The sequence below is a fragment of the Ovis canadensis genome, chromosome 9 (genome assembly GCF_042477335.2).
Source record: "Ovis canadensis isolate MfBH-ARS-UI-01 breed Bighorn chromosome 9, ARS-UI_OviCan_v2, whole genome shotgun sequence".
Taxonomy (NCBI): Eukaryota; Metazoa; Chordata; class Mammalia; order Artiodactyla; family Bovidae; genus Ovis; species Ovis canadensis.
In genome coordinates, this window is record NC_091253.1 from 13,003,192 (window position 1) to 13,075,280 (window position 72,089).

General features: G+C 41.6%; 1 long non-coding RNA gene across 1 annotated transcript; it reads right to left on the bottom strand.

Moving 5' to 3' along the window:
- Window positions 1-5,877: 5,877 nt before the first annotated feature.
- Window positions 5,878-54,925, bottom strand: LOC138931591 (uncharacterized). The gene is made up of 2 exons (XR_011446632.1): window positions 54,705-54,925; window positions 5,878-6,520 (listed from the first exon to the last, which is right to left on the bottom strand). It is a non-coding gene; the product is annotated as an uncharacterized lncRNA (long non-coding RNA).
- Between the last annotated feature and the right edge of the window lie 17,164 nt (window positions 54,926-72,089).

A 72,089-nucleotide genomic window follows, 5' to 3' on the forward strand; every position in this document is an offset into this window, starting at 1 on the left:
AACCGTGTTAATTGCCTGCTCCTTAGCACCTCATCTTTGCACTGAGGCTCGTAATTTGGCAGAGTCCTTGACAGGAGATATGGGTTTCCGTGTTCCTGTAGCATTTAAGTACATGCCTTTTCAAGTACAATAAGAAGGAGTTAAGTCCAGGAAGAAGACAAAAGTCAACAAATTATTAAATTTATTTTGCACAGATTAAACTCATTGCACCGTGTACGTGGAATTCTAATGCAACCAGGACTCCCAGGTGATTTCCCACGCGGCTCAGCAAGCTTTAGAGCCATAATGAATGTGCCTGTGCTAACAATGCCATCAACCATTCCCAAACAAAAGGCTGTCAAAGCTTTCCTTTTCCTTTATTCTAGGTAGAAAAAAAAATTCTTGGGGAAAGTTCTAATCAGAGGGAGGAAAAAGTGACAGAAGATTGGCTAATTTGCCTCCCTAAGGCCTCTTGCAAGTCCTGTGGTCTGACTGCTTTATTATCCCAGTTTTTCTAATCACAGCTAAAACCATGGTGAAAATTCAAGCTAAATCTTGCAGCTATAAAGATATATTTTGCTTATTTCAGAAAAAAAGGACTGAAGTGTACAAGCAAGTTTAGAAAATCTGCGCATTGGTGGCCAGCATTTCTTAGCCTGGTGCTGAAACTGCTGCCCAGAACTGCTGGAGAGCAGAGGTGATCATGGCCGGCTGGAGTGGGCACTGCCTCTGTGCCGGGCACTGTGCTGATGGACTTACACCTCACGCCTCATCGCAGCCTCTAGCAACAAAGTTTGGGTGGCAGTAAAAGTGTTATCCTCTTCATACCCACTTCTGCCTCCCGGTTTTGCTATTTCAGTAAATGACACCTTCCCTCCAGGGGCTTTCCTGGTGGCTCAGTGATAAAGAACATACCTGCCAAGCCAGAGATGTGGGCTTGATCCCTGAGTCAGGAAAATCCCCTGGAGAAGGAAACAGCAACCCACTCCAGTATTCTTGCCTGGAGAATCCATGGACAGAGAAGCCTGGTGGGCTACAGTCCATAGGGTCACAGAGAGATGGCCCAGACTGAATTACTCAACAACCATCCCTCCTCTTGCTCTCTAGCCTTGAGACCACTGGTATTCTTCCCAGGTGACCAGATCTCGAAAGAGATCCAGGTCCTCTTGGATAACGTTGGTCATCACATATGTTTTCAAACCCCTTCCCTGCTAATGCTGTTCCCAACTTTTCTGACCTCTCCTCCTTATCAGAATCCTGCTGCATGAAAGCTTAGCCCAAGGCCTCCTCTTCCCAGCTCATGTTCTCTCCCTTCTCCACCCCTGCCTCTCCAGACACACACCTGTGTGTGTGCCAGCCCTGGCCCCAAGGAGTCTCCACCAAAACTTACCCACCTCCCAGCCAACACTGACTTGCTTGTGCAGTTGGCATATTTACTCATGTTCACTGTGAGCTCTCTCTTCATTGGTGTAAATCTCTTTCCAAACAAAGTGAAATTCCTAGGTGGTGTCGTCACTCAGTTGTGTCCGACTCTTTGTGACCCCATGGACTGTAGCCTAACAGGCTCCTCTGTCCATGGGATTTTCCAGGCAAGAGTACTGGAATGGGGTGCCATTTCCTTCTCCAGGGGATCTTCCCAACCCAGAGATCGAACCCGGATCTCTTGCATTGCAAGTGGATGCTTTACCCTCTAAGCCACCAGTAGGACCATATCCCTGAATCGTATAGCTCAGCGGTCTAAATAGGCAACTCAGGAAAATCAAATACACCACGTACATGGGATATAACAGACGCTGCAGCATGAAAGCTTACATAGTGTTTATGAGGGGCCAGACGCTCTTTCCTTCAGGGTTTTTAAAACCAGTTTTTAAATTGAAGTGTAGTTAATTTACGGTGTTGAGTTAGTTTAGATGTACAGCAAAGTGCTTCTGTGATACACACATACACACATATATACTCTTTTTCAGATTCTTTTCCCTTTGCAGATTATTACAAAACATTGAGTAGAGCCCCCTGTGCTCTATGATAGGTCCTTGTTATCTTATTTTATGCACAGTAGTATGAATCTGTTAATCCCAAGTTCTCCATTTATCCTGCCCCTGCCCTTCCCCTTTGGTAACTGTAATTTTGTTTTCTGTGCCTATGGGTCTATTTCTGTTGTATAAATAACATTTGTACAGTTGTTTAGATTCCACATATAATCAATATCATATGATATTTTGCTTTCTCTGACTTACTTCACTTAGTATGACTGTCTCTAGGTCAATTCATATTGATGCAAATGGCATGATTTCATTCTTTTTTTATAGCTGAGTAGTATTGGGTAGGCCAAAACATTCATTTGGGGTTTTTTTGTAACGTCTTATACCCTGTATAAACATTTTTGGCCAACCTAGTATTTATTGTATATATGTTCCACACCTTCTTTATCCATTCCTCTATTGAAGGACATTTAGGTTGATTCCATGTCTTGGCTATTATAAATAGTGTTGCAGTGAATGTTGGAGTGTGTGTATCTTTTCAGATTATGGTTTTTTCCAGGTATATGCCCAGGAATGGGATTGCTGAGTCATATGGTAGCTTTAATTTTAGTTTAGACACTCCTCTAAGCACTGTAGATAGATTAACAACAACCATAAGAAACAGTGAATATTGTATATCCACATTTCACTGCTGAAGAAACTAAAGCACAGAGAGCTCAGGTGACTTTCTCAAGGTCACAAAGCTAGTAGGTAGTGGGCTCAGGATTTGAACCAGGCCATCTTATTCCAACATATGTGCTGTTAAGAAACCAAAGAAAGAGTATTTTTACTGTCTACCTCCAAACACATCAATATATATTTTTTTGTTCCCTTTCATTACATTTTCAACTTCTGATAAAACAAGAAAACACTTAGTTAACTGGTATTCTGGCCTGGAGAACTCCAGGGACTGTATAGTCCATGGGGTCACAAAGAGTCGGACAGGATGGAGTGACTTTCACTTTCACTCACTTTAGTTGACCAGATAATCAGAAACACACCAGGATTCTCTTATTTCCTTGTCAGCAAAATGCTAGCTTTTCATGAGTAAAAGGAGCATTAGTGTGGGGTTTATCCTGATGTATTTGGACACTTCTCCATTTTACCAATTTGCTTTTATGTGATCTGGACTCAGGAGAGTCTGCATCCAGGGACCAGACTGAGGGTGCAGCAATCTTAGAGAAAGCAGACGCTTGCTTGGGGCCTGTCAGAACTTGACTACTTTTTGAAATTTCACCACCGTAGCTTCATCCTTTAGAGTAAGTTTCCAATGTCTTGTCAAAAATAAAATTCCCCTGGAAAAAGCAGCGTCTCACCTGCTGCAGAAGTCATTTCAATAAAGAGCTAACATTTCTTCTCAATTAGTGGGGATAGGTGAGGGGGGTATTAGCACCTAGTGTGTGCAGAGAGGAAGCCTGGGATGGGAAGGCATATGTATTTCAGAATGCCTGGATTCAATTTTGAACCTTGGTGCCCCATCTGAGGAGCTGCAGGTGGCCAATGAGGTCCTCAGGAGTCAGTGTCTGCTTCACAAGAAGATATTCAAATGAATGTTACAGGACATCTCCAGGTTACAGGACGCATCCCACTCAGATGTGTGTATGTGCTGAGTCTGCTCTGAATCCCAACACCCAGAATATCATGAGAATGCCAAGGAGTAAATGAATCCACAGTCTTCACTTTTGGCTGTGAGGATCTCCTCTTCCAGAGCTCTGGACCTTTACACTCAACCGCCTTTCTGATACTGTTACCCAGGTAGCTCATCTTCATTGAAAACCCAAATCACCACAGTCCTCCCAACACCAGATTCTTCTCCCTACATCCTTATCAATATCCTTGGCTTCACAGTATCGACATCTCTGACATGTTCAAAGTCTGTGGTTTGAAATTATCATCATCTCCTTTGCTTCTCTCTCTGAGCAGTCCAAACCTATTAATCCTTTTCCTGGATTTTCCCAGCTCTCTCCTCTCCTATCCATCTTATCTGCCAACACCCAGAATCACTCTTTTTCCCTCTCAGTGGCACATACTGGCTTTCCCTCTCCCAGACAAGTCAGCCACATTTAACTTAGCAACACAATGCCTGAAGACCATCATCGGCTTTCTCAAAAGTCCTTCGGCAGCTCACCAGTGCATGTAATGTTTGATTCTGGTCCATAGCCTCAGGTGCAGACACGGCCTGTGTCAGCCTGCATCCAATCAGCAGACAGAAAACATACCGATCAATTGAGCTGGTAAAATGTAATATAAAGAGCTGTTAGTAAGCAAAAGACCATTAACTACTGAGGTATAAGCTTTAAAATGTGCAAAGGTAGCAACTTCAGGAAGCGGCTAAAGCCCTTAGGACTGAAGGAAAGTGAACTTAGAAAGCTAGAGGGAAAGGCTTCTAATAATATCTAATAATGGACATCATTGCATCTACTATTTCATCCTATAGAATGTAAATCTCTTTCCCAGCTTGGTCCATTATGGAGAATATTATGTTTTGTTTGGTTTCTAAGCTGTGTCTGATTTTCTTTTTGCAACCCCATGGACTGTAGTCTGCCAGGCTCCTCTGTCCATGGGATTTCCAAGGCAAGAATACTAGAGCGGGTTGCCATTTCCTTCTCCAGCAGATCTTCCTGGCCCAGGGATCAAACCCATGTTCCTGCACTACAGGTGGATTCTTTACCACTGAGCCACTGGGGAAGCCCTATGGTGAATATAATTTTAAGTAATTATATAAACAATATAGTATGTAAAAATTACTTATAATATTATGACAACTATTTATGTCAATATTATGTTTTTTTATTTATTTACAGTTAAAATACCTTGCGTGTTCACACTGATACTCCTTATTCAAAATTCATATTAGTGGAAGCTCTTCTCTCCTTCATCTAAGTCTCCTTCTGTCCACAGCAAGGATCCTGAGTTTTCTCTATGTCACACAAAAATTTCTCTGAATCACAATGCCAGAACTTCTATCAGGATACTTACTGAAAAACTATTTTAAATATTTTTTGTATGCTGTTCTCATTCTCTCCTCATTTTTCAGAATTACACTATGTCTCTAGTGTCAGGGCGTGGAACCATCACATACTTCACTTCAGTCCTAACCCCCTTCCTCCATCCTACGTGTAAACATATCACCTTCAGTCTCTTCAGCTATCACCCCATGTGGCTGAAGCTCACTTTCCACATTAGTTCAGTTCAGTTCAGTTCAGTTCAGTTGCTCAGTCGTGTCTGACTCTTTGCAACCCCATGGACTGCAGCATGCCAGGCCTCCTTGTCCATCACCAACTCCCAGAGTTCACCCAAACTCATGTGCATTGAGTCGGTGATGCCATCCAGCCATCTCATCCTCTGTCGTCCCCTTCTCCTCCTGCCCCCAATCCCTCCCAGCATCAGAGTCTTTTCCAATGAGTCAACTCTTCACAGGAAGTGGCCAAAGCATTGGAGTTACAGCTTTAGCATCATTCCTTCCAAAGAACACCCAGGACTGATCTCCTTTAGAATGGACTGGTTGGATCTCCTTGTGGTCCAAAGGATCCCAAGCAAAAGCTCCTGGGAACTGCCTCCCTCAGGGTCTCACATGTTCAAGCCAATTTTCTGCCATCATAATTAAAACTTGGTTTGAGTAAATATATGAAATCCTGGGCTCACTTCCACATCCTGAACATTTCCTTCCACGTCCTGAACATTGCTCTGTCTTCCTCTGCTCTACGGCATTGTTCTTGGCGAGCCTGAGGATGACCTACTCTTCTATCCCTCATAAAGCTACTGCTTGGATATTTGATCTGGGTCAGTTTCCCGGCTATGCAGCGTGCACTTCCTGTACATAATTTTAATATTTTATGCTATGAAGGCTTTCTTGAATTATGAAAGTATGATTAGGTACTTCTAAGGTATTTTATTATTCATGGATTTCGTATATATATATTTATATATGTACACACAAGTTGGATTTTCCTTGCTTATTTCTGAATTTATCTCCTTAATACTTTCCACCTCTTTATTCATTTCCTTTTTCCCTTTCAATTTTTTACTGTGGTAAAATACACATAACATACAATTTCCCATCTTAACCATTTTTAAGTGTGTGGCTCAGGAGCATTAAGCACCTTCTCACTCCTGTGCAGCCATCACCATCCATCTCTACAACTCTTTTCATCCTGCAAAACCGAAACTCTATACCCATCAAACAACATCCTCAAGGCCCACTCTCCCCTCCCCCCACTCAGTCCCCAGCATCTTCATTGTTTTAATTGTTCAATTTTTTCCCTCCTCTGAAGTATCCTATGACATCCCTTATAGCGTCAGTCGCTCAGTCATGTCCAGCTCTTTGTGGCTCCATAGACTGTAGACCGCCAGGCTCCTCTGTCCATAAGATTCTCCAGGCAAGAACACTAACGTGGGTAGCCATTCTCTTCTCCAGGGGATCTTCCTGACACAGCATTCGAGCCCGGGTCTCCTGCATAGTAGGCAGATTCTTTACCATCTGAGTCACAGGGAAGCCTGACATCCCTTATAAATGGAATCTAAAAAGAAATGATACAAATGAACTTACTTACAAAACCGAAAGAGACACAGACTTAGAAAACAAACTTATGGTTGCTGGGTGGCGCAGTGTGGGGAGGGGAAGTTAGGGACTTTGGGAAGGTTGTGTACACACAGCTATATTTAAAATGCATAACCTCAATGTATGGCAAAACCAATACAGTATTGTGAAGTAAAACAAAGTAAAAATTAAAATTAAAAAAATAATAAACAAAGAAAAAATAAATAAATAAAAATTAAAAATTAAAAAAAATGCCTAACCAACAAAGACCTACTGTATAACACAGGGAACTCTGCTCAATGTTATGTGCCAGGCTGGATTCATGGAGAATGGATTCATGCCTGCATATAGCTGGCTCCCTTTGCTGTTCACCTGAAACTACCACAACAGTATTAATCAGCTATAGCCCAATATAAAATAATGTTTAAAGTCTGGAAATTTTTTCCCTCCTTTTCATCATCTATTTATTGCAAAGTATTCCCTACCGTGCCTATTTACTCTTTGCCCTGGTGGCTCAGTGTTAAAGAATCTGTCTCCTCATGCAGGAGAGACGAGTTCGATCCCTGGGTTGGGAAGATCCTCTAGAGGAGGAAATGGCAACCCGCTCCAGTATTCTTGCCTGGGAAATCCCAAGGACGGGGAGCCTGGCGGGCTACAGTCCATGGTATCGCCAAAGAGTCAGATACGACTTAGTGACTAAACAACAACAATAAACTTCTAGTTAGTTTTAGTATCTGAAATGATTTTTTTTTCTCTTGTGCCTAATTCTTTCTTAAGTTCTACCACTGCATTACTGAGTTTTCTTTAATATTCATATCTTTTCCCTCGTTTTGAAAGAATGTTATAGTTTTCATTTTTGTAAGAATATCTCATAAAATATCTGATGTCTCATCTATAGAGATTCTACTTATTCTTTTTATCCTGCAATACATCTAAATACAATTTGAAAGCTGTCCTTTCCTGTGGCTTATAGAATAAGAATCTAAGAATTAATTTATAGAATGAGATTTTCTAAACTTCTCAACAGGAGGCTCGGCTTAGAGTAACTTTCCCAATTGGACGTCTCTAGGCCACCCTCTTCTGGTTATTTTGTTGTTCATCCCGCAGTGAGAACTCTGCCTTCTGAGACAGCCTGGGTCTAGTCTCCATCACCACTTCCGGGTGGACTCCATATTCCTTTGGTCTCTATCATCCCTGGCAAGTTCAGCTGAGGTTCTCCCTTCAGCGGTTTATTCTCAGTGTGGACTGTCACCCAGCTTTGATCTGGGAGAGGCTCTGTTTGGTTGCTTTGAGGATGAAGGCAGCTCAGACCTTTCAAGCCCCTTCAATCTCACCACGGACACTCTGAGACCATCAACATCCCCAGTTTGCTGCTGTTCTCAAGCCAGTTGCTCCATTTTCCAGGAACTCCTTGCTTGTTATTTGGAAGCCGGCAGGTGGTCAGACACCCACTGCTTCTCTCTGCTCCGCTTGGGCAGATGCCGTTCCCAGTAGGTCCTGTCGCTGTTGGCGATTTGTCACAACTCACCTAGGATTTGGGATTTGTGATATGGAGACTGTCTGCACCCTGGCATTTTTCTATCCTGGCTGTTCTACATGTTTTCTAGGTGAACCTGGGGAGCCACCACTGTGTTCTTCACAGATCCTCAGGGAGTGCCTTTCAAATTTCCAAATCATATACCTTATACATGCATACATGCAGGCTAAGTCACTTTAGTCGTATCTGACTCTTTGTGACCCTATGGACTATAGCCCAACAGACTCCGGTGTCCATGGGGGTCTCCAGACAAGAATACTGGAGGGGTTGCCATGCCCTCCTCCAGGGGATTTTCTGACCCAGGGGTCAAACCCACATCTCTTATGTCTCCTGCATTGACAGGCAGGTTCTTTACCACTAGTGCCACCTGGGAAGCCCACCTTATACATGGAAAGGCTTTAATAAATATTTGCATAAGTAAATTTAAAAGTGTGAAGCCTCATTTCCTTCACACTTTATAATGTTAAGCAATAAGTGGCAAAAGTACAGAGGAAGTGAGATTACTCTTTGCTATCAACCCTCTGGCTTCCTGAGAACTCCTCGAGCTATGCTTCTGACAGCCTTCCTTCACTTGTGGTTTCTCTTCCTCTTCCTAAGGCCCCTTCTGCTCAGCTATTTCTTCACTGTAGGATTCAAGTGGCTACATTTGTTAAGACTTTCTTCTCCTAAGGTTGTGAGTTAGATTTTTCTTTCTCAAACTGTCCTCATCAGGTTTAATGTCAAGTTTAGAAAAACTAAACTCTTATGATGATTTGTCAAGTGTTCCTTTTTTCTCTCTCTGCTGGAAAAGTTTGCATGAGTTTTGAATTACTCATTTTTTTAGTGTTTCCTGAATACATAGTTGGAGAAGACTCTTGAGAGTCCCTTGGACTGCAAGGAGACCCGACCAGTCCATCCTAAAGGAAATCAGTGCTAAAATTTCATTGGAAGGACTGATGCTGAAGCTGAAACTCCAATACTTTGGCCACCTGATGTGAAGAACTGACTCATTTGAAAAGACCCTGATGCTGGGGAAGATTGAAGGCAGGAGGAGCAAGGGGACGGCAGAGGATGATATGGTTGGAAGGCATCACCAACTCAATGGACATGAGTTTAAGTAAACTCCAGGAGCTGACGATGGACAGGGAGGCCTGGCATGCCGCAGTCCACAGGATCGCAAAGAGTCAGACACGATTGAGCAACTTCACTTCCTTCTATCCAGTCTCAGAGGAAGACAGGTCCCCTTCTGGCTGAAGACAGCTCACCGTATGGAATATTTATTCCACTCCCTGCTAAATTCTCTCCAGCAGCACGCCTTCCTCTCTTCACCCCCACAGACCCACTCTCAACCATGAAACTCACCAGGGTCTCTGTTCAGAGAAAACGAACTTCTTCATCCACACTCAGCGGGGTCTCACCTGCCATTCACTTCCCAATTTCCTGACCCTCTCCCCCACCAACCCACTAACCCCTGAAGCTAAGCTGCAGTTACCTCTTCTTGGCCAAATACACTTGCTGGCTTTGGTCCTGCTGGACTTTCCAAGGCTCTGCACAGGCTCCGTGGGGATCATCCTGTTCCCCAGCCTCTTCCTGACCCTTCCTCAAGGACTTGCTGATGTCCAGGTTCTCCTGTGCCCTCCTGTTCTGTACAGACCCTCCCTGACTGGTCCCATCCATTCCACGGTCCCTACAACAACTCAATGACCTCCGGGCCTCTGATTCTGTCTCTGAGCCTTTCATGAATCTCTTCCCTGTAAACAGATGAGATGTGGAATAAAGTCCACTCCTAGAGACCGTGGCGTGGGAGGTCCTCCTTAGACTGGGATACGGACCCTACTGATCCCTCCAGCCACAGGGCCGCGTCTTACTCCAGGGACACCCAAAGCCCCTGTGCTGCTTCTAGCCCCAGGCTTCTGCCCACGACGGTCTTTTGTACTTGGGACATTCACATGCCCCTACCGCATCCTTTTCTTTGAAAGACAAGCGTTCCTGCCTCCAGGGTTGCCCTAGGTACTTTCTCACATTTAGCATGCTCTGTACATACATCTCTCAGAGAATTGTGTGTTTTATATTAAGTGAGGTGAAGTGAAGGTCGCTCAGTCATGTCCGACTCTTTACAACCCCATGGACTGGAGCCTGCCAGGTTCCTCCATCTATGGGACTCTCCAGGCAAGAATACTGGAGTGGGTTGCCATTCCCTTCTCCAGGGAATCTTCCCGACCCAGGAACTGAACCCAGGTCTCCCGCATTGCAGGTGGGTCCTTTATTATCTGAGCCACCAGGGAAGTATTGTATTAAAATCATACTCTAATGAAAGTTCCTGCCCTTCATCTGTGAGGTTCCTCGCAGCAGACGTTGGGTTCCGTTATTCCTGGTATCCCCAGCACCAAGTGCAGAGGCTACCATATAAAAAGCGGTCAGTAAACAGGTTTGAACTGGGCTCTCCTCGCACTGGCTGTATCAGACTCTAGTGCCCCAAGACGTGGTTTCTGCCAGTTCTCCTGTAGGAATGAAACCACTATAATGAAAGCCTTTCCAGATATTTCCACTCTTGAATCTGTCTGTGTTCCAAGTGTCCTTTGGAAGTTGTTTGCTTAAATCAAATCAGGCTGTGAAAAGAGAGTTGAATGGTGATCGGGGTATCCAGAGTATGGCGTCTTTAGAAATAATGGACAACTCTGGTTACAGACTTGGTTTCTAGGGAGGGGAAACTGGCGCTGTGTCATCCTGCTGCAGGAATGGGCTTGTGTGAGAACAGACTCGAGTGTTGTCTCTCCCCCTCTGCATGAAAGAGTCCTGCAAGAAAAGATAACCCGAGTTTATTAATGAAATGAAATTCTTCATAAGACCCTGCAGCTACTTTTAAAATAAATAGAAAGCACTTCCAATGATAGATGAGATAAATTTTGTCCAAGTTGTCCTGGAGCTATTTCTTATATATTTTGGAGGATATAAGATCGATAAGTAATGGCTTATTGTATTTTCTTAAAAGGTATTAAAGGCACATAGTTCTTTTCCATGATTTCATTCCCCATTTATACAATTTAAAATTACTGTTCTGAGAAGTGGTTTCACTTTCCCCATTGAGAAGTAAAAATGAGGACTTAAACCAGTAATAAAACCTTCATAATGTCCTTTAAATTTTAATTCCATCCCCTCCAGGTTTGCTGGTTCCTGTAGTTAGTAGATTTCACATTTGATATTAATATCCACGTTTAAAGAGATCTCTGGTTACTTACCACAATTTCTTTATTCCTTTTAGCAACTTATTTAAATTCTGAAAATGCCAGCATTATTAAAAGTATCTAAAATATTTTTTTGCTTTTTTCCTAGTACAATTTTACTGACTTGAAAGCACCATATAGTTAGTACATCTTCCACTTTTATTTCTTGGAATTGGAATATTTTACTTCCTAGGAAGCAAATGCCTTTGAAATATGTACACTTTGGTAATGATTAATAACATCAACTAACTTCAGGGCTTCCCAAGTGGTGCTAGTGGTAAAGAACCCACCTGCCAGTACAGGAGATACAAGAGATGCAGGTTTGATCCCTGGGTCAGGAAGATCCCCTGGAGAAGGGAATAGCAACCCACTCCAGTATTCTTGCCTGGAGAATTCCATAGACAGAGGAGCCTGGTGGGCTACAGTCCATGGGGTCACAAATCAGACATGACTGAAGTGACTTAGCTTGCACAACTAACTTCAAAGGTTATTGGTAAGAAGGAATATATAATAATGTTTTCTTATTTAAAAAAAGGTATTACAGTATAACTTCACAGTTTGTCATCATAACTACATCAAATATGAAAGCCAGCGAAGCTGCACAATCTGCAGCTAGTTTTTTCAATCATCAAGAATAATAAAACCTGTTCAGAATCCATCCTTCTCCCCCAAGAACGTGCCCTTTTCTAGCAGATGTTTCAAAGCATATTGACATGCAGAGATCTGTAGCCATTATTTATAATTTCTTAAAATGAAACCAGACTCTTTCCATACTAAGCATGGTTAAATAAGAGCCCGTCAGTGAAATTCAGGGACTGTTATCATCCAAAACTGTCAGACAAAAAAAAATTTGTGTGCATTCTCCTGAAGAGAGGCCCAGAAACTTGTATCAGAATTTCACTGTGATAAATAAAAGGCCAAATCCCACTGAAATAAAGCTTGCACATGGGTATTACTCTTTCCATCCATTCTCTCTTTCCTTCCAGCATCTTCTAAACTCATTGAAAATTCATTGAACTAGAAATTGCAAAACCCAGACTCTAGTTTCAAACTTTGTTATTTACTCTGAATCATGTGGCTTTGGGCAAGTAGCATGTCTCTGAGATTTAGTTTTCTTATCCTAAAACATGAGTAGGAATGCTCTAAGTTTCCTCCAAAATGGGGAGGGCATGGCCTGAGTTGTCCAAAGCCAAGATTCTCCTTCCCTGAATGGAGACAGACATCAATAAATGAAAATAACAATCTGAATATAAAGAAAGAAATGATTTTCAGAGTTAAGACATTTTTTTTTAATTCACTCATCAACTCTGTACTGAAGAAGATGTCAAACAAGGAAAGAAGAATGGGATGTTAATTACTCACTGAGGAGGAGAGATGCATCCTGGTTGCCAGGCAGCGCTGGCTCAGACTGACCGCAGTGGGAGACTGTTCCTGAGTGGGGTCCTTCTGTCGGCATCCTTACTGACATTCTTTGAAGGGACATTTGGCTACAGTTGATTAGATTTAATTTCTATTATAAACGATAGTAAGGCAGCTGTCACCAACCCAAAGTGTCACCGTCTGTGTTCTGAATTACTCCGCTTTATAGCCTCTGTTTATTGTGTTTCTCAGACATGGGCTCTAGTCCATCTCATATGGTATACATCACAGGTGCGGACCTTTTGATGCTTAAGAATCACTCTCAGATAGAATAAGGTAGGCATGAAGACCCCCTCGCCAAGGGTTTAGTTTATATGACCTTGCACAGAATGCAGTACTTTCTACCAAATTAGTGTTTTTCTCTCATTTGTATCTTTCTCTATCTCTCATTCCTTCTCTCAATAAAAGATAACACTACAAAATTAATTTAATGGTAGTCATTACATAGTAGACTTTACTATCTGCCAACTATTGCACTCATCTCTAATGAATATATTTACTACATTAATGAATGAATAAAATATAAATTTTCTTAATGTTCATTATAAGCCTATGAAGTAGAAACAACTGATAACTCACTTTAAAAACAAGGAGACTGAGGCACAGAGAGAGTGACACCCTTGACCTAAATATTAAATGATGGAGCCAAAACTTAAGCTCCAATATCGGCATCTGAGTCTCAGCTATCAAACAAAATGTGATGGTACAGTAAGGGTAGAACACTGACATTCATACAATGGTCAACAAGTATTTCTTGAAGTCATAGAAATGGCTAGATTCTGTTCTCTGGTATTGGAAATTTACAGGTAAGTAGGATGCAGTCCCTGCTGTCAAGAAGCTCACAGTCTAATGCAATGCTGTCCAGTATGGTAACCAAAAATTTCCATGTGGCTATTTAAACTTAAATCTAAATAATTTTAATAAGCAATTTAAAGTATTTATTTAAAGTTAGTTTCTAGCATTTGTATATATCTATCACCTAAATTTAAATAGTTTAAATTAAAAAAATCTAAAATCCATTTCTCAGTCATACTTCCATATTTTGAGAGCTTAATAGCCACATGTGACTAGTGGCTACCAGGTTGGACAGCACAGATTAGAACATTCTGCCACCCCAAAAAGTTCTACTGGAAAGTGCTGACTGTGCTTGGGTGGAAGTCAAGAGCACAGTAAGGATATTTTAAGGAAAATTAAATAGCCTTGTATAAGTACTCTGCATGGTGGCAGGTGTCTCAGGAGCAAAGTATAGGGCCCTGACTCAGGCCACAAGGTCCAGAAATGTGTTTCACCATAGGTAATATCCAAGCCAAGACCCAGAAGGTTAAGTGAGAATTAGGTGATTCATGTCAATGCATGGCAAAATCAATACAGTATTGTAAAGTAAAATAAAGTAAAAATAAAAATTTAAAAATAAATAAATAAAAAATTTAAAAAAATAAATATGACCTGATACCAGAGTGATTGGTGCAATAAAAAAAAAAGAAGAAGAAGAATTAAGCAGGCAAAGAGGCTTCCCTGGTGGCTCAGATGGTAAAGAATCTGCCTGTAATGTGGAAGACCTGTGTTCGATCCCCAATTCAGGAAGATCCCCTGGAGAAGGAAATGGCTACCCATTCCAGTGTTCTTGCCTGGAGAAGTCCATAGACAAGGAGCCTGGTGGGCTACAGTCCTGGGGTCGCAAAGAGTCGGACACGACTGAGCAACTAACACACAGGAGGACAAGGAGAGAAAATGGGATATTTGAGCAGAAGAAATGTGCTGCTTAGCTATATTCTAGCCTGAGTCTTTCAGATCAAACACTTGGTACTGAAGTTCCATCCTCAAAGAACCTGGAGCCAAAATACAAAGCCAAAATATGTGGGACCTCAGGTGCAAATGGGCTGATGCTTTATGCTTTGTATGGCAGAGATGCTGGGCCATGTTACACAGTGCAAGGCTTCCTGGGGCTTCTATCCTATAACCCCATTAATTAGAGATTTTCAGCTCTAATTTTAAATTGCCTCAATGTGAAATAGTCCAGGCTGTGACTCAGCCCTTTCAGGGTAGGTTCTCTTCATTTTGCTGCAGTCTATTTCTTAAAATGGAGAAATGTCAGAGAAGAATGACAATCGTTAGGCTTTTGAAGGTTCCTTTGCCCACCAACCTGAATTCCTAACAGCCTGATGGAGTATCACTGCATCACTCATTTATATCACTCATTATTTTCATAAGAAAGAATAGTTCAGCACTGCACTTTGGCAAGAAAGACTATATTGAATACTGAAATGATAATCTTGTAACTTTTCCTCCACATTTCAAGGGCATAACTTTGACATATTCATTTATATGGTAAAACCATAGATATTAACAAGGATTTAACTATATACACAAAAATCTATGCTCCAAGGAACTGACTGAGAAGAATATTATCCATTAATTCACTGGTGAAGGATTATATGAATTCACAGAGGAATTAGAGTTGAATGACTTATGAGATTAAGTTGAAGAATATACAGATTTTCACATCTAGGTCATCAGCTTTCATTTTTCTGAGTTGAATAAGACTAAGAGGATTTTTGCCTGAAAATAAACTTGGGCATGAGTATGTCTTAGTTTAAATAGGCCCCATTTTTTCTTTAACTTTTCTTTACCTGGAAAACCTCATGGCAGTGGTTTTGCTTCGGTCTAATTTTTAATTAGGTCCCTATGATTTTCCTTCTTGTATAAAAAGACAACGGAACAGCAGAGGGAAGGCAGGGACCAGGTCTGGGATCAAACATTTAAACTTTATTATAATCTCCTGAATTTTTTTCATAAATAACCTCAGTGTGTGCATCTCTAGCTTTTTCAACCTACTGTTACGTGAACCTCAGTCACAAAGTTTATTAACCACCTTTAACAGCACCTCCCATTGCAAAGCTCTTACAGGACACAGCACAGCTGCCTATTTACTATTACTCTGGATCCACAGAGGAGGCTTATATGTAGTTGTAGCAGCATCACCACCATCATAGGGAGGGGATACCAAGTCTCAGAGGGGCTAACAAGGAAAGCCACTCACTCCCAGTGGCAAAGAGAAGCCTCACTTGGTGTCAAGGGAAGCCACGTGGGGGTTCCAGACTCCTCCTTTCACCTGTCATTAACAAGGAAATACCCTCCCTTTCCCTGCTTAAACAGATTTAATTGAGATCCAGATTCATGCCTTCTCCATATGATAATAAAATGTCCAAATTTCAATTAAACATGACTCAACATACCAAGAACCAGGAAGATCTTAAACTGAAAATGAAAATAAAATGATAGGAAAATGAAAATGAAAAATACAACTGAGACATAGACCTACAAATTGCAAATAAACCAAAAGAAATCTATGCCAAGGCACATCATAATTAAACCTCTAAAAGCTAAAGACAGAGAAAACATTTTGAAAGCCACAAGAGGAAACTCACACCCCACATGTAGAGGAAAAGCAATTAGAACAAGAGCAGATTTTTCATCAGAAATCACAGAGACTAAAAGAAAGTACTAGAGCATTTTTCAAGTGCTGAAAGGGAAGAGCTCCAATCCAGAATCTTGCACACAACAAAAATATCCTGCAATATCAAGACATCTTTAAATAAAAGAAATGAAGGAAAACTAAGAGAATTTTTCACGAGCAGACCTATCATATCAGAAAAGCTAAAGGGAATTCTCTAGACAGATAGGAAATGATAAAAGAAGGATCTTGAAATATCAGGAAGGAAGAATACAGTGAACAAACAAAAATAAATAAAGCAACAAGCTTTCCATTTCCTCTTAAATTTTTAAAATTATGTTTGGCAGTTGAAGCAAAATTTATAATACTGCTTAGTTTGGGTCTAAATGTATGTACAAAAAATATGTAAGACAATTTTATTATAAATAAGGAAGGGTGAAGGGAGGTAAAGGGAAGTTAGATTTCTACATTTCACTTGAACTAGCAAAATGATGACACCAATAGACTACGACAGTCCTATATATAAATTGTAATACCAAGAGCATCCAAAAAATGACTATACAAAGATATACAATAAAAAAACACTGTCAATCAGTCAGTCAGTCGTGTCCGACTCTTTGTGACCCCATGAATCGCAGCAAGCCAGGTCTCCCTGTCCATCACCAACACCTGGAGTTCACTCAAACTCACGTGCATCGAGTTGGTGATGCCATCCAGCCATCTCATCCTCTGTCATCCCCTTCTCCTCCTCCCCCCAATCCCTCCCAGCCTCAGGGTCTTTTCCAATGAGTCAACTCTTCGCATGAGGTGGCCAAAGTACTGGAGTTTCGGCTTTAGCATCATTCCTTCCAAAGAAATCCCAGGGCTGATCTCCTTCAGAATGGACTGGTTAGATCTCCTTGCACTCCAAGGGACTCTCAAGAGTCTTCTCCAACACCACAGTTCAAAAGCATCAATTCCTTGGCACTCAGCTTTCTTCACTGTTCAACTCTCACATCCATACATGACCACAGGAAAAACCATAGCCTTGACTAGATGGACCTTTGTTGGCAAAGTAACGTCTCTGCTTTTTAATATGCTATCTCAGTTCAGTTCAGTCGCTCATTCGTGTCCAACTCTCTGGGACCCCATGAATCGCAGCATGCCAGGCCTCCCTGTCCATCACCATCTCCCAGAGTTCACTCAGACTCATGTCCATCGAGTCCGTGATGCCATCCAGCCATCTCATGCTCAGTCGTCCCCTTCTGTTCCTGCTCCCAATCCCTCCCAGAATCAGGGTCTTTTCCAATGAGTCAACTCTTCACATGAGGTGGCCAAAGTACTGGAGCTTCAGCTTTAGCATCATTCCTTCCAAAAAAATCCCAGGGTTGATCTCCTTCAGAATGGACTGGCTGGATCTCCTTGCAGTCCAAGAGACTCTCAAAAGTCTTTTCCAACACCACAGTTCAAAAGCATCAATTCTTTGGCACTCAGCCTTCTTCACAGTCCAACTCTCACATCCATAAATGACCACAGGAAAAGCCATAGCCTTGACTAGATGGACCTTAGTCGGCAAAGGAATGTCTCTGCTTTTGAATATACTATCTAGGGTGGTCATAACTTTTCTTCCAAGGAGTAAGCGTCTTTTAATTTCACGGCTGCAATCACCATCTGCAGTGATTTTGGAGCCCAGAAAAATAAAGTCTGACACTGTTTCCACAGTTTATCCATCTATTTCCCATGAAGTGATGGGACCAGATGCCATGATCTTCGTTTTCTGAATGTTAAGCTTTAAGCCAACTTTTTCACTCTCCTCTTTCACTTTCATCAAGAGGCTCCTTAGTTCTCCTTCACTTTCTGCCATAAGGGTGGTGTCATCTGCTTATCTGAGGTTATTGATATTTCTCCCGGCAATCTTGATTCCAGCTTGTGTTTCTTCCAGTCCAGAGTTTCTCATGATGTACTCTGCATAGAAGTTAAATAAGCAGGGGGACAATATACAGCCTTGATGTACTCCTTTTCCTATTTGGAACCAGTCTGTTGTTCCATGTCCAGTTCTAACTGTTGCTTCCTGACCTGCATACAGATTTCTCAAGAGGCAGGTTAGGTGGTCTGGTATTCCCATCTCTTTCAGAATTTTCCACAGTTTCTTGTGATCCACACAAAGGCTTTGGCATAGTCAATAAAGCAGAAATAGATGTTTTTCTGGAACTCTCTGGCTTTTTCCATGATCCAGCGGATGTTGGCAATTTGATCTCTGGTTCCTCTGCCTTTTCTACAACCAGGCTGAACATCAGGGAGTTAACAGTTCATGTATTGCTGAAGCTTGGCTTGGAGAATTTTGAGCATTACTTTACTAGCATGTGAGATGAGTGCAATTGTGCGGCAGTTTGAGCATTCTTTGGCATTGCCTTTCTTTGGAATTGGAGTGAAAACTGACCTTTTCCAGTCCTGTGGCCACTGCTGAGTTGTCCAAATTTGCTGGCATATTGAGTGCAGCACTTTCACAGCATCATCTTTCAGGATTTGAAACAGCTCTACTGGAATTCCATCACCTCTACTAGCTTTGTTCGTAGTGATGCTTTCTAAGGCCCACTTGACTTCACATTCCAAGATGTCTGGCTCTAGATTAGTGATCACATCATCATGATTATCTGGGTCGTGAATATCTTTTTTGTACAGTTCTTTCATGTATTCTTGCCGTCTCTTCTTAATATCTTTTGCTTCTGTTAGGTCCATACCATTTCTGTCCTTTATCGAGCCCATCTTTGCATGAAATGTTCCCTTGGTATCTCTAATTTTCTTAAAGAGATCTCTAGTGTTTCCCATTCTGTTGTTTTCCTCTATTTCTTTGCTTTGATCGCTGAAGAAGGCTTTCTTATCTCTTCTTGCTATTCTTTGGAACTCTGCATTCAGATGCTTGTATCTTTCCTTTTCTCCTTTGCTTTTTGCTTCTCTTCTTTTCACAGCTATCTGTAAGGCCTCCCCAGACAGCCATTTTGCTTTTTTGCATTTCTTTTCCATGGGGATTGTCTTGATCCCTGTCTCCTGTACAGCGTCACGAACCTCATTCCACAGTTCATCAGGCACTCTATCTATCAGATTTAGACCCTTAAATCTATTTCTCACTTCAACTGCATAATCACAAGGGATTTGATTTAGGTCATACCTGAATGGTCTAGCCGTTTTCCCTATTTTCTTCAATTTGAGTCTGAATTTGGTAATAAGGTGTTCATGATATGAGCCACAGTCAGCTCCTGGTCTTGTATACATGCTATCTAGGTTGGTCATAACTTTCCTTCCAAGAAGTAAGCGTCTTTTAATTTCATGGCTGCAGTCACCATCTGCAGTGATTTTGGAGCCCCCAAAAATAAAGTCCGACACTATAGCTAAATCAAAATGGAATCCTAAATTGTGTTCAAGTACTGCTCCACAGAAAGCAGGGGAAAATAAAGCAGAGAAATTAAAGAGAGAGAAAACAGAATAATAAAATGACAAATCCTAACATATCAAAATTACATTAAATATAAATCTTCTAATTACATCTATGAAAAGACCAAAATTAGCAGTGTGTACTTGAAGACATGGCTCAGCAATGTGCTATCTATGTGAAACTTACTTCAACTATAATATAGGCAGGTTGGAGTTTTAAAAATGAGAAGATATATAGCATACAAGCGTTAATCAAGCAAAGCATAAGTCACTGTATTACTATCCAGTAAAACAGACATCAGGGCAAACAAATTTAGGAGATACTGAGGGAGATATAAATGACTTAAAAGACCTAAATTCACCAAGAAGATATAAAAATTTCAAACATGTATGCACCAAATAAAAAGAAAATATATGAAGCAAAAAAGATATTGGAGAAGACTCTTGAGAGTCCCTTGGACTGCAAGGAGACCCAACCAGTCCATCCTAAAGGAGATCAGTCCTGGGTGTTCTTTGGAAGGAATGATGCTAAAGCTGTAACGCCAATACTTTGGCCACCTCATGCAAAGAGTTGACTCATTGGAAAAGACCCTGATGCTGGGAGGGATTGGGGGCAGGAGGAGAAGCGGACAACAGAGGATGAGATGGCTGGATGGCATCACTGACTCAGTGTGAGTGAACTCCAGGAGTTGGTGATGGAGAGGGAGGCCTGGCATGCTGCAATTCATTGGGTCGCAAAGAGTCGGACATGACTGAGCGACTGAACTGAACTGAACTGAATTATATTAGGAGGCTTTAATACTCCCTCTCAACAACTGATAGAACAATTAGACAGAAAATCAGCAAGGATATAGCACTCATCAGTGCTATATCACAATCTAATCAACATTTATAAAACATTCCACCCAACAACAGCAGAATATACACTATTTTCAAGCGCCCACAGAACATACATCACTATAGACCATATCTCAAGCATAAAAATATCCCAACAAATTTAAAATAATTGAAATCAAACAGTGTGTTCTCTACCCCCACTTTGATTTCACTCTAGAAATCAAAAATAAAAAGATAATAATAAAATTTTCAAAAACTTGGAAACTAAACAATGTATTTTAAAATAACTCAGGAGTAAAGAGGAAGTCTCAAAAGAAGATTTTAATCTATTGAATGAAAATGAAAATATAATATATCAAAATCTGTGGGACGTAACTAAAATGGTGCTGAAAAGAAAATTTACAGCACTAAGTGAAAATGTTATAAAAAACAAAAGCCTCAAATCATCCTAAATCAAGAACCCTGAAAAAAAATGAAAGTAAAATAAACCCAAAGCAAGCAGAAGGAAATAATAAAGGTAAAATCAGAAGTCACTAAATTAAAAACAGAAAATCAATGGATAAAGAAAACATCCAAAAGAACTTGAAGAGATTGATGAAACTATGGCTAAACTGATACAAAAAAAAAGAAAGAAAAAAGACATAACTTATGTTCATACCAAACCTTGTCTACAAATGTTTCTAAGTAGATTTATTCATGATAGTCAAAACCTGGAGTCAGTCGAAGTGTCTTTCCACAGATGGATCATGACGCATCGGTATCATGCAATAGCAATGAAAAGGAATGAACTCCTGATACACACAACGTGTGTTCTCGGGCTCAGTCATGTCCAACTCTTTGGGACCCCATGGACTATTGCCCACTGTGGTCCTTTGTCCATGGAATTTTCCAGGCAAGATTACTGAAGTGGGTTGCCATTCCCTTCTACAGGGGATCTTCCCAACCCAGGGACTGAACCTGAATCTCTTGCATTTCCTGCATTGGCAGATGTATTCTTTACCACTACACCACCTGGAAGCCCAATACACACAACAACCTGAGTGAATTCCCAGAGGGTTACAGAGTGGAAAAAGCCGGCCCCAAAGTTTTCATAGCATATGATTCCATTACATAACATTTCTTCTGAAACTGATAAAATTGCAGAAGTGGAGAACTGAGTCAAGGAGGTGATGAGGTGGGGAGGAAGCAGCTGAGAAGCAAGCCTCATGGTGGTGGCTTCAAGAGATGTTCCATGTTTCTATCCATGATTTTCTGTCTGAGTTTTTCAAGATGTTACCATGGAGGAAACTGAGATCTTTCTACTATTTCTTATGACGGCTTGCAAATCTTCCATTTAAAAAAAAAAAATCAATTTAAATAAATAAATAGAATAAAGAAGAGACTATAAAAATGATCAAGAATATTTTAAAAGGAAAGTGAACATTTAGAAATTATGCAAAATTTCCAGGTGAAAACAAAGAATTTAACACAAGCATCCACTTTGGCCTCTTCTTTAATTACCAAAATTCCTCCCTGAAAGAGTGAGAGGTGGAAATTGCTGCTCGGGCTGCAAACGCTTGATGTAACAAGAGCAAAAGCCCCAGCAAAGGTCCCAGAAACTCAGTCCTCCATGAAGTGTGTCCTCCAGACTCTTCCAAAAGTAGCTTATTGGGTTCACTGGCAACATGTGGCGTTTACTAAACCTCTCACAGACTTAAGCCCCAAAGAGCGATTTCTGGAAATTCCCCCCATGCTATGGAGAAGGCAATGGCACCCGACTCCAGTACTCTTGCCTGGAAAAATCCATGGACAGAGGAGCCTGGTGGGCTGTAGTCCATGGGGTCACTAAGAGTCGGGCATGACTGAACGACTTCACTTTGACTTTTCATCTTCATGCATTGGAGAAGGAAATGGCAACCCACTCCAGTGTTCTTGCCTGGAGAATCCCAGGGACGAGGGAGCCTGGTGGGCTGCTGTCTATGGGGTCGCACAGAGTTGGACATGACTGAAGCAACTTAGCAGCAGCAGCAGCAGCCCCCATGCTAGGGAGTGTTGGAAGGCATCCACAGGGTCCCACAACTGTGAAGCCGTCAGCAGCGGTAATTTACCAGGAAAACAGGCTCAAAGGGCAGCAGCAGAACCTTATTTCCAAGTTGGCCTTGTGTCATCTTCCCTCTGTCTATGGTCCAAGGGGCCACACAGCCAGGCAGACAGGGACGGGGGGTCCAAGGGCAGAAAAACAGCTTTCCCCCAAAGCCTGGCCACTCTCATTCTGTGAGGTCCCTCACTTCACAGAGAGAGCAATCACTCACTCTGACAGTAAAATGCCTTCATCTCCATCCATGCCTTTGTCTCCATCCATGCCTTCTCAAATCAAGTCCGTAGGGATTTCTAAATCAGAGCTCACCAAATCTCCTGTCATTAGGGTAGTCCCAGAGACACTGTGAATAACATCTGTCAGACCTCAGAGCCCACATCCACTCTTTTCTCCAGTGCCAGACTACAGGGAGGAGTTTGAGCTTAAATGCAACAGGATGAAATAGAAAACAAGACATCCCTGATGGTGAAATGGTTAAGATTCTGCCCTTTCACTGTAGAGGATGCAAGTTTGATCCCTGGTTGTGGGACTAGGATCCCACATGCTGTGCTGCACACCCCAAAAATTTTTTTTGAAATAGAAACTAAATGAAAGTAAAAGAAGTGTAAACAGTATTGCTGAGTTGACCCCACAATGTAAAAGGGTACAGATTGGGTTACCTGAACACCTCAGTTACTCTCACATTTTCCCCTGATGGCAATTGACATGAACTTCAACATCTTCTGTGGAGGGATTTGTAATGTAAACCCAGGAGGTAGAATCTTATGATTCAGAATGTTTTGCTTTCACAGTAGAAGTGTCTATCTATAAAGCAAAACTCCATGGAAGGGAAAGGAATCTTCTATTTTATCTAGCAATATATTAATAAGTAAAGCAGGGGTGAGTAAGTTTTATTATGTAAATGATAAAACTAACTCACAGTTGGACTCATAACCTCTTGAAAATGCTATCATTAGAAGAAGGTTCTCATCATGCATATTCTCCTGTGGAAAGTTTACTATTTATTCAAGAAGTCATCAAAAAGCAGCAACAAGCCCAGGACTCATTAGCTGTATGATCATATATTAGCTGTGTGATTACTTATTAGCTCCATGACCTTGAGCAAATCACTTTTTCTTCCCCATTGGAATTTCCAGTTGAGTAATATCTGCCCCTCCTTCTTCTTGAGGCTTGGTGGTGGTTTAGTCGCTAAGTTGTGTCTGACTCCTGCGATCCCATGGACTGTAGCCTGGCAGTCTCCTCTGTCCGTGGGATTTTCCAGGCAAGAATACTGGAGTGGGTTGCCATTTCCTTCTCCAGGGACTGAACCCAGGAACTGAACCCAGGTCTCCTGCACTGTGGGCAGATTCTTTACCACTGAGCTATGAGGGAAGCCTTATAATCTTGAGGCTTATTATCAGGCAAATCTCCATTTCACATTGATAATACCAAATTGCGCATATCCTGTTCTATTCCATTCCACAATATGCTGCTGCTGCTGCTGCTGCTGCTAAGTCTCTTCAGTCGTGTCCTACTCTGTGCGACCCCAGAGACAGCAGCCCACCAGGCTCCCCCGTCCCTGGGATTCTCCAGGCAAGAACACTGAAGTGGGTTGCCATTCCCTTCTCCAGTGGATGAAAGTGAAAAGTGAAAGTGAAGTCGCTCAGTCGTGTCTGACCCTCAGCAACCCCATGGACTTCAGCCTTCCAGGCTCCTCCATCCATAGGATTTTCCAGGCAAGAACACTGGAGTGGGGTGCCATTGCCTTCTCCGTCCACAATATGAGTTAATTGATTTATCAACCAATTCAAAATACAATGAGAAAAAAATGCATATTCCCTAAACTCAGTTTTTGATAAATTATGTCTATTTGAAATAAAATCATGGCAGTTAAGGTTTTGATTAGAAATACTTTCCTTAATTCTAAACAGGTTGCAAAGAAATCTGGTATGTGGGCAGAATTAGGAGAGATAAATGACCAACAGAGGGGAAAGTCATTTGGCAGTAGATTCCTAGGAAGCTGCATTTGGAAAAGATCTGAAAGAACATTAGGTCCAATCTGAGAATTATGTATCCCCAAGGCTAGGATGGATGGTTTTCTGATGGGTTCATGAGTACTTCTTCATGTGACTAGGTCAAGACCATGCCAGGCAGTTCTCTTGCTCCTGAAAAGCTTACTTAGAAATGTTTTTCTTGGGATGAACCTGTTTCCCTTATCCTCACTGTCAAACATCAATCTTACTTCTACCTCATGTTGTAAAACAGAAGTGTGATCCCCTTTCCTACATGGCAGTCCTTCCAAGGTCTGAAGACGGTCAGTCTGTGTTCCCTCATCTTCTTGGTTGCATTTTAAATACCCTCTGTGCAAAAATCCTGGTGCATGCAGACTGCTCATAACAAAATCAATGTAGCCACCATATGCTTCTTTGAGAATACCCCATAGAGAAGCAGGATAAGATCTCAGGGGAAAAATATTATTGGGTGTCAGACATTTGGATTTGGGTCTTGGCTCCAGGCATCTTTAAATGTGTGACCTTGGGGACATCCTCTAACTTCTAACTCCTTATATTGCCCTTGCAATGTCTTGCTATCAATGTGAATTTTATCAAATGACTTGGGTAAAGTTCTCTTTTTTTCTATAATCTGTCTCAAGTGAAAAAGAAAATGAAGTTTCATAAAGTGACAAATAACATTTTGACAAATTCCCATCATATAAGAGATCTCCTTTCAAACCTACCTTCATACCAATATTAACCAAGAATTATTAATTAAACCTCTATTCTAGTTGGGGTATTGCAAGTTCTCGTTAAGGGAAAATGCAAGGTAATTATATGGGGGTTTTCATGGAAAAAGTGAAGCTACAGGGATAGAGTTTCTAGCATTTTTAACCATCACTCAATGTTATATAAATATATCTATTTTAACCATCACTGATATATACCTATATATTAACAATCAACCAATTATATATGTGTATCAGTTCAGTTGCTCAGTCGTGTCTGACTCTTTGTGACCCCATGGACTACAGCATGCCAGGCCTCCCTGTCCATCACCAACTCCTGGAGTTTACTCAAACTCATGTCCATTGAGTTGGTGCTGCCATCCAACCATATCACCCTCTGCCTAAACACATAGGCACCTTATATATATATACATGCACACACACATATACATGTTGCATATATATACATATGTGTGTATACATATACATATAAAGTGGCTCCGTAGCTCAGAGGTTAAAGCTCTGGTCTCCTAAAAATGCACAAAGACTGCACAATATATACCTTATTATGTATTGTGCACTATGGTATTTTGTAGTCTAGTCTAGCCTCTTTCTTTATAAAAACTTTCTGGTTGTGACAATCTTTGTTGATTTCATGCACCATTAATATGGTGTCAGCTATGGCTTAAAAAATTCTATGTTAGGGGTCTTGGGATTTCCTTCAAACCATAACATTAATTCCCTGTATAATCAATTTACTTAACATTTCTGTGTTTCAGTTTTCCTTTAAAATGCCATTGAGCTTGTAGAATTGCTTTAAGTATAAAATGAGATCATTTTAAGACTATTTTGCAAGAGGCAAAAAGACTAAGAAGGGAAGAAAGTTTTATTCGGGGGTTCTTATCAGAGCCACAACTGCTCCAGCAACTGGACTTTGAATTGTAATACAAAAAAGTAGAGTAGTCGGGGCAGTCCTAAGATGGCGGAGGAATAGGACGGGAAGACCACTTTCTCCCTCACAAATTCCTCAAAAGAACATTTCAACGCTGAGCAAACTCCACAAAACAACTTCTGTAGGCTGGCAGAGGACATCAGGCAACCAGAAAAGCAGACCATTATCTTCAAAAACAGGTAGGGAAAAATATAAAAGGCAAAAAAGGAGACAAAGGAGGTGGGGAGGGAGCCCCGTCCCAGGAAGGGAAGCCCGTCCTGGGAAGGGAATTTTAAGAAGAGAGGTTTCCAAACACCAGGAAACACTCTCCCTGCCGAGTCTGTGGCAAGCCTTGGAAACACAGAGGGCAACATAACAGGAAGGGGAAAATAAAGAAATAATTAAAACCAACAGATTACAAGCCCAACAGTAACTCCCCCAGCGGAAAAGCAGCACAGACGCCTGCATCCGCCATTGGGAAGTGGGGGCAGGGCAGGGACGCGCGGGAGGCGCGGGCTGCAGTGCTTTGTAAGAATCGGGCAGGAACGCCCCACGCGCAACCAGAACGATCTAACTTGGGCTAGCAAACCAGACTGTGGGTTAGCTACCACGCGAAAAGCTCGAACATAAGACACCGCCAGAAAACAAACAAACAAAAAAAGACACCACCAGGACCGAGCACAGAACAAAGGACAGAACGGAAAAAGCCGGCTGCAGACCATCCCCCGCCGGGGACAGTCAGCCAGAGCCGTAAGGGCTGGAAACGGGCAATTGCAGACCCGGAGAGGCTTTACTTACCTAACTGCAAGCAGGCTTCTTTACTAAGACTTCTGGGGGTGCTGGACAGTCACCATCTGCCTCACAAGGGGCGCCAGCGGTCCACCCAGAAAACTGAGCAGCAGAGGCAGAAAAGGCGACAAGTTGCAGCAATCGCGCTTGCTAAACTACTGAACTACTCGGACCCGGGAAGGGCACAAAACGCAGTCCCAGCCAAATCTGTGCTTCTGAGGGCTACCTGAGCACCGAACCTGAGCGGCTTGGACCGGTGAAGTGCACGCAGCCTAGGGCCGGCCCTAGATGGTTCCCGGCTGAGCATCGTAGAGCCAGAGCAGTTTGTACGCCGCGGGAAGGGACAGGTCCAGCGGGGCTGAGACACTGTGTGCACACAACAGCGCTATTTGTTTGCAGCATCCCCCCTCCCCACAGCGCGACTGAACTAGTGAGCCTAAAAAACCAGCATGAAGAAGAAGTTAAACAGAGGGAACCGCCTTGAAAGTGACCCCACACTGCCCACAACATCAGAGAAGGGCTAGATATATTTTTACTATTTTTAAAATCATTCCTTGTTTTTTTATTTTTCTCTAACTTTTTAATAGTTAAGTCTTCTATTTCTCCTCTAATTTTTATTTCTATAACCTATTATTACTATTCAAAATAAAAATACTTTTTTTTTAAGGCAAACACCATATATAGTCTTTGGGTGGTTATTGGTGTTTTGGTTTTTTTTTTAATAATTCTTGTGGCTTTTTTTCTTTTCTTTTTTTTTCTTTTTTCCTTTTTCCTTCTGCTTCTTTTCTTTAATATTGTATTTTTGAAAATCCAACCTCTACTCTAGATTTTTAATCTTTGCTCTTTGGTTTTTGTTGTCAATTTTGTACATTTAAAAACCCAAACTTCACTACCCAATTTTACCTGAGAGCGAGATTACTGGCTTGACCACTCTCTCCTCCTTTGGACTCTCCTTTTTCTCCACCAGGTGGCCTCTGTCTCTTTTCTCCCCCATCTCTTCTCTATCCAACTCTGTGAATCTCTGTGTGTTCCAGACGGTGGAGAACACCTAAGGAACTGGTTACTGGCAGGATTTGTCTCTCTCCTTCTCATTCCTCTCTCTTATCCTCCTGGCCACCTCTGTCTACTTCCTCCCTCTCCTCTTCCCTGTATAACTCCGTAAATACCTCTGAGCGGTCCAGACTATAGAGCGCACATAAGGAAGTGACTACTGGCTAGCTTGCTCTCTCCTCTTTTCATTTCACCGCATCTCATTCCAGTCACCTCTAACTACCCCCTCCCTCTTCTCTTCTCCTTGTAACTCAGTGAACCTCTCTGGGTGTCCCTCAATGTGGAGAAACTATTCATCTTTAACCTAGATGTTTTATCATCGGTGCTGTATAGATGGAGAAGTCTAGAGGCTACTGTAAAAACAAAACTGAAAACCAGAAGCAGGAGGCTTAAGTCCAAAGCCTGAAAACATCAGAGAACTCTTGAATTCAGGGAACATTAAGCAATAGGAGCTCATCAAATGCCTCCATACCTACACTGAAACCAAGCTCCACCCAAGGACCAACAAGTTCCAGAACAAGACATACCACGCAAATTATTCAGCAACACAGGAACACACCCCTGAGCTTCAATATACAGGCAGTTCAAAGTTACTCCAAAACCTTTGACATCTCATAACCCATTACTGGTCTCTTCATTGCACTCCAGAGAGAAGAAACCCAGCTCCACCCACCAGAATTCCAACACAAGCCTCCCTAACCAGGAAACCTAGACAAGCCACTGATACAACCCCACCCACAGTGAGGAAGCTCCATAATAAAGAGAACTCCACAAATTACCAGAATATAAAAAGGCCACCCCAAACGCAGCAATATAATCAAGATGAAGAGACAGAGGAATACTCAGCAGGTAAAGGAACAGGAGAGTTGCCCACCAAACCAAACAAAAGAGGAAGAGGTAGGGAATCTACCTGAGAAAGAATTCCGAATATTGATAGTGAAAATGATCCAAAATCTTGAAATCAAAATGGAATCACAGATAAATAGCCTAGAGACAAGGATTGAGAAGATGCAAGAAAGGTTTAACAAGGACCTAGAAGAAATAAAAAAGAGTCAATATATAATGAATAACACAATAAATGAGATCAGAAACACTCTAGAGGCAACAAATAGCAGAATAACGGAGGCAGAAGATAGGATTAGTGAAATAGAAGATAGAATGGTAGAAATAAATGAATCAGAGAGGAAAAAAGAAAAACGAAATAAAAGAAATGAGGACAATCTCAGAGACCTCCAGGATGATATGAAATGCTCCAACATTCGAATTATACGAGTCCCAGAAGAAGAAGACAAAAAGAAAGACCATGAGAAAATCCAACAATAACACACAAGGGGATTCCCATAAGGATAACAGCTGACCTTTCAATAGAAACTCTTCAGGCCAGGAGGGAATGGCAAGACATACTTAAAGTGATGAAAGAAAATAACCTACAGCCCAGATTACTGTACCCAGCAAGGATCTCATTCAAATATGAAGGAGAAATCAAAAGCTTTACAGACAAGCAAAAGTTGAGAGAATTCAGCACCACCAAACCAGCTCTCCAACAAATGCTAAAGGATATTCTCTAGACAGGAAACACAAAAAGGGTGTATAAACCCAAACCCAAACAATAAAGTAAATGGTAACAGGATCATACTTATCAATAATTACCTTAAACGTAAATGGGTTGAATGCCCCAACCAAAAGGCAAAGTCTGGCCGAATGGATACAAAAACAAGACCCCTCTATATGCTGCTTACAAGAGACCCACCTCAAAACAAGGGACACATACAGACTGAAAGTGAAGGGCTGGAAAAAGATATACCATGCAAATAGAGACCAAAAGAAAGCAGGAGTGGCAATACTCATCTCTGATAAAATAGACTTTAAAACAAAGGCTGTGAAAAGAGACAAAGAAGGCCACTGCATAATGATCAAAGGAACAATCCAAGAAGAAGATATAACAATTATAAATATATATGCACCCAATATAGGAGCACCGCAATATGTAAGACAAATGCTAACAAGTATGAAAGGGGAAATCAACAATAACACAATAATAGTGGGAGACTTTAATACCCCACTCACACCTATGGATAGATCAACTAAACAGAAAATCAACAAAGAAACGCAAACTTTAAATGATACATTAGACCAGTTAGACCCAATTGATATCTATAGGACATTTCACCCCAAAACAATGAATTTCACCTTTTTCTCAAGTGCTCATGGAACCTTCTCCAGGATAGATCACATCCTGGGCCATAAATCTAAACTTGATAAATTCAAAAAAATTGAAATCATTCCAAGCATCTTTTCAGACCATAATGCATTAAGATTAGATCTCAATTACAGGAGAAAAACTATTAAAAATTCCAACATATGGAGGCTGAACAACACACTTCTGAATAACCAACAAATCACAGAAGAAATCAAAAAAGAAATCAAAATATTCATAGAAACTAATGAAAATGAAAACATAACAACCCCAAACCTGTGGGACACTATAAAAGTAGTGCTAAGGGGAAAGTTCATAGCAATACAGGCATACCTCAAGAAACAAGAAAAAAGTCAAATAAATAACCTAACTCTACACCTAAAGCAACTAGAAAAGGAAGAAATGGAGAACCCCAGAGTTAGTATAAGGAAAGAAATCTTAAAAATTAGGGCAGAAATAAATGCAAAAGAAACAAAAGAGACCATAGCAAAAAATCAACAAAGCCAAAAGCTGGTTCTTTGAAAGGATAAATAAAATTGACAAACCATTAGCCAGACTCATCAAGAACCAAAGAGAGAAAAATCAAATCAATAAAATTAGAAATGAAAATGGAGAGATCACAACGGACAACACAGAAATACAAAGGATCATCAGAGACTACTATCAGCAGTTATATGCCAATAAAATGGACAATGTGGAAGAAATGGACAAATTCTTAGAAAAGTACAATTTTCCAAAACTGAACCAGGAAGAAATAGAAAATCTTAACAGACCCATCACAAGCACGGAAATTGAAACTGTAATCAGAAATCTTCCAGCAAACAAAAGCCCAGGTCCAGACGGCTTCACAGCTGAATTCTACCAAAAATTTCGAGAAGAGCTAACACCTATCCTCCTCAAACTCTTCCAGAAAATTGCAGAGGAAGGTAAACTTCCAAACTCATTCTATGAGGCCACAATCACCCTAATACCAAAACCTGACAAAGATGTCACAAAAAAGAGAAAACTACAGGCCAATATCACTGATGAACATAGATGCAAAAATCCTCAACAAAATTCTAGCAATCAGAATCCAACAACACATTAAAAAGATCATACACCATGACCAAGTGGGCTTTATTCCAGGGATGCAAGGATTCTTCAATATCCGCAAATCAATCAATGTAATTCACCACATTAACAAATTGAAAAATAAAAACCATATGATTATCTCAGTAGATGCAGAGAAGGCCTTTGACAAAATTCAACATCCATTTATGATAAAAACTCTCCAGAAAGCAGGAATAGAAGGAACATACCTCAACATAATAAAAGCTATCTATGACAAACCCACAGCAAACATTATCCTCAATGGTGAAAACTTGAAAGCATTTCCCCTAAAGTCAGGAACAAGACAAGGGTGTCCACTTTCACTGCTACTATTCAACATAGTTCTGGAAGTTTTGGCCACAGCAATCAGAGCAGAAAAAGAAATAAAAGGAATCCAAATTGGAAAAGAAGAAGTAAAACTCTCACTGTTTGCAGATGACATGATCCTCTACATGGAAAACCCTAAAGACTCCACCAGAAAATTACTAGAGCTCATCAATGAATATAGCAAAGTTGCAGGATATAAAATCAACACACAGAAATCCCTTGCATTCCTATACACGAATAATGAGAAAGTAGAAAAAGAAATTAAGGAAACAATTCCATTCACCATTGCAACGAAAAGAATAAAATACTTAGGACTATATCTACCTAAAGAAACTAAAGACCTATATATAGAAAACTATAAAACACTGATGAAAGAAATCAAAGAAGACACTAATAGATGGAGAAATATACCATGTTCATGGATCAGAAGAATCAATATAGTGAAAATGAGTATACTACCCAAAGCAATCTACAGATTCAATGCAACCCTATCAAGCTACCAGCCATATTTTTCACAGAACTAGAACAAATAATTTCAAGATTTGTATGGAAATACAAAAAAACTTGAATTGCCAAAGCAATCTTGAGAAAGAAGAATGGAACTGGAGGAATCAACCTGCCTGACTTCAGGCTCTACTACAAAGCCACAGTCATCAAGACAGTATGGTACTGGCACAAAGACAGAAATATAGATCAATGGAACAAACTAGAAAGCCCAGAGATAAATCCACACACCTATGGACACCTTTTCTTTGACAAAGGAGGCAAGAATATACAATGGAATAAAAACAATCTCTTTAACAAGTGGTGCTGGGAAAACTGGTCAACCACTTGTAAAAGAATGAAACTAGATCACTTTCTAACACCGCATACAAAAATAAACTCAAAATGGATTAAAGATCTAAATGTAAGACCAGAAACTATAAAACTCCTAGAGGAGAACATAGGCAAAACACTCTCCGACATAAATCACAGCAGGATCCTCTATGATCCACCTCCCAGAATTCTGGAAATAAAAGCAAAAATAAACAAATGGGATCTAATTAAAATTAAAAGCTTCTGCACAACAAAGGAAACTATAAGCAAGGTGAAAAGACAGCTTTCTGAATGGGAGAAAATAATAGCAAATGAAGCAACTGACAAACAACTAATCTCAAAAATATTCAAGCAACTTATGCAACTCAATTCCAGAAAAATAAACGACCCAATCAAAAAATGGGCCAAAGAACTAAATAGACATTTCTCCAAAGAATGCATACGGATGGCTAACAAACACATGAAAAGATGCTCAACATCACTCATTATGAGAGAAATGCAAATCAAAACCACAATGAGGTACCACTTCACACCAGTCAGAATGTCTACGATCCAAAAATCTGCAAGCAATAAATGCTGGAGAGGGTGTGGAGAAAAGGGAACCCTCCTACACTGTTGGTGGGAATGCAAACTAGTACAGCCACTTTGGAGAACAGTGTGGAGATTCCTTAAAAAATTGCAAATAGAACTACCTTATGACCCAGCAATCCCACCGCTGGGCATACACACCGAGGAAACCAGAATTGAAAGAGACACATGTACCCCAATGTTCATCGCAGCACTGTTTATAATAGCCAGGACATGGAAACAACCTAGATGTCCATCAGCAGATGAATGGATAAGAAAGCTGTGGTACTATATATAATGGAGTATTACTCAGCCATTAAAAAGAATACATTTGAATCAGTTCTGATGAGATGGATGAAACTGGAGCCGATTATACAGAGTGAAGTAAGCCAGAAAGAAAAACACCAATACAGTATACTAACACATATATATGGAATTTAGAAAGATAGCAATGACGACCCTGTATGCAAGACAGGGAAAGAGACACAGATGTGTATAACGGACTTTTGGACTCAGAGGGAGAGGGAGAGGGTGGGATGATTTGGGAGAATGGCATTGTAACATGCATACTATCATCTATCATGTAAGAATCGAATCACCAGTCTATGTCCGATGCAGGGTACAGCATGCTTGGGGCTGGTATACAGTGATGACCCAGAGAGATGTTATGGGGAGGGAGGTGGGAGGGGCATTCATGTTTGGGAACGCATGTACACCTGTGGTGGATTCATGTCAATGTATGGCAAAACCAATACAGTATTGTAAGGTAAAAATAAAAATTAAAAAAAAAAGTAGAGTAGGGAAACAATATTAAACAGCAAGTTTAAACATGCAGCTATCTCATGACCCAGCAGCTGTACTCTTTGGCATTTTCCCAGAGAAATAAAAGATTATTTTCACACAAAACCTGTATATTTACATGACTTCTTATTTCCAGTATTCTTGGGCTTCCCTGGTGGGCTCAGACAGTAAAGAATCTGCCTGCACTGCAGGAGAGTTGGGTTCAGTCCCTGGGTTGGAAAGATTCCCTGGAGAAGGAAACCCACTCCAGTAGTCTTGCCTGGAGAATTCCATGGACAGAAGAGCCTGAACTGAGAGACTTTCACTTTCACTTTTACAGCTAGAATCAGCCCAGATGTCCTTTTGCAGGTGAATGGTTAAATTCTCATGCATCCATACTGTGCAACTCTGTTTAGCAATTAGAAGAAATTATCAATATAGATTACAATCAATATAGATAAAATATCAATATAGATAACAGTTAGAATAACAATATAGAAAACAATTAGAATATAACAATATATCTATCAATATAGATAACAATTAGACTTCTGCTGAGGGAAAAAAGTCAGTCCTGGAAGGTTGCATGCTAAGTGCATCCATCTATGTAACATTTTTGAAATGCCCGAATTTGGAAATGGAGGACACATGCGCAGTATTCGGGCCTGAGGAGTAGGAAAGCCAGAGGAACAGAGGGAGGGTGGCTTGAAAGGCTGACCAGACTGATCCATGTGGCAGTAGAACTGTGCTATGTCTTGACTGTGATCATGGCCACATGAACCTTCATGTGATGAACTTGCATAGAACTAAACACACACACACACACACACACACACACAAGTGAGTGCACACAAACCTGGGGAAATCTGAGTCCACTTGGTGGGTTGAATTCACGTTGACGTCCTGGGCATGATACTGGAGTGGCGCTGTGCAACATGTGACCAGAGGAGGGCGATGCACGCAGGGTGGGGCATCCCTGATCTCTGCTTTCCGCTAGATGGGAATCTAGTTATCTCGATAAAAATTCAGTTAGGAAAAGGTGCTGCACAAGTTGGCGTTCTCGTCCTCATATATGCCCCCCTCTGCACATGCACGTGCGCGCGTACACACACACACACACACACACACGCACACACTTCTTCAAATCAGGGGTGGGCGCTCCCCAGACTCTTGGTGGTGGTGGTGGTTTAGTCGCTAAGTCGTGTCTGACTCTTGTGACGCCATGGGCTGTAGCCTGCCAGGCTCCTCTGTCCATGGGATTCTCCAGGCAAGAATACTGGAGTGGGTTGCCATTTCCTTCTCCAGGGAATCTTCTCTACCCAGCAATCAAACCTGGGTCTCCTGCAGTGCAGGCAGATTCTTTACTGACTAAGCTACAAGGGAGTCCAAACTCTCACTCAGTCCTGAAGACCCAGGTGAAGCATCCTGGCCTCTCTCCACACCACCACCCCTGCCCCTGGTACAGACGGCGGTCTGCTTCCTCCCTCCTCCTCCCTGACTGGAAACACTCCCTGCTTCTTCCCCTGCAAATTCATTAGTCATTCATTCACTAAAATAAGCAATCCATTTGAAAAGATGAGGCAATGCGAGAGCAGCATTTGTGGTTCAGAATGTTATGGACCACCCAGAAATCAAAGCTGCCCCGTATAGTGGACACAGGTCTCTCCCCAACTGGATGCTGAAGATGTGGCTTCCTGAGGAGGCGATGAGTCACAGAGGGTGGGCAGCTGGAACACAGGCCAAATGCTGTCAGATGCTACGGGCAGGGTCTATGAGATGATGAGCAAGGACTTCATTTCAGAAAGCAGTCCTGTGAGTGGGCAGAGACAGGGGGCTCCAGAACACCCCAAGAGTGGGCAGACTCCAGTGCCAGCTGCTGTGTCTATGAGGAGATTAGTACAGGAAGAGAACATTGAGGTTTAGAAACTTGATCCTCCACCATGGATTGTCTGAGAAGCACCATGGACATCCAGAGGGGATGTGATTTGGGTCTCAAAGTGGTAAATGAACGCTGATGGAAGCTGGTGCATCAGATTTGAAGCTGTGATAAAGATCTGAAGTATGACGTAGCGCCATAAGTTATATCAGAACACCGAAAGAAAAAAGAATGACTGGGAAAGCATGTCCCCCAAAATGACTGTAGCAATTTCTGAGAAGAAACACCACACGAATTCCATTCTTCTCTCCTTCTTCCAGACAGGGCCACTATTATTTTTCAAGAGAACATTAACTGAACTAGGAATTTTTCAAATAAACACTCAGTGAAGGAGAGAACCAGCAAAACTGATTTTTTTTCAGTCTTCTATACTTTCAAAAAATCCATTAAAAGATTTGGATGCTTGAGGGATTACATAAATTATCCTATTATTGTTGCAGTGAAAGGATTTCACACCCATCCATTTACTTCTGATTTTTAATTCCCTCCATGAAAATTATTTGTTTTTGAAACATATTTGTCATGCTGCAGATATAATTCACGTTAATCAAGGAGTGTATTTAAAAGGTAAGACTTTAAGTGCCTTATTAGGAGGGAAAAAAGTTGGCCTAACATAGCTACTTAACAATCTACTTCTTTTCACAGTGTGTTCACCAGCCATCTTTTAAAATTAATTGTCCTTAGAAATTTATAATAAAATGGTAATTTCACTGCACAGCTAACAATTTGGATCTCTTCTACCAAATAGGCTATTCGGTATGTGACAAAGGGCATGTGAACACTTGTTGATTTCTTGTTGCTGGCAGACCCTGCAACTTAAAGGAAAAGCCATCAGCATGGTGATCTGGAATAGCTCTCACAGAATGAAACACACACACCTAGGCCCCAGACAGCACAGGGTTGATCTTTGAGGTATTTTTCCATTTTTCCACCAAATCCCTGCCCATCCTGTTCACATCCAGGTCCAGTGTCTCAGGAGGGTGCAGATGGACCCTCCAGCTGAAACCCCAGCCTCAGTCCCCAGGAGCCAAGAGCAGAGGATTGAGGGGGGATAACATGAATACAGATGGGTTGTAGACCAAACCTGGAAGGAGGAACAAGGGAAACAGAGCAAGAGTCCCAGGAGCAAAGAGAAATGGTCAGTTTCAAGGTGGTGGCTGTGTTGTGTTTCTAGGAAACAGAACCATGGACAGCACAGAGAAGATTCCCTAAGGGTGATGCCAGGCAGCAGAAGGTCAGCCATGAGGAGGCCAGGGGCTCCAAGACTCTGAGACTCCAGTGGGAACTCAGGGACCAGGAACCATTCCTCTCTGCCACTCAGCACTCTGAGGCTGGAAGGACCTTGGATGATGGAGTAGCATCAGGAAGGGAGGCAAGGAGAACTCCAGCAAGGGGTGATGTCAGCACTGCACCCACTCCCAGCAGACCAGAGCACAGGATCAAAAAATGAAGTTGAGTTGTAAAATATAAAGTTACATTTCTTGCCCATCTAAGACTATAGATTGAGGTTCAGCCCATCACAAATAAACATATGCACATACAGCCTGCGTATGTGCTGTACAAAGTATGCCAAGCGACAGTTCCCACTTTTCATGCTTTGTTATACAAATCCAATGTACTACATCAGTAAAGTAATTCCCATAGATTTCTAAATTCAAATTGCTTACAAAATGATCTGCACTGAAGGCAGAAGAGTATACGTATATGTCTATGTATACCGGAGAACAAGTGCTGATGGGGGCTGGAGAGGGAGACATGTCAGAGGAAGAAACTCTGAGCCCCTTAATTCAGAATTTGAATGCACTCCAAGTGGTTCTCTCCATTTCTTCATTATGGCGGCCTAGTCAATCCTTGGTCACAAGACATTACTGGAACCAGAATAGTTTGATACGAACCAGTATATTTTCCTAAGTCTCTTACACTCACCAAGGGCAGATTTTTTTTTTCCTATGACTACATTTTAGACCCAAATAAGTGACTTTCCAAGTCAATCTAGGAGAAGGGTAGCAAGCTGGTTTTCATACCTCTTACCTGTCAAAATACACCTACATAATGATCTTTTCCTCCACGTTATTGTCAACATCAAGACATGCTTCTTGTTGTTGTTCAGTCACTAAGTCCTGTCTGACTCTGTGACGCCATGGATGGTAGCACAGCAGGCCTCCCTGTCCTTCACCATTTCCCAGAGTTTGCTCAAACTTGTGTCCAATGAGTTGGTGACGTCATCCATCCATCTCATCCTCTGTCACCCCCTACTCCTCCCATCCTCAATCTTTCTCAGCATCAGGGTCTTTTCCAATAATGAGTTGGCTGTTCACATCAGGTAGCTAAATTATTGGTGCTTCAGCGTCAATCCTTCCAATGAATATTCAGCGTTGATTTCCTTTAGGATTGACTAGCTTGACTTCCTTGCTGTCCAAGGGATCCTCAAGAGTCCTATTCACACCACAATTTGAAAGCATCAATTCTTCAGCACTCAGCCTTCTTTATGGTCCAACTCTCACATCTGTATGTGACTGCTAGAGAAACCATAGGTTTGACTATAGGAAACACATGGATCACAGCCTTGTGTAACTCAATGAAGCTATGAGCCATGCTGAATAGGACCACCCAAGATGGATAGGTCATGGGGCAGAGTTCTGACAAAATGTGGTCCCCTGGAGAAGGGAATGGCAAACCACTCAGTATTCTTGCTTTGAGAACCTTGTAAACAGTATAAAAAGGCAAAAAGACATGCTTGGAAACTCCTAAGTAGACACATCAAAATAAAAATTACAACAATGGCAAAGCAGAAATCCTTGAAGCCCTAACCTGTTTTCCTCTGGGTTCTGAATTCATTATCTGAGAAGTGGTCTTGATCCAAGAGGCAAAACTATAAGATAAACAAAAACTTTGAGTAAAACCCCCAGTTTTTAAATGAAGCTATCAACTCAGAATATGCCTAATGAGAATCAGCAAGCCAATCTGATTCCTATTAGCAAAAATGCAAAAAGAAACAAAATCAGTCAGTGTCCATGAGGTGAGAAACACGAGCAAATTGAAAAGGACCTCAAGTTTAGATAAAAGGCAATTAAGACCAAGAGATGTGGCTAAATGGAACAGAGTGCGCATACAGCCTATTAGCTGATTTCTGAAAACTTCAAAGCAAAATTGGAAACAAAAATTGCATTTAAAATTGAAAATGGCATAATCAGAGTGGGACAGGGGGTCTACATGACATAACTATTCCCCACAGTGCTGGTCCCCAAACCATGTCTTTCATGCCCTGGATATTGCTGGTCAGACCCCAGAGCCAGTCTTCTGTGCCCTTCATCCCCTACACCCATCTCTGCTCTGACTTTGCCTGAAGAAACATCTTCTCTTCAAGTGTCTGGACTCCCAAAGCCAGACTTACACAAGACAGAGCAGGTTCCACCATGAGCTGAGATGTGGAAATCCAGGAGCCATCTCCACATGCAGGCACGTATGCACATGCAGGCATACACACTCCATACACATGGTGCACATACACACACACACACTATACACACACACTCCACATATACACTCCACATATACACATAATCCACATACATATACTCCACACACACACTCCACACATATAATACACACTTCACACACATGTTACACACATACTCCACACATACACACTGTACACACATACTACACATATACACTCCACATATACACATAATCCACATACATATACTCCACACACACACTCCACACACATAATACACACTTCACACACACGTTACACACATACTCCACACATACACACTGTACACACACACTACACATAGACACTCCACATATACACATAATCCACATATATATACTCCACACACACACTCCACACACATAATACACATATACACACTTCACATACACGTTACACACACACTTCACACATACACATACCACACACACATACTATACATACACATACTACACAATCACTCAGACACACATACTGCACACACTGCATCCATACTACACATACCTACTACACACACACACACCACAAACATGTCACACACACACATGCACACTCCACATACTCCACACACATAGTACACGCACACACTCCACACATACACTCCACACATACACACTCCACATACACACGCTCCACACACACTCCACATACTTCACACACATAGCACACACACACATATATACACACCTATGTCCTAAAGCACATGCTCAGAAATCCGACAAAGTCTAGAATTTCCCCCATAGGAGTGCTTCTTTCGAGCAAAAAGTTTATGTTCAGAAATCTCTGCGTGAATCATACACCCCTGAGGTTAACCAAGGACCCAGTCAGAGTTCAGCAAGCCTACTGGAACATCTGAGTGTGGGACAAATTGCAGGGTTCCACCCAGGGAAAGGAGGAGGGGATCTGAGAGTGACTCCAGTGCAGCCGCTGCAGTTGGACCAGTCAGGCACCAGAGCACCAGGGGCAGGGAAGTGCGGGGGGGGGGGGGTGTTCTGCAAGGAGGGCGAGACACCCAGGCCTTCTCTGCTTGGGAACCTCACTTCTCTTTAGGGCCCAGGCTTCAGAATCAAAAGGTCTGGGCAGGAACCCTACTTCTGCGATTGTGAAGGAGTCTTCACACCTGTGAATGGAAAATGAATGAACTCAGAAGGTTTTAAGACTCAGAGGATAGTAGCTCATTTCCCATGCACCAGTTACTCCATCTGCATGGTGTCCCTGCTTCCCAAATGTCACCATGCTCACAACCCCCAGCATCTGGCTGAAGCACAGTTGACTCCACCCACCCAGGCAGGCCCGGTGTCTGAGTTTCTGGAGGGATTCCGGAGTCTCTGCTGTCTTGACTCACAGAACACACTGTGCAGAGCAGAGGCTGATGTCACTTTATCCTCCCAGGAACCTGGGAGGGGGACTGCTATTATCTATGCAGAGCCCACCCTGGATAGGATTAAAAAAAAAAAAAAAAAGCCCTAATGCTGCCATAGTATGAAACTTTCTAAAGTAAAGAGTTACGCTGGTTTGTGTGTGGTTTCTTACTACTCAAGTGGAGCATCACCCAGAGCTCGTTAGGAATGCAGAATGGTGGCCCCTGTGCTGGCTCCACTGACTTCAAATTGCTTTTTAACAAGATTTTAAGTGGGTCAAAGGAGTTGGTGATGGACAGGGAAGTCTGGCGTGCTACAGTCCATGGGGTCGCAAAGAGTCAGACACGACTGAGCGACTGAACTGAACTGAACTGAACTGACAAGTGGGTCACATCAACAGAAAAGTTTGAGAAGGTCTGGATGATACAGCAATTTTCTTTTTTTGTAATAGATATGCGTCTTACTTTCAAGAAGTTTTCTCTGTATCCAGTTCAAATTTATATAGAATAAAGATGCTGTTGCTGCTTCTGAGTTGTTTCAGTCATGTCCAACTCATTGAGACACCACGGACTGTAGGCTGTCAGACTCCTCTGTTGATGGAATTTTTCCAGGTGAGAATACTGGAGTGGGTTGCCATGCACTCCTCCAGGGGATCTTCTCTACCCAGGGACTGAACTCATGTCTCCTGCAGCTCCCGCGCTGCAGGTGGATTCTTTCCCGCTGAGCCACTGGGAAGCCCATAGAATAAAGATAAAGGATAACTTTTAATTTTAATTAATGTTGATTAATTTTAACATAATTTTATAATGAACAAAATTTTAAATTAATGGGAAATGATGAAATAAATTCCCAACCTCACTCCCCCCCACCGACATGCATACACACACCCAGTAACAAGTGGGAAACATCTTTTTGTCAGAATAGCTGAGCTCTTTCCTGAGGTCAGCAATCTTGACCGAAAAAAAAAAAGAAAATCATTCTTACCAAAAAGAAAAATTTTAAGGCCTTTCAAGATCATTGCATTTCCTACAGGCTCAGCAGGTAAAGAATTCGTCTGCAATGCAGGAGACACAGGAAATGCAGGTTTGATCCCTGAATCAGGAAGATCCCCTCAAGAAGGAATGGCAACCCACTCCAGTATTTTTGCTGGGAAAACCCCATGGACTGGGGAGCCTGGCAGGCTACAATCCAATGGGTCGCAAAGAGTTGGACACGATTGACCGACTAAGCACAGCACATCAAATATGCAGAAAGTTAATAAAATTCTCTTCCCCCATTGATGCTACTTGAAATTCACACTTGGGGATGACACGTGTCCCATCACACATGTCTGCCAGGCTATTCTCGAGAGAGAGAGAGCCTGTCCCAAGAAGGGGAGGGGAAACCAGGAAGTTCAGATCCTGCACTCAAGGAGTTTATTCTAACTAGGACGTGACAAAAGTTGAAAGGAACTACTACAGAGGCAGAGGAAAAGAGACAAGATCAAACGCTGGTGGAGGAAAGGCATTCTCACCATGCGTTTGTGAGTACCAGGGAAAGAGTCATTTCTTAGCAAACTGGTAGTTGACTGCAGCAGCTACACCTGGTCCCCAGGGGGTGGGTGGGCCTGACCGGGGTGGTCTGAGCATCCCAGCTTCAGGGTCTCCAGTGGAGGAGGAAGAGAAAGGGGCTCAGAGACCAGGCCTGGAGCATATGCTGTGGTCCCCACCCAAACATCCACTGCCTGTGCAAGGGAGTTGCTGTTGTTCAGTTGTTGAGTCGTGTCTGACTCTTTGCGACCCCATGGACTGCAGCATGCCAGACTTCCCTCTCCTTCACTATCTCCAAGAGTTTGCTCAAATTCATGTCCACTGAGTCGGTGATGCCATCCAACCATCTCATCCTCTGTCCCTCCCTTCTCCTCCCGCCTTCAATCTTTCCCAACACCAGGGTCTTTTCCATTGAGTCAGCTCTTTGCATCAGGTGGCCAAAGTATTGGAGCTTCAGCTTCAGCATCTCCTTCCAATGAACATTCAGGGTTGATTTCCTTTAGGATGGGCTGGGGAGTCGATGGTCATTAATGCCACTGTTACTCTCATCAGATGTGACTCAATAAATACTTTTAGCCAAGAAGGCCTGAGATGCAGACAGTAACCAACGCTTTGTGAGGAAAGCATGGTCCCACGTTCACTGCCACCTCCCAAAGTCCCCTTCTCCGTCTCCAAACCCAGGAAATGTTGATGCCAAGAGTAAAGAAAGCAAACTGGACCCACCAACACACCAGGCATATGCATTCCTGGCTTTTGGACCAAAAGTGTCAGGCAGGAAATGGGCAAGAAATGTTGTCTTTGTGTATTTCAACTCTCTCCATTTTCATTGCAGAAAAACCACTGGAAATCTGTGTGTCCACATGTATGTATGTTTTTCATTTATATTCAAGCCTGCAAAATTATAATTAATACTGTTATGGTGGCCACTGGCCACTGCTGTAAAAGTACAATTTCTCCATGGGAAAGGAGTGTAGGGAAGTGTTTCCAAGCCCCACGGCTGCTCTTATCGTTTCTAAAATTACCTGTCATTTCTGGTTTTCACATTGTCAATCTGCACTTATTTTAAATCTGGAATGCATACTAAATTTCTACTTGAATAAATAGTAGAAATGGAGCCACGGCAGCCAGAATCATCCCACCCCCAACCACACTTCACGTCCAAGAATTCTGAACACAATTCAGAGGGGGCAATGGGCATCCAATAGGTGACCCAGCCAAAGCCCCATCCTCTGGAGTCCCGGTCTCCTTGTCTTCAATTCTGCCAAAAGTGAAATCTCCTTGTTTTAGAATAAGATGCTGGCCTCTCTTCAACTGGAGCAGGCCCAGATTAGGGGAGAAACACACACGTGTAGACATGCTGCTCTATGAGAGCGTGAGTGACTGGGCCCAGGTGACCCAGGCCTCTGTGCAACTCTACAACCCAAGGAGGAATGGAGGACTGGGAGCCAGCTGACCTCAGAGGCTTTCTGAAGGACATGGGCCCTGGTGTCAGCTGTCAAGGACCAGTGGGCTTCCAAAGGCAGAAAGGAGGGAGCACCACCATCCACACCAGGAAAGCACAGTTGCCGAGATGTGGCCAGGAAGAGCCCAGACTCCAGGGTCAGGCTGGTGGGTCCCAATTCTGGCTCCCCCACTGCCCAGCTAATGCTCCAGGGCAGGTCACTCAGCCGTGAGCCCCTTGGTGCCTCGGATACACTTACACATGTTCAGTGAGTTAGGTTCGAGAGGTGCTCTGATCCGGTGAGTCGGAGAGTATTGCCCTGCTAGTGAGCCCTGGAATCAGAATAGGGTCTGAAAAGGTAAATGGGGCTCAGCTGGCTGAGGCCTGAGGATGGCAGACCTTAGGCTCCTCCTAAAAACCAACAGGAAGCCGTTAAGGGCGCTGAATGGCATAAAAGTCAAAGTAACACAGACCATCCCCACTGATTGATGTCCAATCACAAGGATTTCTTCCTGGGTCCTTCCCTCACAATCCACTCTTTTTTTTTTTTTAACTTTAATTGGGGGCTAATTACAGTACTGTGGTGGGTTTTGCCATACATTGACATGAATCAGCCATGGGAGTACATGTGTTCCCCATCCTGAACCCCCCTCCCACCTCCCTCCCCATCCCATCCCTCAGCGTCATCCCAGTGCACCGGCCCTGAGCACCCTGTTTCATGCATCAAACCTGGACTGGTGATCTATTTCACATACGATAATATACATGTTTCAATGCTATTCTCTCAAATCATCTCACCCTCACTTTCTCTCACAGAGTCCAAAAGTCTGTTCTTTACATCTGTGTCTCTTTTGCTGTCTCACATATAGGGTCATCATTGCCATCTTTCTAAATTCCACATATATGTGTTAGTATACTGTATTAGTGTTTTTCTTTCTCTTTTACATGGATCTTGGGAAACACTCAGTTTTCTCACTCACCATATCTTTCCATTCCAGTTTCCTCTCCTCTTTTCATTTTCATAATTGTTTTGTTCAAATTTGTGAGGGTTTTGCATTCACACTGCGTTAATGATCCTCTAATTACTAACCTAAATTACAAGGAAGCCTGAAAATAAGCTAGACCACAACAAGAGACATTCCCAGTTTTATCTGTTATGAAGAATATCTGTTTAAGCAAGCACGCCTTAATGTAGTATATACCCATTATCAGCAAAGCATTAGGTTCATTGAGTTCATAATTTATAAAAGTGAAAACAAAGTGTCGCAGGGGTGTGTTTCAGATGAGACTAGACTCAGGAATACAGGATTAATCACCCTACCTAGTGTTCAAACGGCAGATTTATTATATTTAATTAAGTGAGTCAATGATCTCTCAAAATCTGGTGAGGTGTCTTCGTACCAAGTATGAAAACACAGATTTTAGCAATGAAGGAAAGTGGCTAATCTTCAAATGGGATCATTTTCCTTACAAATCATTTCTGTCCTGTTTGATCTTTTGTTTTGCAACTAAACACTGGTAGCCCTTGGACACTCTGGACCCTGACCTCAGCAGCCTCCCAGGAATGCAGTCACATCACAGGCAGCTCCCCGGGGCTCCGGCCCCTCCCCACGCCCACCTCATTGCCTCTCTCCTGCATCCAGCTCCCCGTGTCTAGTGCGGGTGCTGGCTCTGCCACACGCAGGCCCCAGAGGCATCTGCAGGGCACTCAGGACCCAGTGGGCGACCCTCGGCCAGGGGGAGTGCAGATGAGCAGATGCCCCTCCCCTGGCCCCTCCAGGTGGCAGTTCTGAGCCTCAGCCATGGCTGCGCTGACGCCACGATGCAGCCTCACCCGGGTTCTCCCTCCTCCTGTTTCACTTCCAGGCTCACTTCTGACATAAAACTACATAAACCTGGACCCAAGTCTTTCTCTCAGGCTCTGCTTGAAAGCACAGGTCCAAATACAGGGAAACAAAGTCGATTTTGGCAAATTAAAGTGATGTCAAATATCCATAAGAATCTAAAACTATGAATATAAAATTCTAATGTTATAGAAGGTACACTTATTTTAATTTAGAAGATGAGCAGTGTTATATAAATATTCCCAGCAGCAGTTTCACTTTATTTCCTCCTTTTATTATTTTAAATGCTGTTCAGGGAAGCCGTGAATATACAGCCATCATTGTGTCACTGTCTCTGACCTTTACCCAAGTTCTCAGCAACTTCATATTAAATCAAACAATGTGTGAAACTGGGTGGTCAGGCAGCAGGTTTGCTTTACACAAGATATAGTAACTGTTTCCAGTTCAGTTCAGACACTCAGTCATGTCAGACACTTTGCGAACCCATGGACTGCAGCATGCAAGGCTTCCCTGTCCATCACCAACTCTCGGAGTTTACTCAAACTCATATCCATTGAGTCGGTGATGCCATCCAACCAGCTCATCCTCTGTCATCCCTTACTGCTCCCACCTTCAATCTTTCCCAACGTCAGGGTCTTTTCCAAAGGGTCAGTTCGTCTCATCAGGTGGCCAAAGGGTTGGAGTTGCACCTTCAATATTAGTCCTTCCAATGAATATTCAGGACTGATTTCCTATAGGATGGACTGGCTGGGTCTCCTTGCAGGTCAAGGGACTCTCAAGAGTCTTCTCCAACACCACAATTCAAAAGCATCAGTTATTCGGTGCTCAGGTTTCTTTATAGTCCAACTCTCACATCCATACATGACTACTGGAAAAACCAAAGCTTTGACTAGACAGATCTTTGTTGGCAAAGTAACGTCTCTGCTTTTTAATATGCTGTCTATGTTTGTCATAGCTTTTCTTCCAAGGAGCAAATGTCTTTTCATTTTGTGGCTGCTGTCACCATCTGCAGTGATTTTGGAGCCAAAAAAAGTAAGGACTGTCACTGTTTCTGTAGTTTCCCCATCTATTTTCCATGAAGTGATGGGACCAGATACCATGGAGTTAGTTTTCTGAATATTGAGTTTTAAACCAACTTTTTCATTCTCCTCTTTCACTTTCATCAGGAGGCTCTTTAGTTCTTCTTTGCTTTCTGCCATAAGGGTGGTGTCATCTACATATCTTAGGTTATTGATATTTTCCCCAGAAATCTTAAATTCCAGCTTGTGCTTCATCCAGCCCAGCATTTCTCATGATGTACTCTGCATATAAGTTAAATAAGCAGGGTGACAATATACAGCCTTGTACTCCTTTCCCAATTTGGAACCAGTCCGTTGTTCCAAGTCCTGTTCCAACTGTTGCTTCTTGACCTCCATACAGATTTCTTAGGAGGCAGGTCAGGGCGTCTGGGATTCCCATCTCTTGAAGAATTTTCCACAGTTTGTTGTGATCACACAGTCAAAGGCTTTGGCATAGTCAACAAAACAGAAGTAGATGTTGTTCTGGAACTCTCTTGCCTTTTTGATGATCCAACGGATGTTGGCAATTCGATCTCTGGTTCCTCTGCTTTTTCTAAATCCAGCTTGAACATATGGAAGTTCACGGTTCATGTACTGTTGAAGACTGACTTGGAGAATTTTCAGCATTACTTTGCTAGCGTGTGAGATGAGTGCAATTTTGTGGTAGTTTGAACATTCTTTGGCATTGCCTTTCTTTGGGATTGGAATGAAAATGGAATTTTCCCAGTCTTGTGGCCATTGCTGAGTTTTCCAAATTTGCTGGCATATTGAATGCAGCATTTTCACAGCATCATCTTAGGATTTGAAATAGCTCAACTGCAATTCCATCACTTCCACTAGCTTTTTTGTAGCTTGTTCCACTACTTCTTCTTAAAGCCCACTTGACTTCACACTTCAAGATAGCTGGCTCTAGGTGAGTGATCACACCATTGTGGTTATTCAGGTCATGAAGATCTTTTTTGTATAGTTCTCCTGTGTATTCTTACCACCTCTTCTTAATATCTTCTGCCTCTGTAGGTCCACACCATTTCTGTCCTTTATTGAGCCCATTTCTGCATGAAATGTTCCTTTTGTATCTTCAATTTTCTTGAAAAGATCTCTAGTCTTTCCTCTATTTCTTTGCATTGATTACTGAGGAAGGCTTTCTTATCTCTCCTTGCTATTCTTTGGAACTCTGCATTCAAATGGGTATATCTATCCTTTTCTTCTTTTCCTTTCACTTCTTGTCTTTTCTCAGCTATTTGTAAGGCCTCCTCTAAAAACCATTTTGCCTTTCTGCATTTCCTTTTCTTGGGGATGGTCTTGATCACTGCCTCCCATACAATGTCACGAACCTCCATCCGTAGTTCTTCAGGCACTCTCTCTATCAGATAGATATAATCCCTTGAATCTATTTGTCATTTCCACTGTATAATCGTTAGGGATTTGATTTAGGTCATACCTGCCGGGAAAAATATCAATAACCTCAGATATTCAGATGACACCACCCTTATGGCAGAAAGTGAAGAGGAACTAAAGAGCCTCTTGATGAAAGTGAAAGAGGAGAGTGAAAAAGTTGGCTTAAAACTCAACATTCAGAAAACGAAGATCATGGCATCCAGTCCCATCACTTCATGGCAAATAGATGGGAAAACAGTGGAAACAGTGTCAGACTTTATTTCGGGGGGCCCAAAAATCACTGCAGATGGTGATTGCAGCCATGAAATTAAAAGACGCTTACTCCTTGGAAGAAAAGTTATGACCAACCTAGATAGCATATTCAAAAGCAGAGACATTACTTTGCCAACAAATGTCCGTCTAGTCAAGTTTATGGTTTCTCCAGTGGATGTGAGGGTTGGACCGTGAAGAAAGCTGAGCGCCAAAGAACTGATACTTTTGAACTGTGGTGTTGGAGAAGACTCTTGAGAGTCCCTTGGACTGCAAGGAGATCCAACCAGTCCATCCTAAAGGAGATCAGTCCTGGGTGTTCATTGGAAGGACTGATGCTAAAGCTGAAACTCCAGTACTTTGGCCACCTCATGCGAAGAGTTGACTCATTGGAAAAGACTCTGGTGCTGGGAGGGATTGGGGACAGGAGGAAAAGGGGATGACAGAGGATTTGATAGCTGGATGGCATCACTGACTCGATGGACGTGAGTTTGAGTGAACTCCAGGAGTTGGTGATGGACAGGGAGGCCTGGCATGCTGCAATTCATGGGGTCGCAAAGAGTTGGACATGACTGAGTGACTGAACTGATCTGAACTGAACTGAAAGGTCTAGTGGTTTTCCCTACTTTGTTCAATTTAAGTCTGAATTTGGCTAGTTCATGATCTGAGCCACAGTCAGCTCCTGGTCTTGTTTTTGCTGACTCTATAGAGCTTCTCCATCTTCGGCTGCAAAGAATATAATCAATCTGATTTCAGTGTTGGTCATCTCATGATGTCCATGTGTAGAGTCTTCTCTTGTATTGTAGGAAGAAGGTGTTTGCTATGACCAGCGTGTTCTCTTGGTAAAACTCTGTTAGCCTTTGACCTGCTTCTTTTTGTACTTCAAGGCCAAATTTGCCTGTTACGCCAGGTATCCTATCTCTTGACTTCCTTCTTTTGCATTCCAGTCCCCTATAATGAAAAGGACATCATTTTTGAGTGTTAGTTCTAGAAGGTCTTGTAGGTCTTCATAGAACCATTCAACTTCAGCTTCTTCAGCAATACTGGTCAGGGCATAGACTTGGATTACTGTGATATTGAATGGCTTGCCTTGGAAACGAACAGAGATCATTCTGTCGTTTTTGAGATTTCACCCAAGTAGTACATTTCAGACTCTTGTTGACTATGATGGTTATTCCATTTCTTCTAAGGGATTCTTGCCCACAGTAGTAGATATAATGGTCATCTGAGTTAAATTCACCCATTCCAGTCCATTTGAGTTCACTGATTCCTAGAATGTTGATGTTCACTCTTGTCATGTCCTATTTGACCACTTCCTATCTGCCTTGATTCATGGACCTAACATTCCAGGTTCCTATGCAATATTGCTCTTTGCAGCCTCGGACTTTACTTCCATCACCAGTCACATCCACAACTGGGTGTTGTTTTTGCTTTGGCTCTGTCTCTTCATTCTTTCTGGAGTTATTTCTGCACTCTTCTCCAGTTGCATATTGGGCACCTCCCAACCTGGGGAGTTCATCTTTCAGTGCCCTATCTTTTTGCCTTTTCATACTGTTCATGGGGTTCTCAAGGCAAAAATACTGAAATCGTTTGCCATTCCCTTCTCCAGTTATCCACGTTTTGTCAGAACTCTCCGCCATGACCCATGAACTCTCCACCCACGTCTTGGGTGGCCCTACAGGGCATGGCTCATAGTTTCATTGAGTTAGACAAGGCTGTGGTCCATGTGATCACATTGGTTAGTTTCTCTGATTGTGGTTTTCATTCTGTCTGTCCTCTAATGGAGAAGGATAAGAGGCTTATGGAGGCTTCCTGATGTTTTAGCCTTTGTCTTAAATAAAGACACATCAAAGATGACTCATGAATATTCTGTGATTACTAAGTAGTGCTTTATTATCTTGGCGAACTGATTTTCCTACAGGAATATCTTTTTTAATATAAATTTATTTATCTTAACTGGAGGCTAATTACTTTACAATATTGTATTGATTTTGCCATACATTGTCTTTAACCAAGAGAGCACGTAGGATACAGCTTTGTGAGAAGCTTCATTATCACAGGTAGAAATAATGCAGGAGCCTAAGAAATGAAATCTAAGTTATGAGGACAAGAGTCTTTGTGTTAGAAACGTATTAAATAAGGCTGCATATAATCTTGAAAATTCAAAACAAAAAGTGCCTGGCACAGTGCCTGCTTTATGTGATGAGTGGTAATTTTATTTCTCACAAGTGAATGAATGAATCAGAAAGGGGCTCCATCTGCATATTCCCAGCCTTCTAGGAGTATCATGCCCCCCATCTCCCACAAAAGCAGTCACGTTGTTGAAACCTCTCAAGGTGAGCCTCAGAGCTGGCTCAGCCAGTACTGTAAGCCACAGCATCCCTGGGAGTGCACCAATGAAAAGCCTCTGCCTGATGCCTAAAATGCCTTCAATGGGAAAAAGTTGTAGTTTCAAATTGGAGATTAAATGCTTAGGAAGAAAGTCCCTACTGGAGATGACCACGCACTGAAAGTCATTGCAGTATTAACCAATCATATCATGAGTGTAGATGACAGATACAATGTTTTCTGCTCTCTCACTGTTTTGTTGGGTGCAAGCTCATGGCAAGCCTAAGGTCTCACCCTGACTGGCTTCTGTGAGGGACAGGGCAGTCACCCCACGAGGGAGAAAGGATAGAGAACAGAGCTGGGAAAAAGCAGCCCCTGAAAGCTGCATAGCTGCCTCTGCAAGGTGCAGTTACCTTGGACTGAGACATGAGGAAAGAATCAGCTCTTGGAGGAATTGCTACCATACATGTTAAGTCGCTTCAGTCATGTCCTACCCTTTGCGACCCTATGGACCATAGCCCACCAGGCTCCCCTGTCCATGGGATTCTCCTGGCAAGAATACTGGAGTAGGTCACCATGACCTCCTCCAGGGGATCTTCCTGATCCAGGGACTGAACCTGTATCTCTTAAGCCTCCAGCATTGGCAGGCAGGCTCTTTACCACTAGCGCCACTTGAGAACCCCAACTGCTACCATGCAGAGCTCAAAAGACTCGCTGCTCTGTTAGATGAGCCTATGAAGATTTCTCTATTTTTTTCCTAACTTACAGTCAAGGTCACTATCTGTGTTTATATACGTATATAAACTCTTTCCTGTAAGTCTCACTACCTGAATACATCAGTCAGTTTCCAGCCAGGGAAAGAGAAAGATTTCTGGTTATTTTGAATGGAATGATTAGTAACAAAAATGTGAAAGCAGAATTGTGACTGTGACTTGGCTGTAAACATGTTGGAAGGACTGAGGAGGCAAAGTGGGATGGAGGCGGTGCTAGAGATTTGCACTGACACTGAGCTCACACTCAGGGGCCAGAACCCACCGTCCATGGTGGAACTACCACTTCTCCTCCTGACCGCTCCCCCCCAACAGCGCAGAGGTCATCCAACACTGACCTCTTACCCACTGTCGCTGTCAGTTAGGGGAGCTCCAGAAACAAGGAAGAAATCATAGTGGGGCAGATGACTGTAAAAGTTGGTAATTCATTAGGATCCATTAAAGAGGTCCTTATGGAGTAACAGCTGAAGGGTGACATCTTGTATTTGAAGTGGAGGCCTGGTGACCTGGTAAACTATACTATCACTGGCCTCTGCATTTATCTTGAATATTAACAACGTATCTACTCCTTGCACTAGCTACAGTGAATGAATCTAGTTCTTTAAAAACATGGCTGTAGACAGGCTCTAATTTCATTCTTGGTAAAGCGACAGTTGGGCTTCTCTGCTGGCTCAGTGATAAAGAATCTGCCCACAAATGCAAGAGATGCGGGTTCTATCCTTGGGTCAGGAAGATCCCCTGGAGAAGGAAATGGCTACCCACTCTAGTATTCTTTCCTGGAGAATCCCATGGACAGAGGAGCCTGGCAGGCTACAGTCCATAGGGTTTCAAACAGTTGGACATGACTGAGCAACTAAACAACAATGACAAAGTGACAGGCAAGAGGTTAGGGTGTAAGCTGTCCCGAAGAAGGGGTGGATGAGTCTCCAGCTGTACTTGGGAGAGTTGTATCCTGCAAGGCAGAATCACTACCTTGTTGTTGTCCTTTTTCGGAGATTGAGTGTCAGCTCAGGAGCTGTATATGGGTACAACTACACAAGCTGAACTTGCCAACTGCATGTGTCAATTTGACTGGACCACTGGGTGCCCAGATACTTGGTTAAACATTCCTCCTGTGTGTGTCTACACCAGTGCTTAGATTAACATTTGAATTAAATGTTAGTAAAGTATGTTGCCCTCCCCAATATGGGTGAGGCCATCCAACACTTTGAAGACATGAATGAAATAAAAGTCTAGGAAAGAATCTCTCTGATCTAGGACAGTGGTCTTCTCCTGTCTTCAGACTCAGATGATAATTTACACATGGTTTGGTCATCAGACTCTCAAACCAGACTGGAGCCACACCATCGCTATTTCTGGGTTTCCAACAGTCAGCTGCTGATCTTGTATTAATCTCTCAGCCTCAGTAATCACATGAGTCAATTCCTTAGAGAAAATAAAAATATGTACTTAAGAGCTAACCGTCTAAGGACTAAAATGTTCAGCAGGAGAATTGAGGTGGAAGAAGGTCCCACTGGAGAATCAGGTTAGGGAATCACAAAATCAGGTGGAAGAAATAATTCAAAGCTCAAAGCAAACAGATGAAGATGTGGGAATAATAAGGGAAAAGACAAATCACTTGGAGATGAATATAGGTGACCTAAACAACCCTAGACTTGAAGGCAGGAGAGGGCAAAATGTGGTGAGACAAGGTAAAACCCAGCCCCACCATGAATAACAGTCTTAGCAGAAAATGAGTGGAAACAATGAACAGCCTTCAAAGTCTTAAGAGGAGGCTGAGTTAGACAGCCAAAGACGGAGCTCAGTGAACTCTGTCAAGGAGATGATTAAAATGTCGAGGGATGGAATTGGATAAAGGCATGTCAGAGGTGATCAAAAAGCCAAAGAAAGATCTGGAGTGTGTGTGTGTGTGCGTGTTTGTGTACATTTCTTTTAGTCACAAATGGGTAGAAATTAGGTGCTTTCTAGTGATGCTGGCTATAGGAGCAGATGGTGGTGTGAAAAGAAAATTGGAATCAAGCAAATATGGGTTCTGGCCCTAGTTCTGCCACTAACCAACACTTGGACAAGTTATTTAATTCTATTCAATCTAAATTTCTCCATGATACAGAGTCCCATCTCTCTAGACCTCTGTTAAGTAAAGATTAAGACCAGATCAGTGATCCCCAAGCCAGAATCACCAGGGGAGATTACCAGACCCACTCCTGAGAACTCAACTCCACCTGATCTGGTATAAGCTCAATGGTGTGAATTTTTCTTAAAAGCTGCTCCAGTGACTCTGAAACAGAGGCAGTTTGGGAAGCTACTGGTATGTGTGACCTGTATGATCACCTCCAGTTCTAAAGCCCAGGAGTGGTCCCTGAGCACCGAGAACAAAGGCTCTCAATGTCCATTGTCAAATTGGGCTTTTGAGTCCCACGAGCCACAGCCATAGAAGGGCTGTTTGGTTTTCAGATAGACCCACATACTGGGCATTGTCAAGTCTGTTTTATTATTTGGCTGGAGGGGCGAAAGGACACACGGCACACACCATCTGTCTTTGTCTTTGTGTCCACTGTGTATCTCCAAACCAAACGATTACAAGAACTGAAAGGGACCAAGCAAAAGTTGGGAGAAAAGTCTATCACAAGATCTATAAAAAACTGGTTCTTTTTCAAGAGGCTGAATGAAAGTCCTAAGAGTAGAGAGAGCAAATGTTTTCATTTGATATTAACTTTCCTTTCTGAGACCCCATGGTGGGCTGTGCAATGGGCTGGCACAGGCATCAACATGCATGTTTGGGAATCTGATGATACAGTATCAGAGGGGAAATATCTCACTTAGAACCTTCCTCTCAGAAAAGAGAAAGATGGCGGAGGAATAGGACAGGAAGATCACTTTCTCCCTCACAAATTCCTCAAAAGAACATTTCGACGCCGAGCAAACTCCACAAAACAACTTCTGTAGGCTGGCAGAGGACATCAGGCAACCAGAAAAGCAGACCATTGTCTTCAAAAACAGGTAGGAAAAAATATAAAAGACAAAAAAGGAGACAAAGGAGGTGGGGAGGGAGCTCTGTCCCGGGAAGGGAAGCCCGTCCCAGGAAGGGAATTTTAAGAAGAGAGGTTTCCAAACACCAGGAAACACTCTCCCTGCCGAGTCTGTGGCAAGCCTTGGAAACACAGAGGGCAACATAACAGGAAGGAAAAATAGATAAATAATTAAAACCAAGAGATTACAAGCCCACCAGTAACTCCCCCAGCGGAAAAGCAGCACAGACTCCTGCATCCGCCATTGGGAAGTGGGGGCAGGGCAGGGACGCGCGGGAGGCGCGGGCTGCAGAGCTTTGTAAGAATCGGGCAGGAACGCCCCACGCGCAACCAGAACGATCTAACTTGGGCTAGCAAACCAGACTGTGGGATAGCTACCACGCGAAAAGCTCAAACATAAGACACCGCCAGGACCGAGCACAGAACAAAGGACGGAGCGGAAAAAGCCGGCTGCAGACCATCCCCCGCCGGGGACAGGCAGTCAGAGCCGTAAGGACTGGAAACGGGCAATTGCAGACCCGGAGAGACTTTACGTACCTAACTGCAAGCAGGCTCCTTTGCTAAGACTTCTGGGGGTGCTGGACAGTCACAGTCTGCCTCACGGGGTGCACCAGCGGTCCACCCAGAGAGCTGAGCAGCAGCGGCGGAAAAGGTGACAAGCCGCGGCGACCGCGCTCGCCAAACTCCTGAGCTACTCGGACCTGGGAAGGGCACAAAGCGCAGTCCCAGCCGCATTTGTGCCTCTGAGGGCTGCCTGAGCCCCGAACCTGAGCGGCTTGGACCGGAGAAGTACACGCAGCCTAGGGCCGGCCCCAGATTCTTCCCGGCTGAGCATTGTAGAACCGGAGCGGTTTGTGTGCCGCGAGAAAGGACAGGTCAAGCAGGGCAGAGATACTGTGTACACACGACAGTGCTATTTGTTTGCAGCATCCCCCCTCCCCACAGCGCGACTGAACTAGTGAGCCTAAAAAAACAGCAAACAGAAGAAGTTAAACAGAGGGAACCACCTTGGAAGTGAGCCCACACGGCCCATAACATCAGAGAAGAGCCAGATATATTTTTAATATTTTTAAAATCATTTCTTTTTTTTTTTGCTTTTTGCTTTTTTTTTTTCCTAGCTTTTTTTTAATTGTTAAGTCTTCTATTTCTCCTCTAATTTTTATTTCTATAACCTAGTATTACTATTTTTTAAAAAAAGACTTTTTTTTTTTTTAAGGCGAACACCATATATACTCTTTGGATGGTTGTTGGTGTTTTGTTTTGTTTTGGTTTTTTTGTTTGTTTATTTTTTAATAATTCTTTTTTTTTTCTTTCTTCCTTTTTCCTTCTGCTTTTCTTTAATATTGTATCTTTGAAAATCCAACCTCTACTCCAGATTTTTAATCTTTGCTCTTAGGTTTTTGTTGTCAATTTTGTACATTTAAAAACCCAAACTTCACTACCCAAGTTTACCTGAGAGCGAGATTACTGGCTTGACCACTCTCTCCTCCTCTGGACTCTCCTTTTTCTCCACCAGGTGGCCTCTGTCTCTTTTCTCCCCCATCTCTTCTCTATCCAACTCTGTGAATCTCTGTGTGTTCCAGACGGTGGAGAACACCTAAGGAACTGGTTACTGGCAGGATTTGTCTCTCTCCTTCTCATTCCTCTCTCTTATCCTCCTGGCCACCTCTGTCTACTTCCTCCCTCTCCTCTTCCCTGTATAACTCCGTAAATACCTCTGAGCAGTCCAGACTATAGAGCGCACATAAGGAAGTGACTACTGGCTAGCTTGCTCTCTCCTCTTTTGATCTCACCGCATCTCATTCCAGTCACCTCTAACTACCCCCTCCATCTTCTCTTCTCCTTGTAACTCAGTGAACCTCTCTGAGTGTCCCTCAATGGTGGAGAAGCCTAGAGGCTACTATAAAAATAAAACTGAAAACCAGAAGCAGGAAGCTTAAATCCAAAGCCTGAAAACATTAGAGAACTCTTGAATTCAGGGAACATTAAGCAATAGGAGCTCATCAAATGCCTTCATACCTACAACGAAACCAAGCTCCACCCAAGGGCCAACAAGTTCCAAAACAAGACATACCACGCAAATTCTCCAGCAACACAGGAACACTCCCCTGAGTCTCAATATACAGGCAGCTCAAAATTATCCCAAAACCTTTGATGTCTCATAACCCATTACGGGTCACTCCACTGCACTCCAGAGAGAAGAAACCCAGCTCCACCCACCAAAACTCCAACACAAGCCTCCCTAACCAGGAAACCTTGACAAGCCACTGATAGAACCCCACCCAAAGTGAGGAAGCTCCATAATAAAGAGAACTCCACAAATTACCAGAATATTAAAAGGCCACCCCAAACGCAGCAATATAACCAAGATGAAGAGACAGAGGAATACTCAGCAGGTAAAGGAACAGGAGAGTTGCCCAGCAAACCAAACAAAAGAGTAAGAAGTAGGGAATCTACCGGAGAAGGAATTCCGAATATTGATAGTGAAAATGATCCAAAATCTTGAAATCAAAATGGAATCACAGATAAATAGCCTAGAGACAAGGATTGAGAAGATGCAAGAAAGGTTTAACAAGGACCTAGAAGAAATAAAAAGGAGTCAAAATATAATGAATAATGCAATAAATGAGATCAGAAACACTCTGGAGGCAACAAATAGTAGAATAACAGAGGCAGAGGATAGGATTAGTGAAATAGAAGATAGAATGGTAGAAATAAATGAATCAGAGAGGAAACAAGAAAAATGAAATAAAAGAAATGAGGACAATCTCAGAGACCTCCAGGATGGTATGAAACACTCCAACATTCGAATAGGAGTCCCAGAAGAAGAAGACAGAAAGAAAGATCATAGTTGAAACTTCCCTAAAATGGGGAAGGAAATAATCACCCAAGTCCAAGAAACACAGAGAGTCCCAAATAGGATAAACCCAAGGCGAAACACCCCAAGACACATATTAATCAAATTAACAAAGATCAAACACAAAGAACAAATATTAAAAGCAGCAAGGGAAAAACAACAAATAACACACAAGGGGATTCCCATAAGGATAACAGCTGATCTTTCAATAGAAACTCTTCAGGCCCGGAGGGAAAGGCAAGACATACTTAAAGTGATGAAAGACAATAACTACAGCCCAGATTACTGTACCCAGCAAGGATCTCATTCAAATACGAAGGAGAAATCAAAAGCTTTACAGACAAGCAAAAGTTGAGAGAATTCAGCACCACCAAACCAGCTCTCCAACAAATGCTAAAGGATATTCTCTAGACAGGAAACACGAAAAGGGTGTATAAACCCGAACCCAAAACAATAAAGTAAATGGTAACGGGATCCTACATATCAATAATTACCTTAAACGTAAATGGGTTGAACGCCCCAACCAAAAGACAAAGACTGGCCGAATGGATACAAAAACAAGACCCCTCTATATGCTGCTTACAAGAGACCCACCTCAAAACAAGGGACACATACAGACTGAAAGTGAAGGGCTGGAAAAAGATATACCATGCAAATAGAGACCAAAAGAAAGCAGGAGTGGCAATACTCATCTCTGATAAAATAGACTTTAAAACAAAGGCTGTGAAAAGAGACAAAGAAGGCCACTGCATAATGATCAAAGGATCAATCCAAGAAGAAGATATAACAATTATAAATATATATGCACCCAATATAGGAGCACCGCAATATGTAAGACAAATGCTAACAAGCATGAAAGGGGAAATCAACAATAACACAATAATAGTGGGAGACTTTAATACCCCACTCACACCTATGGACAGATCAACTAAACAGAAAATTAACAAAGAAACGCAAACTTTAAATGATACATTAGATCAGTTAGACCTAATTGATATCTATAGGACATTTCACCCCAAAACAATGAATTTCACCTTTTTTTCAAATGCTCATGGAACCTTCTCCAGGATAGATCACATCCTGGGCCATAAATCTAAACTTGATAAATTCAAAAAAATCGAAATCATTCCAAGCATCTTTTCGGACCATAATGCATTAAGATTAGATCTCAATTACAGGAGAAAAACTATTAAAAATTCCAACATATGGAGGTTGAACAACACACTTCTGAATAACCAACAAATCACAGAAGAAATCAAAAAAGAAATCAAAATATGCATAGAAACGAATGAAGATGAAAACACAACAACCCAAAACCTGTGGGACACTATAAAAGCAGTGCTAAGAGGAAAGTTCATAGCAATACAGGCATACCTGAAGAAACAAGAAAAAAGTCAAATAAATAACCTAACTCTACACCTAAAGCAACTAGAAAAGGAAGAGGTGGAGAACCCCAGAGTTAGTAGAAGGAAAGAAATCTTAAAAATTAGGGCAGAAATAAATGCAAAAGAAACAAAAGAGACCACAGCAAAAATCAACAAAGCCAAAAGCTGGTTCCTTGAAAGGATAAATAAAATTGACAAACCATTAGCCAGACTCATCAAGAAGCAAAGAGAGAAAAATCAAATCAATAAAATTAGAAATGAAAATGGAGAGATCACAACAGACAACACAGAAATACAAAGGATCATAAGAGACTACTATCAGCAGCTGTATGCCAATAAAATGGACAACGTGGAAGAAATGGACAAATTCTTAGAAAAGTACAATTTTCCAAAACTGAACCAGGAAGAAATAGAAAATCTTAACAGACCCATCACAAGCACGGAAATTGAAACTGTAATCAGAAATCTTCCAGCAAACAAAAGCCCAGGTCCAGACGGCTTCACAGCTGAATTCTACCAAAAATTTCGAGAAGAGCTAACACCTATCCTCCTCAAACTCTTCCAGAAAATTGCAGAGGAAGGTAAACTTCCAAACTCATTCTATGAGGCCACCATCACCCTAATACCAAAACCTGACAAAGATGTCACAAAAAAAGAAAACTACAGGCCAATATCACTGATGAACATAGATGCAAAAATCCTCAACAAAATTCTAGCAATCAGAATCCAACAACACATTAAAAAGATCATACACCATGACCAAGTGGGCTTTATCCCACGGATGCAAGGATTCTTCAATATCCGCAAATCAATCAATGTAATTCACCACATTAACAAATTGAAAAATAAAAACCATATGATTATCTCAATAGATGCAGAGAAGGCCTTTGACAAAATTCAACATCCATTTATGATAAAAACTCTCCAGAAAGCAGGAATAGAAGGAACATACCTCAACATAATAAAAGCTATCTATGACAAACCCACAGCAAACATTATCCTCAATGGTGAAAAATTGAAAGCATTTCCCCTAAAGTCAGGAACAAGACAAGGGTGTCCACTTTCACCGCTACTATTCAACATAGTTCTGGAAGTTTTGGCCACAGCAATCAGAGCAGAAAAAGAAATAAAAGGAATCCAAATTGGAAAAGAAGAAGTAAAACTCTCACTGTTTGCAGATGACATGATCCTCTACATGGAAAACCCTAAAGACTCCACCAGAAAATTACTAGAGCTCATCAATGAATATAGTAAAGTTGCAGGATATAAAATCAACACACAGAAATCCCTTGCATTCCTATACACGAATAATGAGAAAGTAGAAAAAGAAATTAAGGAAACAATTCCATTCACCATTGCAACGAAAAGAATAAAATACTTAGGAATATATCTACCTAAAGAAACTAAAGACCTATATATAGAAAACTATAAAACACTGATGAAAGAAATCAAAGAGGACACTAATAGATGGAGAAATATACCATGTTCATGGATCGGAAGAATCAATATAGTGAAAATGAGTATACTACCCAAAGCAATTTACAACTTCAATGCAATCCCTATCAAGCTATCAGCCACATTTTTCACAGAACTAGAACAAATAATTTCAAGATTTGTATGGAAATACAAAAAAACCTCGAATAGCCAAAGCAATCTTGAGAAAGAAGAATGGAACTGGAGGAATCAACTTGCCTGACTTCAAGCTCTACTACAAAGCCACAGTCATCAAGACAGTATGGTACTGGCACAAAGACAGACATATAGATCAATGGAACAAAATAGAAAGCCCAGAGATAAATCCACACACCTATGGACACCTTATCTTTGACAAAGGAGGCAAGAATATACAATGGAGTAAAGACAATCTCTTTAACAAGTGGTGCTGGGAAAACTGGTCAACCACTTGTAAAAGAATGAAACTAGATCACTTCCTAACACCGCACACAAAAATAAACTCAAAATGGATTAAAGATGTAAATGTAAGATCAGAAACTATAAAACTCCTAGAGGAGAACATAGGCAAAACACTCTCCGACATAAATCACAGCAGGATCCTCTATGATCCACCTCCCAGAATTCTGGAAATAAAAGCAAAACTAAACAAATGGGATCTAATTAAAATTAAAAGCTTCTGCACAACAAAGGAAAATATAAGCAAGGTGAAAAGACAGCCTTCTGAATGGGAGAAAATCATAGCAAATGAAGCAACTGACAAACAACTAATCTCAAAAATATACAAGCAACTTATGCAGCTCAATTCCAGAAAAATAAACGACCCAAACCAAAAATGGGCCAAAGAACTAAATAGACATTTCTCCAAAGAAGACATACGGATGGCTAACAAACACATGAAAAGATGCTCAACATCACTCATTATGAGAGAAATGCAAATCAAAACCACAATGAGGTACCACTTCACACCAGTCAGAATGGCTGCGATCCAAAAATCTGCAAGCAATAAATGCTGGAGAGGGTGTGGAGAAAAGGGAACCCTCCTACACTGTTGGTGGGAATGCAAACTAGTACAGCCACTATGGAGAACAGTGTGGAGATTCCTTAAAAAATTGCAAATAGAACTACCTTATGACCCAGCAATCCCACTGCTGGGCATACACACCGAGGAAACCAGAATGGAAAGAGACACATGTACCCCAATGTTCATCGCAGCACTGTTTATAATAGCCAGGACATGGAAACAACCTAGATGTCCATCAGCAGATGAATGGATAAGAAAGCAGTGGTACATATACACAATGGAGTATTACTCAGCCGTTAAAAAGAATTCATTTGAATCAGTTCTGATGAGATGGATGAAACTGGAGCCGATTATACAGAGTGAAGTAAGCCAGAAAGAAAAACACCAATACAGTATACTAACACATATATATGGAATTTAGGAAGATGGCAATGACGACCCTGTATGCAAGACAGGGAAAGAGACACAGATGTGTATAACGGACTTTTGGACTCAGAGGGAGAGGGAGAGGGTGGGATGATTTGGGAGAATGACATTCTAACATGTATACTATCATGTAAGAATTGAATCGCCAGTCTATGTCTGACGCAGGATGCAGCATGCTTGGGGCTGGTGCATGGGGATGACCCAGAGAGATGTTATGGGGAGGGATGTGGGAGGGGGGTTCATGTTTGGGAATGCATGTAAGAATTAAAGATTTTAAAATTTAAAAAATAAAAAACTAAAAAAAATAAAAATAAAAATAAAAAATAATCAAACAACAACAAAAAAAGAACCTTCCTCATCCTTCAGCTCTATTAGTTACACTCACTAAGGATACAATATTGCTGGGCTCACAGCTCTATTAAGGGCTTCTTACAATCACAGACACGAAGATTTAATTTTGTACAAAACATATGTATTCCCACTTTAGATTAAAAAATTCACTTTGTAGCTAAAAAACATTTTATTATTTGTGACTCCTTTAAAATATTTTGGAACCTCTATTTCACTTTTTAAAGATTCATATTATGTTTCCTTCCATAATGTTGATTAGGCTGTAATAATGCATTTTCTCAAGCCTCCCCAGGATATCCTGAGACTTTATGGGCTCATCACTATGATGATTTGATTTTCATTTATAGGAGAATATTACTACCTAGTGATTCTTATTTTCTAAGAAACCCACTCTCTGCTCTTAAATTAGAAACCATGTGTGAATTTTAACCTTTTTGGTCTGCAATGAAAGTGTTTGAAAGGCATCCTTTTCATAAGCAATATCATTATTTCATAGTTTTTACTTATCTAATTTTGCAAAGCATCCAGGGAAACAAAGCATCTATGAAAAGCAAATTAACACTGTACTGCTGTATATATTTGACACTAATTAGCTTCTCCCAAACTCATCTGCTCCTCAGTTGCTCTTCAGCCTTGTGACACATATTCATCCTCATCCAAAAATCTGGAACAACAAACTATTGAGTTTGGAGAGCTCATCCAATGCCTGTCTTTATTTCTGCCCTGAAATATGGGTACCCAGCTTCTGCTTGAACTTCTGGGATCAAGAGAGAGCCAACACCAATGTTGGAAACCCTAACAATCATTTGGAAGAAGCAACCTCATATAGAGCTATTTACACCTAACTTCACAGTTCTGAGCTCTGAATAACAGAAAAAGACTCCTCTCCTTCCTCAAGAGTTTTCCAAATATTTGAAGACTGTTGTGCCTGCCAATGGAGAAGGCAATGGCACCCACTCCAGTACTCTTGCCTGGAAAATCCCATGGACAGAGGAGCCTGGTAGGCTGCAGTCCATGGGGTCGCCAAGAGTTGGACGCGACTGAGCAACTTCACTTTCACTTTTCACTTTCATGCACTGGAGAAGGAAATAGCAGCCCACTCCAGTGTTCTTGCCTGGAGAATCCCAGGGATGGGGGAGCCTGGTGGGCTGCCTTCTATGGGGTCGCACAGAGTCAGACACGACTGAAGTGACTTAGCAGCAGTGCCTGCCAAGGCACCTTGAGGTTACACGTGCCTACTGCTATCCCTCCCATAACCTTGTTTCTCTGGATCCCTCTCACCCAAGACTTCTTCTATAACTGCTGTTATTCCAGGAATGTTTTATCCATGGAGGGAAAAAAATTGTTTTTTATAGAAAAACCAAAAATTGTATTTTGTGCTGTATAAGGACTTACCAGGCACTGCATGTCCTTTTTATGAGCTTATTAGTCAGTGGAATACTGCTGTCAAGCAAAGAAAATGCAACAGACATCTTTGTATTCTCAGAAGCTAACAAATTATCAGCACATGATAAGTATTCAATAAAGGTTTGCCTTAATTAATGAAGTCAAAGATGCCACAGTTGAATTTTCAGAAACCCTGTCATCCTTAATTAATTGCATAATAAACGCCTCTTCAGTCCAAGATCTGTAAATGAATGGAAGTCCTGCTGTTGGCATAAAACAAAGGGGTCTTGTGAATGTAATATAGAAGCTCTGTATGACCTTTATTTCCCCAGTAATTGTTCTTCTGTACAAAATCCATTATCTTTTAGGATATTATTTCCCCAACTGTTCAAAAACGCCTCCAAAATATATGACATTATCACCAACCAATCCTTGTGAGATACATGTCATTCTCTAGTCTTCCTTCCTTTTATAAGGAAAGGTTATAAAATTCCCTTTAAAAAATAAAATTCTTTGACCTAAGAAACATCCCTTTAATCCTTAATTGTCACATTCCAAAATCCTCTGTTAAGAATCTCTGAGACCAAAACTATTTTGCACCCAAAGATTGAGAGTGCCTTAGCCAGCCCTACAGGCACCCAAATAGTAATCCATCATTTCTGTAACCAGTTTATCCAGGCCCCAGAGATCACCCTCCATCCTGTCCAACTTCAATGATGAAATTAAGATAAATTTTGAAAGTGAAAGTGTTAGTCAATCAGTCATGTCCAACTCTTTGTGACCCCCATGGACTATAGACTGTCAGCTCATCTATCCATGGAATTCTCCAGGTAAGAATACTGGAATAGGTTGCCATTCCTTTTTCCAGAGGCTCTTCCTGATCAAAGGAGAGTCTCCTGCACTGCAGGTAGATTCTTTACCATCTGAGCCACCAGGGAAGCCCCAAGGTAACCTTTGGGCTTACGTAAGCTTAAGATCTCTTCAGAGCAAATTATGCAAATTCTCAAGGTGGTAAGCCTCAGACAAAGCTCCCAGGAAGTGCCACCAAGTCCCAATTCACCCTGCTCCTGCACAGCAGACCAATAATTCAGGAGACAAGGTGCTGTAGCAAGGAATGGTGACTTTATTCAGAAAGCCAGATGACCAAAAAGATGGTGAACTTGGGGAGATGAGAGAACCATCTCCCCAAGGTAGAATTCAGGCTTCTTTTACACTGAAAGGGTAGAGGAGGCTGTTGCTATAAATTCTTAGTGCAGGAATCCTTTGTTCTTGCAGCAGTCCACGTAGGTCTGGCCACGTGCCCCTATAAACCTCCAACAAGACAAATGTTATTTTCTGTTATACAACTTTTTATCTCTATAAGAAGGGAAAGTATTATACCTTTAAAGGTCCAAGCCTTGAGAATGAGCTCTCCTGTTTATTTCAGACTGTAGGCCACATTCTTGAGTGGAGGCAAAAACAATGGAATATAAAAGTAAATGAAACAGATCCAATACAGAGTCAGATTTGGTCTTCCATTTTATAGAAGGGCAGCTTGCTCAAAGCCCCACCAATGATCTAATGAAAAACCTCACTACTACAAAGGCCTCCAGAACAAACAGGCTCAATTCCACCTCACAGAAATGATTCAACCACTGTTGCCAGAAACATGGAAAAAATAGCAACCAGGAGTAACTGCACTCCCTAAACAAAATCATTTTATTCAAGAAATACATATTGTACTCCCTCCATGTAAAAAATAATTTCTAAAATTTAATTTTGAGCAAATTAAACTTCCTTGCATCTTTCCTCCTAGTGACATATTTCTGAGAACCAGAGGAGAATGTCATTTACTTGCCTAAGAAAAGAATCAGGCCTGAGGTTGAGGTATCAATTTTCAAAATATCTTTTGTTGACTCTATTTTATTTCTTCTTCCTCATACATCTTGGCTTAATCCTTGGGCCTAAAAACGTCCTGTTATGTTTCTGATCAGTTGCAGTGGATGTGGCTTTCATCTGCCTGGCAGGTCATATCTTGACCGTGTTCATTTCTTTCTTAAAGCTCCCATAAAAAATAAAAATAAAAAATAAAGTCGCTCAGTCATGTCCAACTCTTGTGACCCCATGGACTGTAGCCTACCATACTCCTCCATCCATGGGATTCTCCAGGCAAGAGTACTGGAGTGGGTTGCATTTTCTTCTCCAGAGGATCTTCCCAACTCAGGGATCGAACCCGGGTTTCCCGCATTATAGGTAGACGCTTCACCGTCTGAGCCACCAGGGAAGTCTAATACATGGCTTGAAAGAAAGTGAAAGTGAAGTCGCTCAGTTGTGTCCGACTCTTTGCAACCTGTGGACTGCAGCCCACCAGGCTCCTCCATCCATGGGATTCTAGTGCCTTCTCCAGGGAAAGCTCCCATATTTCTGTTTAAATATAACCAGATTTTGAAATTCATTAGAAAACATTATAAAATAAAATTGTGTAGGGTCTTAGTAATAAGGGGACCAAAATGACGCCGTAAATTCAAAAGTCAAACCTAAATACCTTCAAGGGAAGGTAGTCAATCAACCCTTGCTTCACCAGACAGACTTCTGTCTGCTGTCAAAATTTTATTGACAGGAAGAAATTGTAAATGTCTCTTAAAATTGTTTTGCAGGGGTGAAATTATTAAATACAGTACCTATAATATTTTAGATGTTGGAAGAATGAAAAGTTTCATATGCAAATCAAAGGGTGTTCCAGGTGGCATTAGTGGTAAAGAACCTGCCTCTCAATGCAGAAGATGTAAGAGACGTGGGTTTGATCCCTGGGTCAGGATGATGCCCTGGAGGAGGGGATCCAGTATTCAGGCAGTATTCTTGCCTGGAGAATCCTCATGGACAGAGGAGCATAGCAGAATATAGTCCACAGGGTCACAAAGGGTTGTACACGACTGAAGTGACAGCACTCACGCATGCAAATCAAGAAAAGAATATATAATAGATTTTCCCCCTGAGATTCTGTTGCCATTTTGTTCATCAGAAATTTGGTATCCATAACTTAAAGGAGTTCCCTGACAGTCTAGTGGTTAGGACTCCATCTTTTCACTGTGATGCTGAGGGGGCTAAGATGCTGAGTGGTCAACAGAAAGAAAAACTCAAACCAGACCAAACCAAACCAACAAAAATGAGGTTAAGATTAATCACCCAAGAAAGCCCAGAGATAAATCCATGCAACTATGGACACCTTATCTTTGACAAAAAGGCAAGAATATACAATGGAGAAAAGACAATCTCTTTAACAAGTGGTGCTGGGAAAACTGGCCAACCACTTGTAAAAGAATGAAACTAGAACACTTCCTAACACTGTACACAAAAATAAACTCAAAATGGATTAAAGATCTAAATGTAAGACCAGAAACTATAAAACTTCTAGAGGAAAACATAGGCAAAACATTCTTTGACATAAATCATAGTAGGATCTTCTATGACCCACCTGCCAGAGTAATGGAAATAAAAGCAAAAATAAATGTGACCTAATTAAACTTAAAAGCTTTTGCACAATGAAGGAAACTATAAGCAAGGTGAAAAGATGGTCTTCAGAATGGGAGAAAATAATAGCAAATGAAGCAACTGACAAAGAATCAATCTCAAAAATATACAAGCAGCTCCTGCAGCTCAATTCCAGGAAAAAAAAACAAAAAAACAAAAAACACGACCCAATCAAAAAATGAGCCAAAGAACTAAACAGACATTTCTCCAAAAGAAGACATACAGACGGCTAACAAACACATGAAAAGATGCTCAACATCACTTTTTATTGGAGAAATGCAAATCAAAACCACAGTGAGGTACCATCTCACACTGGTCAGAATGGCTGCTATCCAAAAGTCTACAAACAATAAATGCTGGAGAAGGTGTGGAGAAAAGGGAACCATCTTACACTGTTGGTGAGAATGCAAACTAGTACAGCCAATATGAAAAACAGTGTGGAAATTCCTTAAAAACTGGAAATAGAACCCAGCAATCCCACTGCTGAACATACATATCGAGGAAACAAGAATTGAAAGAGACACGTGTACCCCAATGTTCATTGCAGCACTGTTTATAATAGCCAGGAAATAGAAGCAACCTAGATGTCCATTAGCAGATGAATGGATAAGAAAGCTGTGGTACATATACACAATGGAGTATTACTCAGCCTTTAAAAAGAATACATTTGAATCAGTTCTAATGAGGTGGATGAAGCTGGAGCCTATTATACAGAGTGAAGTAAGTCAGAAAGAAAAACACCAATAAAGTATACTAACACATACATATGGAATTTATAAAGATAGTAGCAATAAGCCTATATGCGAGACACCAAAAGAGACACAGATATAAAGAATAGTCTTTTGGACTCTGTGGGAGAAGGCGAGGGTGGGATGATTTGAAAGAATAGCACTGAGACACGTACAGTATCATATGTGAAACAGTCCAGCTTCAATGCATGAGACAGGATGCTCAGGGCTGGTGCACTGGGATGACCCTGAGGGATGGGATGGGAAGGGAGGTGGGAGAGGGGTTCAGGATGGGGAACACATGTACACCCGTGGCTGATTCATGTCAATGTATGGCCAAAACCACTACAATATTGTAAAGTAATTAGCCTCCAATTAAATAAATAAATTTTTAAAAAAAGATTAATCATCCACTGGTCTGGTAAAAAAAAATAGTAATTTAAAAATATATATTTGCATGAACGTAGTACACAGTTACATTTGGAGAAAATCAAAATAAAAGACTTTGGAGGACAGAGAGAATGAAATGAAGAAAAACCATAGAAAGAATCAAATTAATATATAAAAAGAAAGAAATAGTTGACAATCACTGCCCTTGCCAAACTGATTCCCAAAAGGGATCTCAAATCAACTGTGAAGTCTGTGTGATAACCAACAACTTTTTATTAAGAAACTTATTGCTCTTCCTACATTTGTGCCAGTTCTAAAGACTGTCATAAGTTTTCTTTATTACAATAATTATTGCCTGGTTTAGGGCTTCCTAGGAGAAGGCAATGGCAACCCACTCCAGTACTCTTGCCTGGAGAATCCCAGGGACTGGGGAGCCTCATAGGCTGCCATCTATGGGGTCGCACAGAGTCGGACGTGACTGAAGCGACTTAGCAGCAGCAGCAGGTGGGCAGTGGTAAAGAATCTGCCTGCCAATGTAGGAGATGCCAGAGAGATGAGCATTCGATCCCTGGTTCAAGAAGATCCCCTGAAGAGGGAAATGGAAACCCCCTCCAGTGTTCTTGCCTGGAAAACTCCATGGACAGAGGAGCCTGGTGGACTACAATCCATGGGGTCACAAAGAGTCAGACAAGACTGAGGAAGTGAGCACACACACACGCACACACACGCACACACACAGAACAGCCAGACCATAATTGTATAATATACGCATTGCTGTTGTTGTCATTCAGTTGCTGAGTCGTGTCCGATTCTTCACAACCCCATGAATTAAAGCACTTGAGGCTCCTCTATTCTCTGCTATATCCCACAACTTGCTCAAATTCATGTCCATTGGGTCAGTGATGCTATCTAGCCATCTCATCCTCTGCCACCCACTTCTCCATTTGCCTTCAAGCATCAGGGTCTTTTCCAATGAGTTGGCTCTTCACATGACGTGGCCAAAGTATTGGCACTCCAGCATCAGTCCTTCCAGTGAATATTCAGGAATGTTTTTCTTTAGCATGGACTGGTTTGATCTCCTTGCATTCCAAGTTACTCTCAAGAGTCTTCTCCAGCACCACAGTTTAAAAGCATGAATTCTTTGCTGTTCAGCCTTCTTTATGGCTCAACTCTCACATCTGTACATGACTACTAGAAAACCATAGCTTTGACTTTATGGACCTTTGTCAGCAAAGTGATGTTTCTGCTTTTTGCTACAGTGTCTAGGTTTGTCATAGCTTTCCTTACAAGGAGCAAGTGTCTTTTAATTTCATGGCTGCAGTCACCATCCACGGTGATTTTGGAGCCCAAGAAAATTCAATCTTATTTTTATTTCACTGCTTATTTAAGTCACTGCTTATTTCACTTATTTAAGTCACTGCTTATTTCACTTACTTAAGTCACTGCTTATTTTACTTATTTAAGTCACTGCTTCCACTTTTTCCCCTTCTATTTGCCATGAAATGATGGGACTGGATTCCATGAGGTTAATTTTTAATGATAAAATATGCATTCATTCATTCATTCAAAAAAATATTTACTGTGTACCTACTAAGAGCCTGGCACTGGGCTGGATGCTAGAGATACAACTGAAGGCAGAACAGACCTCCCCCTGCCCTCAGGGTTCTTTCTGTCTAGAGGTGGAGTTAGACATTCATCTCACAAGTATGTTGCTGCAGCTGTGTTTATTGCCAAAAGGCAAAGGGATTTGACCGAACATGAGAGGGTGAACAAGAGCTGCTTGCCTTCCGAGTTTTCAGGGAGATAATGAAGATGGATGCAGATAAAGACCAAGGAGCTTGTTTTGTTTCCTTTTTTAAAATTTTATATATTTTTTAAATTGAAGGATAATTGCTTTACAGAATTGTGTTGGTTTCTGCCAAATATCAACATGAATCAGTCATAAGCATACATTATGTCCCCTCCTTCTTGAACCTTCCTCCCACCTTAATCCTCATCCCACCAAGGCTCTGCTTTTTGTTTTATTTGTTGTTTTTTTTTAATTTGTATTTTATTTTGGACTTTAGGGCTTTCCATGTGGCTCAGCGGTAAAGAATGTGCCTGCCAAGCAGAAGACATGGGTTCGTTCATTCCCTGGGTTGGGAAAATACCCTGGAAAAGAAAATGGCAACTCACTCCAGTATTCTTGCCTTGATAATCTCATGGACAGAGGAGCCTGGCGAGCTACAGTCCATGGGGTTGCAAAAGAGTTGGACATAATTTAGCAACTAAACAATCAACAATAGTTGATTTACAGTGTTGTCTTAGTTTCAGGTGTAGAGCAAAGTGATTCGGTTATACATACACATGTATCTATTCTTTTTCCAATTATTTCCCCATTTAAGTTTTTACAGAACATTGAGTATAGCTCCCTGTGCTTTACAGATATCCATTTCAAATATATTAGTGTGTTTACAAAACGGAAACACTCACAGACACAGAAAACAAACTTAGGTTTCCTTTGTCATTTAAAAGTCTGATACTCTATTGGACTGAATTTGCACAATTTAATGTTATGTTAGACTGTGCCATGACTCCTCCCCCACTCAGGGAAAGAAAATTATTTTAAAAATCAAGGTGCTCTCTATGCAAAGAATCATGAAATAGGTCTCTTTTCTGAGGCTTTTCTCTAAAACTGTGCCAAGTTTGTATTTTTTTAAATGCTTACCACCTTATTTTTTAAAAAAAAAAGCATTTAAAGCATTTTTTAAAAATTCTTACCACCTTATGGGGCTTCCCTGGTGGCTCAGATGCTAAAGAGTCTGCCTGCAGTGCAGGAGACCCAGAGAGCAAACCTGGGTCAGGAAGAGCCCCTGGAGAAGGAAATGGCAACCCACTCCAGTAGCCTTGCCTGTGAAATCCCATGGATGGAGGAGCCTGGTGGACTATATGGAAAGAATCAGACATGACTGAGCAACTTCACTTACCACCATATAAGATAGAGTTACACAGAATGAGGAAAGAGGATATTGTAAGATAGCCTCTTGCTTTGTATAATAAGCTATTTATTATGATATATAATCTTGATTTTGACAAAGCACATCAAAAAGAGATATGATTCACATAGAGCATAGATTTACATACAGCAGAAGCTGTGTTATCAATGTCAACCATCAAAAGAATGATATCATTTGGTCATGGTTGTATCACCAAAGTAAAGTACTTAAATATCTAAAAGCTTTCCAATTCTACTCAGCTCTACCTAAAAGTTTAAATATAAAATAAAATGTGAAAATACAAGGCTAATTCATCCTGAAACTTTCTGCATTTGTGAACTAAGCTCCGTGGATTTGAAAAATTGAATATGTTAGAAATCTCAGCTGGATAAGATATACTCAACCTCCTTACATTGTCGGATACCTTTTGGTGATTACGAAGCAAGATGGGGAGTGAATGCATACCTCAGGCCTACAAGTTCATTCAGAGAAGCGTTGTTTCTACCTGGATGCTCTGAAAGTCTTAGCCTGAGGGAATGTCCATAGCCTCCTGGTCCCTGCTTCTCTAGTCCAGTTTCCCTCCCCCTTTTTTGTTTCAGAATCTTTACCAGCTTCCACATTTCCTCACCTTTCCACTAATGAGCTCTGAGAGTACGAACTCAGCTTCTGGCTTACCCAGATATTATCTGCCTCCACATAAATATCAAGGAATGGGCTAGAGCTTATTTCTCTAGTTCAAATTCAGAAAGCAAGAAATATGGGAAAATTGGAGAGCCTCTAGCAACGTGACAGACTGTGCTAAGGCACACCGCAAGAATCCAGATGAAAAAACAAGACTGATGATTGTAATCAAAGAACTTAAAAAATGGAAAGATATTCCATGCTGGATAACAGACCTGATATTGTCAACGTGTCAGTTTCCTAACTTGCTCTAAGAGTTAAGGTAATCCCAAGAAAAATCCCAGAAATTAGAGTTATGGATGTCAACAAATCAATTCTAAAGTTAACATGAGAAGACCCAAGATAGCCAGCACAATACTGAAGAAGAAGAGCAAAGGCAGAGGAGTGATGCTACCTGACTTCAGAACTTACTGTAAAGCTACAGTAATCAAAACAGTGTGGTATCAGTGACAGACTAGACAATAAGAAATGGACAGAATAGACAGGCCAGAAAGAGACCTCTACAAATACAGTCAACTGTCCCTTTGACAAAGGAACCAGGGCAGTGCAATGGAGCAGAAATAAGACACCAAATAGTGCCCAAACAACTGGACATCCACATACAAGAAAAATAAATATAGGCACAGATTTTACACCCTTCACAGACATTAATTCAAGGTGGATCCTAGACCTAAATGTAAAATACAAAAGTATAATAACTCCTAGAAAAGAAAAGGAGAAAGTCTAGATGACCTTGGGTATGGTGATAGCTTTCTGT